This window comes from Castor canadensis, chromosome 13 (assembly GCF_047511655.1).
Source record: "Castor canadensis chromosome 13, mCasCan1.hap1v2, whole genome shotgun sequence".
Lineage (NCBI taxonomy): Eukaryota > Metazoa > Chordata > Mammalia > Rodentia > Castoridae > Castor > Castor canadensis.
In genome coordinates, this window is record NC_133398.1 from 76662754 (window position 1) to 76734842 (window position 72089).

Here is a 72089-nt window from a genome sequence, read left to right on the forward strand (position 1 = left end):
TTTTATCAGCAGAGAACAGTTAAAGTTAGAATGCTTTTAAATGTTTACTGTATATCACATTCTAGTATAATAATTATGATGGACAGCATTAATTAGCACTATATGTTAGTGTAAAAGATGACATTTTATTAATAGAATATATTTCCTCTTTAAATTTTGCCTTTAGAGCAAATGAATTTTAACTAAATTATGTCTTTTATTACAGATATATTTTATGGGTGACCAAAATTAAATCTTTAATTGAATGGCACTATTTTTAATTTTAGAAAACATACTGAAGAGAATTTAAGTATAGCTAACATTTAAAGACAGAAACAATCAACATCACAGCTATACAGATGTAACCTATATGCTAATTTACATTTTACCTCGAGTGGAATTTAAAATCTTTGGCTAAGATAGAAAGAGAAGTCCTTGTAAGCCCTGGCACAAGGAAATGTGACATTGGGGTGAATGTTTCTGTGACATCTGTAGGCCGGGAAAAGGGTGGAGGCGCAAGGAGAGTTGGGATGGGGTGTTTAGGAAAAAGGGGTACGTCAGGGAGCTGGGCAAGGGAATAGGTCAGAAGAGGAAAACAGACAAGGTTGCAAACAGGAAGAAGACAGTTCGGCCAGGCACTGTGACCTTGGTCACCAAAGGTGGTGTCCATTTTTTTTAAATTTTTTTTTTGGTTCCTAGAGCAGCGGCCGTGCAGCAAGGTCTTGAGAGCATGTAGCCCCCAACTGTTGCCACCATTGTCATGGGGCTAGGGAGCCTATAAAGTGTGGCTGGGGGGACCACACGTGGTGCCTGTGGGCTGCCAGACCATCACCCACCTTGTCCCTGGTGTCCCAAGCTTCCCTGGCCTTTCCATTGCAGTGGTGCTTCCACTGCCTTTGCGCTCCCTTTTTTAGCCAGCTCAGGCACTGGGAGCCTTCCAGCTGGAGCCTGCTGGGCGGAGGCTGCTGGCTGGAGCAGGAGGCCCCAGCATACACTACACATGCGCACTCAGGGGCTGTAGCCCCTTTTGCTTGGTGTAGTTGTGGCTGTACCTGTTGCAACACACATGGCACCGCTGCTACTTGTTGCCTCCCTGGTTACTGTAACTGTGCTTTACCGCTGCTATTTGGGCCACGTGGATGACTAGGTGGGGCTTTTAGCCCACGCTGAGCAGAGTGTAGGTCCAAGGCGAGTGGCTAGAGGACAGCACCAAGGTGATCTGTGGGGCAGGACAAGAGGTCCTGCTAGATGGTGGCGCTGGGCATCCCAGAGGTCTTGCGCCAGTGGCAGGAGTTCCAGTGGTCCCACCGCGCAGCAGTTAGTGTGGCAGCACTGAAAGTCCCATCTTGGCTGTTTCCATAACTTGGCTATTGTGAATAGTGCCACAATAAACATGGGTGTGCAGGTGCCTCTGGAGTAACCTGTGTCACAGCCTTTTGGGTATATCCCCAAGAGTGGTATTGCTGGATCAAATGGTAGATCGATGTCTAGCTTTTTAAGTAGCCTCCAAATTTTTTTCCAGAGTGGTTGTACTAGTTTACATTCCCACCAACAGTGTAAGAGGGTTCCTTTTTCCCCGCATCCTCGCCAACACCTGTTGTTGGTGGTGTTGCTGATGATGGCTATTCTAACAGGGGTGAGGTGGAATCTTAGTGTGGTTTTAATTTGCATTTCCTTTATTGCTAGAGATGGTGAGCATTTTTTCATGTGTTTTTTGGCCATTTGAATTTCTTCTTTTGAGAAAGTTCTTTTAGTTCACTTGCCCATTTCTTTATTGCTTCATTAGTTTTGGGAGAATTTAGTTTTTTAAGTTCCCTATATATTCTGGTTATCAGTCCTTTGTCTGATATGTAGCTGGCAAATATTTTCTCCCACTCTGTGGGTGTTCTCTCAGTTTAGAGACCATTTCTTTTGTTGAGCCAAGTTATGGAAACAGCCAAGATGCCCCACCACTGACGAATGGATTAAGAAAATGTGGTATCTATACACAATGGAATTTTATGCAGCCATGAAGAAGAACGAAATGTTATCATTTGCTGGTAAATGGATGGAATTGGAGAATATCATTGTGAGTGAGGTTAGCCTGGCCCAAAAGTCCAAAAATCGTATGTTCTCCCTCATATGTGGACATTAGAGCAAGGGCAAACACAACAAGGGGATTGAACTTTGATCTCAAGATAAAAGTGAGAGCACACAAGGGAGGGGTGAGGATAGGTAAGACACCTAAAAAATTAGCTAGCATTTGTTGCCCTTAATGCAGAGAAACTAAAGCAGATACCTTAAAAGCAACTGAGGCCAATAGAAGGGGACCAGGAACTAGAGAAAAGGTGAGTTCAAAAAGAATTAACCTAGAAGGTAACACACACACAGGAAATTAATGTGAGTTAACTTCCTGTATAGCTATCCTTATCTCAACTAGCAAAAACCCTTGTTCCTTCCTATTATTGCTTATACTCTCTCTACAACAAAATTAGAAATAAGGGCAAAATAGCTTCTGCTGGGTATTGAGGTGGTACGGGGAGAGGGAGGGGGCAGAGTGGGTGGTAAGGGAGGGGGTGGGGGCAGGGGGGAGAAATGACCCAAGCCTTGTATGCACATATGAATAATAAAATATATATATATAAAAAAGAAAGTCCCAGACTGCAGCGCCAGGTGTTCTGGAGGTCCTGCACAGCAGCGGCTGGCTCTGGTCCTCCAGGCTGGAACTTCCACCCTCTGGAGGTAGCAATGGGAAAACGTGTGTGCCTGCCCTGAGGGGTGGGTGGGTGGGGACATGTGAAGAAACAAGAAAAAACACATCACAGAACATAAAGTTGTCAACAGGACTCCCACAGATAACCCAAATATTTGAATTAGCAGGAAAAGACCTTATTATAACCACTAAGAATACGTTAAAAGATCTGTTGGCAGGTAAAGATGTACATATTATGATAATGTGTTAGGCAAATAAGCTCTCATGGAAAAAGCACATGTAAATTCTAGATCTGATAATTACAGTGTTTGAAATAAAGATTTTACTGGAAGTAACCTAGTCATAGACAATTCACAGTTGAATTGTGAATTCATTAAAGGGTTATGGGATTTGTATAATTTGATGTACAGAGAGAAACAATAATGAAAAAATAAAAGAAAAGAAATCCTGTCACATGTAATGTGATATCAAATGATACTATAAAAGGAGTTAGAGTAACAGACTATAGAAAGCGAAAGTGCAGAAGAGATATTTGAACTTTCTCTACAATACATGAAAGACATCAATGCAGAGATTCACTAGGCTCAACAAACACAACATGAGCAAGGTAAATAAAAAGTACACTCATGTAGTCATAGCAGCATGAAACAAGGGAGAGAGAGAGAGAGAGAGAGAGAGAGAGAATTAATAGCAGTAAGGAAAAAATCCATTTATTGAGGAGAAAACAATTAACAATTAGACTGAGAGCTAAGAGCTGATATCTCCTCAGGGGGGAAAAATGAAGCACAGAGACAATGAAGGGTTTAATGAAGGAAAAAGGTAAACCTAGAATTCTATACTCAGTAAAAATATGCTTCAATAAAAGGATGAAATAAGACTAGGGTGCACATGAAATAAAAATTCATCTTATGGGAACAGCTAAGAGTAATATGGTAATGTCTAATTATCTGGAATTAATAAAAGAAATGTGGCCAAAATAATATGACAGCTATAAAAAGAATACTAAAAATACTTGATTAATAAAAAGGAGGGAAAAGGGAATAATTGTGATAAATAACTATCTTATTATTAAATCAAATGATATATAGAACTAAACTCTAATTTGATGGCATAAAATTGTAGACTAGATGAAAAAGAATGTAAACTATGCTGCTTTTTTTAGCCAAGCCATTTTAGACAAAAGCAAAAACTTGCTTAAAAGTAAGAATGGAATAAGATGTATCATGTAAATAATAACCTTGAAAAAAGCAATGGAGTCATATTCATATGACACAAAGCTAACTTAGAGATAAGTTACACCTAAGATATAACTCATAATGAAAAGGGAAATATTTTTATCAAAAATAACTACCTTAATTACATATATCCAATAAGTAGTTTCAAAATATATAAAGCAAAATTGATAAGAGAACTAGATAAATCTAGAATCATAAATGGAGATTTATAAGAAAATGAGACAAAACATTAGCAACAGCATAAAATAGGATGTAAACAACTCTAGTAACTAAAATGACAAACTTCACATTTGCAAAACACTGAATGAACCAATATCTAAGTATATATTATTTTAATGTTCATATGAGTTTTTTAAATCAAAATAGATTATATATTTTGTCATAAAATAAACCTCAGTAAATTCAAAGTGATTGTAGTCATGAATGTTATATTCCTTGATGGTAATAAATTTTAACTAGTACTTAATAGTAAAGCTCCCAAACTCTCCAACTATTTGGAAAACAACAACATACCTCTAATCACCTATGGGTTAAAGAAAAGCTCACAAAAAATATTAGAAAAGATTTAGAAATAAACAATAAAAACACAATATGTCCGATTATATTAGATGCATCTATAACAGTGCTGAGAGAGATGTATACTTTAGATGAATGTATCACAAATGAAGATACACTTAAAATCAATAAAGTAACCTTTCACCCAGAAAAGCAAGTCAAAAGTGTAAAAGAAAAAGAAGTACTAAAATATTAGTATAAATGGAAAAATGGAAAGTTAATAAACAGCAAGAAAAATGAGTAGAGCCAAAACATCCATTTTTATAAAAGGATTGATAAAATTAACAAATGCCAGTGAAGGATAATCAAGGAAGTATGAGAGAAATCAAAATTTGACAATATGAGAAGTTAAGCAAAGAGAAGCATTAAAGTTGATACATTTTACAAAAATAATACAATAAACATTTTTCCAAAACATTAATGAACTACAGAAAATGCAGAAGTTTCTTAAAACACACTTTCTTAAATAAAATATAACACAAAAACTTGATAGTTTTATATGTAATTAAAATATGATCTATATTTTAAAATCTCACATGCAAAATTCTATTACTAGATAGCTTTATTGATATTTTCTACTAAATTTTAAAAAATAAACTTGTACAAATACTTACCAGTATATAGAGAAAAAACTCTTCTGGATTTTGTTATGAGGCAAGCATGATGCAGGTAACATAATGAAAGGAGCACAAAAATTTTTTTGACCCAATCTCAATAATAAAGGTATACATAAACTTTCCAATCATAAATTTAAAAAGTGTTCAGCAATATATTAAATGATATATACTGAACAATTATATTTGTTTCAATTTAATATTATACAATTGGTACTATTCACAATGTGAAGAGGAAAAAAGTGGTGTAAATTAATTTGCATGATATATGGAAAAAAACTTAAAATATCTTTAGAGCCCTGGGTAGGAACTTGTGATGGTCAATCTTGTTTGTAAACTAAATTGGATTGAGAGATGCCTAGAAAAGCATACTTCTGGCTGTGTCTGTGTATCTTGGTCCTGGCCCCTTCTGTCACTCTTCTTTGCTGCCAGGATGTCTTGACATGAAGATGGTTCTTCCATCTTGCTCTTCCTGCATGATGTCTTTGCCTTACCATGGGCCTAAAGCAATGGAGCCAGCCAACCACAGAATGAAACCACTGAAACTGTGGACCAAAGTAAACCATTCCTCACTTAGGTTGTTGTCAGGGAAGTATTTGTTATAGTACAGAAAATAAGACTAATATAGTACTTTTTTCAGCTCAAACACACATAGAACTGTTTATAAAACAACAAATAATATATTGGCTTTCATTAAAATTTGAAACCTATAATCATCAAAAGAAACTGTTTATAAAAAAGAAACTGTTTATAAAATCAAGAAGCAAAAATAAAGTCTTCCTGGTGTATTTCCAAACTTTTTCTTGCTTTGGGCAGTCACAGGAGAAGTCTATGCATTTTTCAACATTTATAAAACTGAATACTTATACTTTTAGAGGTTTTGTTAGATAAACTATAATTTAATAAAGTACTGATGGCAAAAAAATTTTAAAGTACGTTTAACAGTAAAAAAAATATGTTACAAGAAATAATGGAAGAAAAAACCCAACTTTCAATATCATTTAAAAATTTTAATTTACTAATATTTATTAAAATCTACTTTTTGAAGTGCTATTGAATGAATGAACATAGTCTTGGACTTAGGGCTGTCTCAATTATTAACTTTTTCCTCAAGACTAACTCATAAGTTTTATATAACTTCAATAAATACTTCAGCTATAGATGAATTATTGTTACGAACAAGTAGAAAATAAAAATTCAGATTTGGCCTACAATCCCTCAAAAATAAATTAATGAAGTAAGAAAGGAATGTGGAAGTTCTAACAAATATGTAAACATAGTAATAATCCTCTTTAGTTGTAATAATATCACACTGGTGCAAACACCTAGGCCAGGGAAAAAATAGGATAAGAGCTGTGGGAGTAGAGTTGAGTGCATAAAAATGTTATTGTATTCCAAAAGGATAACTAAGATCATTACAAGGAAAGAAAAATTTAAAAATAAATAACATTTCAATAACTTAATAGCAGCTTGGAAAAATACAGAGTTTAATCCACAGATTACATTACAATAGGCTCTGAACTAGAGATATCAATTGAAAAATACATAATTACTAGAAAAATTATGAATGAAATAATTTATATATGCAAGATTGAGAAAGTTTTGCTAAATATGATTCAAAATGTATATAAAATTAATTTTGATAAATTCAATCATTTAAAAATAAAATTGTGTGGCAAAAAAAGCACAGCTAAAAAATAAAGACAAATAAGAATTAAAGTATAAACCAAAAAGTTCATAAATAAAGGACTAATTCCACATCCATTTTAAAGAATTATAAAAATTGTGTAAACATTGGTAACTGAGAAATGTTCAATTAGGTACTGAACCACATTTTTGAATTAATGATAATATATGTTACACCATGAATGATATGGAAAATGATGAGGCAAAACTTCCTTTTTTGAAAAAAATTACTGAAATTGATAAATGCTTTTCAATCATCAAATGTCAATGAATTTGCAAAGATTAAAGTCACAGAGCGTTTTTTCTAATGGCAACAGGATTAAGTTATCAACAATAGCCATAAACTATCAAAGAAGATTCCAAACATTTAGAAGTTAACAAAACAATCCTAAATAGGACGTAGGCTAAAGAAGCAATTTTGAAGGAAATTAGACAGTATATTCAACTTAATGATAATGAGACAGCAAATCAAAACAAAATCTGTTGAATGAAACTAAAATATTACTCACAAAGCTCTTTGCAGCTTTACTTATGTTAGAAGAAAAATCTAATACAAATACTTTAGATTCCATGTAAACAACTAAGAAATAAAGCAAAACCACATAGGTGGAAGAAAAGAAATATGAAACTCAGAAATATCAGAAAAAATGAATAAAAGGCAAATAATACAGAAAATTAGTGAATTTAGTAAATGGGTCCTTAAAAAGACCTGGAAACATTAAAATTAAGAGTATTATGACCATTTTGTGTCAGCAAATTTGATAATTTTGATGAAATAAGGAAATTTCTTCAAAGACACAAATTAGCAAACTTCATTCTGAATTGCTCTATTGCTACTACATGTGCTCAATTTTTTACATAACACCTTTAAACTATGAGAATTCTAGCAGTGCCTGAGTCTACTAGGTATTTATGGACAAAATCACAACAATTCTATGCAAAATAAATATAGATGACAAGAAAAAACTTCCTTACTCAGTTTTCTTTCTTTTTTTTTTTTTTCTTCTCTTTGGTACTTCTGGAGTTTGAACTCAGGGTCTTACTCTTGCCAGGTAGGCACTCTCACAGCTTGAGCTCTCTGCCAGCCCTCCTTACTCAGTTTTTTAGGCTAGCATTGCATTGATGATGCTTGTGGGAATACAGTTTACTATACTTAAAGAAAATATAAATATTTTGAACATATACTTTATATACATTTTAATATATTAATATATAGCAATGATTTTTATCTATATTAACTCAAAATTTATTAAAAACACAGGTTTTTAATAAAAAAAAACCTGTATCCTTCATTCCAAGGCTTAATTTTGCATTTAAGATGCACACGAGAAAAGATGTAGTGCAAATATTATCTGCACCAAAATTCTCCTCACATCCAAGCAACAATAATGAGGTTTATATCATTACTTTTTGTGAAATTTGAATTTTTACATTGACTTCATGTAGTTGTATATCCAACACAGCAGGTCCTATATTCTGGGTCCATCTTCCTTGGAATGATATGAAAATTCTGTCTGGGTATCTAAAGTTTTTCTGATTGAAAGGATTCTTTCTGGTGGAAATAATATACTTTGGATACAACATGTTATTTACTAAGGAAATACTTTGAAATGTTATCATATGTCCATACAGATTATTACTTTAGATTCTGTAGGAACGGATTACAAAACAGGAACACTCTGGGTTGTGAACAGCTCTTTCTTGGATGACTATTAGAGTGTCCCATCTCAAAAATTACATATGGTAATTTAGTCACTTGCTAGGCAGTGGGTGACCTGAGGACCAGGACTGTCAGTATTGGCATAGCAAGTCAACTTCTCAGTCATGCAGAATCTCAGGCCTCAGCCTAGAATGAATGACAGCTGGATTTTGACAAAATTTCCAGGTGCCTTATGTGCACAGTAATTTTGAAAAGCACTGACATGTTAGGAAGAGAAATAAAAACAAGGAGAAGAAAACCTAACTCCTGAGTGTTCTCAGTTGCCAGGGTCTTTTACATGTCTTTGACATTGACTTTTTCCTCTCTATTCCACTTTTATACAAAATTTATCCTTTATTAATTCTTGTCAGGGATTTTACGGTACATTCTGACCTCTTTACCTCTTGCCATCTTTTCCTACTCCTGGATTTAAAATCAGCCAATCTTGACTTAACCTGTCTAAGAACAGGAAATATTTAAAGAGGGATTATATTCAATTCATCTTGGAAAATTTTAGAGATTTGGAATGTGTTAATTATTGTTAAGGGTGAAATAAAAATTAATGAATTCAAGAAGAGATCTAATATTTCTGAATGCTATAAATTCAGCATATCAGTGGTGAACATAAGTAATATTATCTCAGGGATGAAGTATAGAAATAAAAGCAAACAACAGAGGCTGAAGAAAAGATCAATGGATTCTAAGTTATAAAATTACAAATTAGATAAGCCTTTTTAGTAAAAAGGAAACCTCTGGAAAAATATGAAAAAGAGAAAGAAATGTTAATAATATCCAAAGGGGTTTTCAAATAAATAAAAAGGGATTATATATATACTAATTAATGAGAAGATAATGAAACCCACAAAGACTTTGAAATGACTAGGATATTGACCTGTTTTCTAAAATCATCTTTAACAACAAGCCCAGGGGGGGAAAAAAAGGTAAGACAGGAAGTTGAAGCTGAAGTCATTAGCATATAATGAAAATCCTATTAAACACATGAAGGATAGGGTCATTTTAGAAATCTAGTATTATACTTTTCTACCATAAAATCCAAGATGCCAAGGAATGAAACATATGTATTGATTATGTGCCACAATTTTAAGACAGAATAGGAAGATATAATCTATTCAGTGAGCTTGTGTTCCAATGATGAACACAGCTTTGCTTATTTTCACAGGTAACATGAGACTTTAAGAGAGAAAATCTATAAGAAAACAAGTCTCCATTTTCTTAAAGGGAAAGGACCAGTCATCTCAAGTCTGCGTAAAATAATGAGAAAAATCTTAAGATAAATATTGGAAGACATCTAGAGGATACATGAATTACAAGAAGCAAGTAGTATGATTTTACAAAGAAAAAATCATGCCAGCCAAATTTAATTGCCTTTTTATATTGTGAATCAAGTCATGAGATTAATAGATTTATGAGGATAGCATATCTCATAAAATTTTTCTCAAAGATTTAACTTAAATTGCTTTAGATGTGAAACTTACATAAACTAAAAATTGGTTGCAGTAGCACTTGATAGGGCTCATAGTAAAAGGCAATTTTTCTAGGAGAGAGGAGGTATCTAGAGGATTGCTACAGTGGTTAGTGGTGGGTCTGGGGTTTTTTTGTTGTTTCTTTTTTTTAAACAGCCTCATTAATGAGGGCAACAAGAAAGTAAGCAGCATGCTAATTACATCCACAGACATTGCTAAATTGGGGAATATTGTACACATTACTAAACTGGAAAAGCAATAATGAGCACTAAGGGTTGATATATGGTCAAGATTTTATTTTGTTTCATCTAACTTGAAAAATTTGCAGGTGAAAAAAAACCCTAGGCCACAAAATGCCCAAAATTCTTGACACTAGAAGCATTTTGGATTTTTTTTTCTTGCTCTTTCTTTTAATTTATTTTTTTTAGATTTTAGAACATATGCATGAGGATAATGATATATCTTGAGAATTTGACCTTAGTCTAAAAACAAAATTCTCTGTTTCATAAATATCTTATCCATAGCTTGAGGTAAGTTAACGCAACAGTTTCTGTGTGCCTGTCTTTGTTGCAACCTATCACCTTAGGCCAGTGAAATTTTCCACTTGTGGTGCTCTACTTGCACTCAGAAAAGTTTTGGATTTTGTAGCATTTTGGATTTTGGATTTTCAGGTTAGGGATTGTCAATCTGTATTCAAGAAACAGTAAAAATTCAAAATCCCATCATAGTCAAGCTACCACAAGGTCTATTTGTTTTGGGACATGCTATCTAACTCTTCTACATTCTTGTGCTTAAAGTATATCTTACCATGAATGCAAAGATATGATTTAGGGATATCATTTTCAGGAAAAGATTAAGGAAAAGTAAAAATTGTCAGGAAAATAATAGCAAAGAACATGTCAAAGGGGTTAAACATGGAAAACCCCACTAGATTAAAAATAAGCTTCACTATTGATAAAACTCTTTATGTCAATTGACTAAATTTATTCCTAATATAATTTAAGAAAATGTTTAGATACTTATGGGTAAAGATGATTTCCAAGTTACATTACTTATAATAGTAAAAATGTTGGAAACAATTTAGTGTCAAATAAAAGACAGCACCACAACAGAAAGGATGATTTTGCAACCATAGGAAATCCTTTCAAAGCATCACTACAGAATTGAAACAAAATATCAAATGAAAATAAAGAAACCAATAAACAAGATGTAAACTTGTACATATAACAGATTCCCAATCTTATAATAGTATATGAAAAAAATATTGAGAGAGATCCAAAAAGGCTTTAAAAAATGGTTATCTTGAGGTAATTGCTAATAGTTAATAGTTAACTGGTGGTTAATAGTTGTTAGTGAAAAATTTCATTTTTACATTTCTTGAAAATTTTCAAATATGTTGTGATTGTTATTTTAATTATTGAAATTAAAAAAGTAAGTTATTAGATGTAGAATCTAAGTAAAGAGAACACAAGGCAAGACACATAAATTCAATTAAGCATGGAAGCCAGTCATAGAGTCCTCCAATGTTTTTTCAAACCATATTGAAAAGATAGAATGGAAATGTGAATGCATTAAGTGTTCATTTTCAATGACCATTTGATGGCATGCAAAATCATGCATAAACACAAGTTTAGTGTTCTGAATTTACTTACTAGGAAAGATGAGATAACTTTATAATACAAAGTGCATTAAAGCTGTTAAATTATAGTTTATAGTTATTTGTTACCCCACCATTTGAAACATCATTAAACATGAAATTTCCCTATTTTTCTAAATACAGTGTTTCCATTCATGGCATTAAAGATGGACAAATATTTCCAAAATTAAAGAGTTTCATGGCCAAAATTGTTACTACAGTATTTCTTAATGTTGTGAGCTATATAGATTGATTTTTTAGAAAAAGTAAGAACTTTAAAACTTTTCAGGTTTCCAAGCCAAACATTAAAAATCTAAGTTGATTTCTTTGGTATTACAAAGAATGCACTCCTAATGTATATTTTTATTTTATACTATTTGATTTTTCTTTCAAAGGTGAGATATTGGCCATGATTCATACAAAGCCATTATGTCTAAAATGTGCAGAATATATTCATTACCTACAGGAAAATTAAGGATTTGGGTCTGGAGATGAACACTCCTTTGTACTTCTCCATGATTTCCTTATTAAGCTATACAAAACAGGCTGTGCATCTAACTACCATGAAGTGCAGGGATGTTCATTTTGTTTTTACCAAAGGGGACCTTGATCATAGTCCTCAGTGTGTCCACATCTCCTGCAAGGTTGTCAGCAGGAACTTTACTGTTTCTAGACTAATAGCATAGGAAAGAGAAATATTACAATTACTACTCTGCATGCAGTAATCATTTTGAAATACTGCCATTTAGCTACTCACTTTGAGTTTTCAATGCAATCCCCAATGTATCAAACAATAAGAAGATCTGTAGAACTCTTAACTTTTCAAAGGGAAAACAACAGCTAGCAGGTTTCAGCAAAAAATAAAGGAAAACATTTTTCTTTCTTTTTTGGTTGCCATTTTTTTCAACTTGGCTTTTGTTTTTATGTAAATTTTATTGCTCGTATTTAAGGTGTACATCACAATATTGTATAATACATTTGGAGAATAAAAAGGTTACTATAGTGAAACAATTAACATATCCAATATCTCAATGTTACCTATTTTTTTGTGGCATGAAAACATTCACTCATTTACGATGATTCCCAAATAAAATACAACTTTATCTTTAACTCTCATGTTGAACAGTAGATGCCTAGATTTTGTATTTCAACATATCTGCTACTTTGTATCTTTTGACTTAACACCCTGGTTTCCTTCTCACCCCCATACTTGGTAACCATTGTTCTCTTCTTTATACCTGAACATTTGATCTTTTAATCTGCACATAAGTGATATCATGTGATACTTTTATTTATGTGTCTGACTCAGTGAAATAATCCACATTGGGGTAAATATTATTCAATGCTGAATAATATTCCATCATTTATATTTATCACAATTTCAATATCCATTCATTTGTTAATAGACAATTATGTTTCCCTGTTTTGGCCATAGTGAATAGCACCTCAATGAACACGAGTCTACAGATTTCCTCACAAAATGGTGAACTCCTTTCTACTAGGCATAAACCCAGACTAGCGATTGCTGGGTAAGATTTATTTTCTAGGAGATATGTGCTTCCTGGGCTAGATTTTCATTGCTATATTTAACATACTCATATTTAACAGTCTTAGCCACAACTATCTTGAAGCTGTTTATGTTTTTCTATATTTCTTTTTATTTTTGATTTATCATGATCTAGGACTCATTCATTTTATTTTCATTTTATTAGCAAATGACATCTTAAAAGCACTTGGTAAATTTTCAAGTATTGAAATCAGAGTGTTGTAGGAAATGCCCAAAGCAACCTGAAACTGTTTCTTTATTTGTAACTTGGCTGCTATCATACAAAGTATCTAGGCCTACAAAGTCTTTTTTTGCCACATTTCTGATTACTCATACTTATAATATATTGGCTTGAACTCTGACAGTGGCTGAAATTTTGATACATACCATAAATAATTTCTTGATATTAGATCATCATAAGTTCATTTTTACAAATTCTGCTCATTTAGGTACAAAGTAAGATTAATGCTGTTTTAAGAAGACTTTGCCTTCAAGGATTGTTTATCACATCAGAAAAGTAATTTTTAAAAGTGTAATAGCATCATTCAACATTGAAAAATTAAATTTAGCTTCTCTTTTAGATAAATGAAACAATAGGCAAATGAAGGAAATAAAAACATTCATATTTTTAGACAGATGATAAACTGGTCAATTTAGTAAAACTGATTTACACACTAAGCTTAGAGCTAGAATAGAGATAAATAATAATTTCTGCTTCCATTAACAATTAATTATCAATAATAATTCTTAAATACAGATAAAATACATATATGCACCCACATGTACATCAAAGAATAACCATTACTTGAATTCCAAATTTGGGTCTGATAACTTATTCCAATGGAACAAATTGTTTCTTTTCTTAAAGCAGAGCTTTTCTTAGAATTCATTTCCATTTGGATGTTTTAAATAGACATGGTAATAGAAATGTATAATGAATAACTTCTATAGTCTGCTATTCCATAAACTTCTCATAGCCTTTATAGAGCAAGTAAAGCCATATTTTGAACAATTTTGACATTCTTATTTAGCACAAGCTTTTGTTTCTTTAGTACCAGCTCATTAACAAATTATATAATTTTTTCCCACATCCTCTTTTTCTGAGTTAATATGCTGCAAATCATAATGACACCATTTAACATCAAGGTTACTTAGTAGAATTCTCTCTGTTGAAGGAACAGAATCAACTCACTGTATCTGGCAGACATGTACCAACCAATTCTAAGGCCCAAGATATTGTGATCATCAGCCTGAATATTTTCACTGATGCTTGTAGAGTATCTACTGCCTTCTAGAAAATCTTAACTTTTTAGCATGCTTTATCTCATTCCAATCTCACAATAGGTGAAACAACTGCCATGACTGTCTTTAATTGCAATATGGAAATGAAGAGTAAATAGGAACATAGAAATCATCATTAGTCTTCAATGACCATGGTCAGCTCAAGAATAATTTGTGAGCTAAGGTTTTAGGAGAAAACCTGTATTATCAATAGGTAGAATCTCAAACTTGTAAATGTGTTCTGCATCAGTACCTTCAAAATAAAGGTATTAAATTAGAAAAATATCATGCATCATTTTGTGATAAATTGTTTTTTAGATCATAACAGAGTTTTATCTATTTGCATATTCACTTTCATGCTAATTTTGATGAGAAAAAGGGCAAAGACATCAGTAGTGTAAGAGTATTCATGCACACATATTCATTCGCTAAGTCACACACATGTCCAGAGGATAAAAGACTGATGGAAAGTTAACAATTAGAGTCTCCTTTAGGTTTAGAGTCAGAGCAATCATTAAAATTTCTGAAACTTATAGTCATTTTCAAATCATACTTAAAATACCCATCTTTGATCATGACATTTAAATAAATATACACTGCCAGTCTGTAGAAAGTATTTTCCTATAGTATAAAGGATACATTTAGTAAAAATACATTTAATTGCATTCATTAAAAATCATTTTAATATACACAATCAAGGCACTTTTCAGAGAAGTATAACTCTCCAAATAATTTGTTTGCAATTATTTAGTGATAATAACTGATTATCCATGTAATTTATTTCTTTACATTGTAAGCAGGACAGTCTCTGCTTTTATTTAAAAAGCTTTAGATTCACTTTGCTTATTATTTCACTATTCTACAGTGTCAATTGTGAAAAAAACATTTATTTGCAGATATAAAATTAACATTTTTTAAGGTGAGAGACTCAGGAGTTCAAGTCCAGACTGTGCTACATAGCAAGACCCTATATAAATAAAGTAACATGCATTTTCATAAGCATAAATATATAAAATGTGAAATACTGATTTTGTAGCATAAATTATTAAGATATAATAATTTGCTAATCACAGATGTATGACAAAGGTTTGTTCTAAAAGTTATATAGTCAAAGAGGCACATTCCTTGCAGAAAATAACATGTGACCAGAGATGAGTTAGGAAGTTGATTACTAAATCAAAAATGTATTAGTATCAGGTAAATGTACCTTTTAAATCTGGCATCTACGGATTGACATACCAATGCAATGTCAAATTATGAGTCTGAATCTTTTAAGAGAAATATTTCTAAGAATTTCTTAAGATTTCATGCTGAATGTACAAAATAATTTTTGTTACGCTTAGGGAATAAACATTATTATTATTATTGTGATTATTTTTAATTCATTTTGGCATAAAAATAATAGCCGACATTTTTATATGATTATTGCCAGGTACTCTCTTGCTAGGCAATCACTCTATCACCTGAGTCACTCCACCATTGCCAGGTACTTTTATCAAGCTTTCCTTTATATAGCTCTACAAGATAAGTACTATTATCCTCCTTACTTTTTTCCCCATTAGGAGTGATTGAGCCCAGGGTCTCCTGCATGCCAGACAAGTGCTGTACCACTTCAGGCATAACTCAGCCCTACCTTCTTTTTTTTTTTTTAAGCTTTTAACTACATCTTTAATCTTGAATAATGCTTAGGATAAAAAATATCACAAAGTATTTACTAGGATATTAAATGATATATTAGAATTGAAATAAACATTATTATTTCTTTAATCTGTTTACTTTGTTTCTCTAATTTTTTTTCTTTTATTTCATCTTTCTTACATTACTTACATATGTGTGCATTGTTTGGGCCACCTCCCTACTCTTCCTGCCTCCTCACCCTCCACTTCTGGGCAGAATCTGTTCTGCCTCTTGTTCTCCAATTTTATTGAAGAGAAAACATAGGCGGTAATAAGAAAGACATAGTGTTTTTGCTAGTTTGAGATAAAGATAGCTATACAAAGAGATTCTTAGCACTGGTTCCATGCACTTGTGTATTGAAATCCACGTTGATTCATTCCTGCCAGACCTCTTCAGTACTTCCTGGTCCTCTTCCTATAGTGGCCTCTGCCACTTTAAGATTACTTTATTCACTCCTCTACAGTGAGCATTTCAACCACATTCAAGTTTTAGATTTCCTTCCCTTTCCCTATTCCTTCCATGTGCCTTCTTCCCATAGTGGATGACCTATGTCTTATAATATTGCTGCACTTTTTTTGGATCTATAATCTGCATATGAGGGAGAACATGTGATTTTTGGCCTTCTGAGCCTGGGTAAATTCACTTAAGATGATGTTCTCCAGTTCCATCCATTTACTTGCAAATAACAAAATTTCATTCTTCTTGTGGCTGAGTAAAATTCCATCGTGTATAAATACCACATTTTCTTAATCCAGTCTTTGGTAATGAGGCATTCTGGCTGTTTCCCTAGCTTGGTTATTGTAAATAGTGCTGCAATTAACATGGGTGTTCAGGTGCCTCTGGAATAACCTGTGTCGCATTCGTTTGAGTATATCCCCAAGAGTGGGATTGCTGGATCATATGGCAGATCTATGTTTAGATTTTTAAGAAGTCTCCAAATTTTTTTCCAGAGTGGTTGCACCAGCTTGCATTCCCACCAGCAGTGTACTAGGGTTCCTTTTTCCCCACATCCTCGCCAACATCTGTTGTTGGTGGTGTTTTTGATGATGGCTATTCTAACAGGGGTGAGGTGGAATCTTAGTGTGGTTTTGATTTGCATTTCCTTAATGGCTAGAGATGGTGAGCATTTTTTCATGTGTTTTTTGGCCATTTGAATTTCTTCTTTTGAGAAAATTCTGTTTAGTTTACTTGCCCATTTCTTTATTGGTTCATTAATTTGGGGAGAGTTTAATTTTGTGAGTTCCATATATATTCTAGTTATCAGTCCATTGTCTGATGTGTAGCTGGCAAATATTTTCTCCCACTCTGTGGGTGATCTCTTCAGTTTAGAGACCTTTTCTTTTGTTGAGCAGAAGATTTTTAGTTTTATGAAGTCCCATTTGTCTATGCTATCTCTTAGTTGCTGAGCTGCTGGGGTTCCATTGAGAAAGTCTTTGCCTATACCTATTAGTTCCAAAGTATTTCCTACTCTTTCCTGTACCAACTTTAGAGTTTGGGGTCTGATATTAAGGTCCTTGATCCACTTTGAGTTAATACTGGTATAGGGTGATATACATGGATCTAGTTTCAGTTTTTTGCAGACTGCTAACCAGTTTTCTCAGCAGTTTTTGTTGAAGAGGCTGTCTTTTCTCCATCATACATTTTTAGCGCCTTTGTCAAAGATAAGTTGGAAATAGTTGTGTGGCTTCATAGCTGGGTCCTCTATTCTGTTCCACTGGTCTTCATGTCTGTTTTTGTGCCAGTACCATGCTGTTGTTTTTGTGTTTGGTTTGTAATATAGTTTGAAGTGGGGTATTGTGATACCTCCAATGTTGTTATTTTTGCTGAGTATTGTCTTGGCTATTTGTGATCTCTTGTATTTCCAAATAAATTTAATGGTAGATTTTTCAATCTCTTTGATGAATGTCATTGGGATTTTGATGGGAATTGAATTAAACATGTAGATTGCTTTTGGTAGTATAGCCATGTTTACTATGTTGATTCTACTAATCCATAAGCATGGGAGATCTCTTCACTTTCTATAGTCTTCCTTGTAGAGGTCATTCACATCCTTTGTTAAGTTTACTCCTAGTTATTTGATTTTTTTGAGGCTTTTGTAAATGGAATTCTTTTCAAGGTTTCATGTCTTGTATTAAGGACTTTAATCTATTTTGGGTTGATAGTACAGGGTGACAGGCATGGACCTAGCTTCAGTTTTCTGCATGTAGATAGCCACTTTTCCCAGCAACATTTGTTGAAGAGGCTGTCTTTTCTCCATCATATGTTTTTGGCACCATTGTCAAAAATAAGGTAGGCATACCTGTGTGGATTCATATCCAGGTCCTCTATTCTGTTCCACTGGTCTTCATATCAGCTTTTGTGCCAGTGCCATGATATTTTTATTGCTATGTCTCTGTAGCATTGTTTGAAGTAGGGTGTTATGATACCTCCAGTGTTACTCTTTGGCTATTTGTGGTCTCTTGTGTTTCCAAATGAACTTTAGGGTAGATTTTTCAATCTCTGTGATGAATGTCATTGGAATTTTGATGGGAATTTCATTGAACATATAAATTGCTTTTGGTAGTACTACCATTTTTACTATATTGATTTTGCTAATCCATAAGCATGAGAGATCACTCCATCTTCTGTAGTTTTCCTTGATCTCTTTCTTCAGTGGTTTGCAGTTCTCCTTATAGAGGTCATTTATATCCTATTTAGATTTTTTCCTAGGTATTTGGTTATTTTTGAGGCTATTGTAAATGGAGTTGCTTTTTTATATTCTTTCTCAATTTGTTCATTATTGGTGTTTGTAATTTGATTTTGTATCCTGCTACATTGCTGAAGCTATTTATGGTGTCTAGAAGTTTTTGGGTGGAGATTTTTGGTTCTTTGAGGTATAGGATCATATCATCTGCAGAGATAGTTTGACTATTTCTTTACCTATTTGTATTCTTTCATTTCTTCTTCTTGCCTAATTGTTCTGGCTAGGAATTCCAGGACTATGTTGAACAGGAATGGGGAGAGTAAGCCTCTTTATCCCATTCCTTACTTTAAAGGAAATGGTTTCAGTTTTTACCCATTAAGTATGATGTTGGCTATAGGTTTGTCATATATAGCCTTTATAATGTTGAGGTACATCCCTTCTATTCCTAGTTTTCTTAGAGTTTTTTTTCATGAAGTGGTGTTGAATCTTATCAAGGCTTTTCCTGCATCTATTGAGATGATCAAGTGGTTTTTCTCTTTTCTTATATTAATGTACTGAATTATACTTACTGATTTTCGTATGTTGCATCATCCCTGCATCCCTGGTATAAAGCCGAGTTGGTCATGGTGAACGATTTTTCTGATTTCTTGTTGGCTTCAGTTTGCTATTATTTTTTGAGGATTTTTTTTTTTTGCATTGATGTTCATTAAAGATACTGGCCTGTAGTTCTCCTTTTTGTATGTGTCTTTATCCAGTTGTGGGATGAGTGTAACGCTGGCTTCATAGAATGAATTAGGCAGTATTCCTTCCCTTTCTATTTCATGGAAAAGTTTAAGGACACTTGGTATTAGTTCTTCTTTGAAGGTCTGGTAGAATTCAGCAGAGAATCCCTCAGGTCCTGGACTTTTCTTTTTTGGGAGATTCTTTATTACTGAATAAATTTCAATACATGCTATAGGTCTGTTTATGTGGTTAATATCCTCTTGGTTCACTTTTGGGTCATTGTAAGTATCTAGAAATTTGTCCATTCCAATTTATTGGAATGTAAGTTCTCAAAGTAGTCTCTGAGGATTCCCTGGATTTCCTTAGTCTGTTGTTATCTCTCCTTTTTCATTTCTGATTTTACTAATTTGTTTCTTTTCCCTCCTCATTTTAGTCAGATTTTCCAGGGGCTTGTCAATCTTGTTTATTGTTTTCCAAGAACCAGCTGTGTTTCATTGATTCGTTGTTTTTTTGTTTGATTCTTTTTTGGTCTCTGCTTCATTAATTTCAGCATATATTTTTATTATTTCTCCCCTTCTACTTGTTTTGGGTTTTTCCTGTTCTTGTTTTTCTAGGAGTTTAGGGTGTAGCATTAGGTCATTTATTTGGCATCTTTCTGTTCTTTTAATATATGCTTTCATGGCAATAAATTTTCCTGTTAACACTACCTTTTCTCTGTTCCATAGGTTCTGGTAGGTGGTACTTTCAATTTCATTAGTTTTCAGGGAGCATTTGCTTTCCTCTCTTATTTCTTCTATGACACAATGATCTTTGAGCAATGTGTATTCAGCCTCTAATTATTTTCATATTTGTTGAGTTCTATTTTAATGTATTGTGATCAGATAGAATGCACAGGGTTATTTCTATTTCCTTATATTTGTTGAGGCTTGCTTTGTGTCCTAAGATATGATCTATTCTGGAGAAAGTTCCATGGCCTTCTGAGAAGAATGTGTATTGTGCTGTTGTTGGATGAAATATTCTGTAGACATCATTTAGGTCTATTTGATTTATGGTGTCATTTAGTTCTAGTATTTCTTTGTTGTTTTTTTTTTTTTTTTTTGGATGACCTATCGATTGGTGATAGAGAGGTATTAAAGTTTCCCACTACCTCTGTGTTGGAGTCTACATGTGCTTTAAAGTCCTTTAGTGTATGTTTGATGAAATTGGGTGCACCAACAATGGGTGCATATAGATTGAAAATTATTTTTTTCCTTTTCATGTATTGCCCCTTTTTATTAGTATGAAGTTTCCTTCTTTATCTTGTTTGATCAATGTAAGTTTGATGTCTACTTTGTCTGCTATAAGTATTGCTACCCATGCCTGTTTTTGGGGACCATTAGCTTGGTAAATCTTCTTCCACCCTTTCACCCTAAGCCAGTGTTTATTTATGCTAATGAGATGGGTCTCTTGTAAACAACAGATGATTAAATCTTCCTTTTTAATCCAGTTTGCCAAACAGTGTCTTTTGATGGGGGAGTTGAGTCCATTGACATTCAGTGTTAATATTGATAGATATGTGGTGATTCCTGCCATTTACTTGTTTTTATTGTTTAAGGATTTGATTGTGTGCAGTCAAATCAATGCTACTCTCTTATTACTTGTCTTTTCTTCTCCTGTGGTTTGATACCTCTCATCTTCTCTTGGTTTCATTTGCTTTCATCTCCTATGTGCAGAATTTGTAGAATCTTCTGTAGTGGTGGCTTGGTGGTCATGTATTGTTTTATTTTCTGTTTATCATGGAAGATTTTTATTGCTCCATCAATTTTGAATGATAGTTTTGCTGGGTACAGTATCTTAAGGCTGTCAGAAATACCTAACTCCATGCCCTTCTTGCTTTTACATTTTCTGTTGAGAAATCTGCTGTTATTTTCATGGGTTTATCTTTATATGTTATTTAGTTTTCTTTTTTCCCTCTTACGGCCTTCAGTATTTTTTCTGTGTTTTCTATACTTACTGATTTAATGTTAATATGGTGTGGGGAGGTTCTATTTTTGTGAAGTCTGTTTGGTGTCCTGGAAGCTTCCTGTACCTGAATGGGAAAAAATTTCTCAAGATTTGGAAATTTTTCTGTTATTATTTTGCTAAATATATTGCATATCCCTTTGGTTTGTACCTCTTCTCCTTCTTCAATGCCCATGATTCTCAGGTTTGATCTTTCGATGGAGTCACTGATTTGTTGCATATTTCTTTCACAACTCTTCAGTTGTTTGACTAAGATTTCTTCTGGTTTCTTCTTTAATTCTATTTTATCTTTGAGCTCTGAGATTATGTTTTCCACTTGTTCAAACTGATGGACTGGCCTTCCACTGTGTTTTTTGTTTGACTAAAGGGACTTTTTATTTCTAGGATTTTTGTTTGTTTCTTTTTTCTGAGGTTTTCTATATATTTGCTCAACTCGTCTTTTATGTTTTGTGTTGTCATCTTTAATTCATGTATCTCCCTTTTTGCTTTGTTTCACTTTGGTGTTTGTTGAAGTCCTCTCTGAGTGTATTTATTTCTGTGTCTTCTCATGTTCTTTATTTTTGGTGTCTTGAAATTTCTTGAGTGCCTCTTGTACATTCTGGTTAACTATGTCTAGTATCTTTTCCATGAAGTTTAGTGATGTCTTCCAAAATTTCTTCTTTGAGTTTTTTTATGTAGGTGTCTCTGGGTTCCTTAGTGACATTTATTATTGTTTTGTTGAGGTCAAGCACTAGGTATCTGCTTTCTTCATTTCCCACTGAATCATGTATTCAATTATTTTTTTGAGGAGAGTGGTTTCCATCCCTTCTTCTTCTTCTCAATACTCCACTTGGAGCTGTGCATGTATGTTTTTGATAGACTAGTTGGTGGTTTTGAGTGCCTTATTTCTTTCCCTGATTTAATGTTTGTATTGTGACTGACTTTGTTGTTAGCTAGTTTGATGTTGTCTTTCTCTCCCTGGCCTGGAGGTCTAATTTAGCAATAACAAACTTGCAAGTTCAATACCAACCCAGTTGTTTACATATTATATAGAAAACAGTCTCTATAAACAGTGGGAGTTGGGGCAGGTAATTGTTAGTAGGCTCATTATAGATTTTGGGTAATTGATAAAGGGGGAGAAATGGTGGGTGGGTAGGGGAAGAGGTTTGGAGGCTGATGAGTTTTGTGGCCCTTGTGTGTGTTTGGGTGTATTTTTGTTGTTATAATGGAGGGTGCTTGTGTTGGGGACTGCAGGGAGATGGGGTTGTGTGCAGTTGGTACAGTAGATTAGTCAGTGGGTGGTGAGTGTGTAGGAGGAAGGGTAGTGTGGTGACAGGTTTGGGGAGGATAGGAAAGGGTGGTAAAAACAGGTGAAAGAGTGGATGTGATAGGGCAGAAGAGTAGTTGGGGCATAGAACAGTATATTGTAGCACAGGAGAAGGAGGGAAAGTAAAGAGGGTAAGAACAGGGATAAAAGAATTGTGATGGTGAAGTTAATAATACAGGAATAATAAAAAAATTTTAAAAAGAAACACAATAAAAAACACCAGATTCAAGAACAATAGAAAGTTCAGTCTTTTGGTAAAATTTCTGGAGTTATTCCTTAGGCATCCAATCCTGGTATTGGCATACAAGTGGAAGCTCTAATGTGGTCTCACCATGTGACAAGCTTGTGACTAGTATTTGGTTCCTTTTGTCCACAAGATAATTTAAAATTAGGCAGTTGAGTTAAGACTGCAAGCTCATGCAGTGTGGTCAGAGCTGTTGTTTTTCACCAGGTAGCAGCTGTATTGCCCTTCAGCTGCAGCTCTGCTTGGTCAGCTCCTCCCCCAGAATGGTGCAGGGGCAATTCAGCTTTGAATGCTGCCCTCTGTCCCAGAGATCAACTCTGGGATCCACAACCTGCCCTACTTTAATAGATTAGCCTGTTGCCCCACTCCTGCTCTCAGCTTTTGTACTTTTCCCAATATCTGCTGGGTACTAATGGTTCCTTTGTGTGGTTAGCTTGTCACCCTACTCCTGCTCTCAGCTTTTATGACTCTCCCAATCTCTGCTGGGTGCCAGTGACTTCTCTGAGAGGTTGGCTTGCTGTCTGCTCCTGCTCTCAGCCTTTGCTGCTTTACCTGCATTAGTTCACTGATAATTCAGTGCTGAGAGTTTTGCTCCTTGCCTCATCTTCATTCTATGGGGCAGGTTCAGTGTAACACTGCCAGCCCCACTGTCAGTGCTAGATTACAGTTTGCTGTTTATGTTTTTCAGTTTTGCTGGGGGGTAGGGATTGTTCAGTCTGCAAAGGATCTGTATTGGATTATTTTCCTAGGGGGGTGAGTAGGTGAGTCACACCTAGTATGTGATGCTTCCCTGTTCATTATGCAGTTTCACACAAGCAGCTTTGGAACCAGCTGGCAGGAAGAAATGGCCCTACTTTTTTCAATGCAACATGGTGTAGAGAAGCTTTCCACAGGTAGGTGTCCAGGATGTTTCAGAGTTTAATTCTGATTGATGATCTGTTTTCTGTTTTGGGAGAAAGAAAAGAAAAAAGAAAAGAGAAATGACCAGGGAGCTTTTCCCAAGGCTGGGCATGCCTTGCTGGCTGGGCTTTGTGGGATTTTTCTCAGCTGTTATGTGCAATTAAAGGCTTATTTAAGGGTTAGTCTTTGAATTTTATTTGCACCTAATGTGATGGTGGTTATTATTTTGACTAGGAGCAATTATAATTACCCAAATGTAGCTCTGATGTCTCAAGGAGTTTTCTGGGGTCATGGAGCTTAGGATTTCTGATTCCCTATCATAGCTACCATTTTGGATGCCCCCTCCCTACCTTACTGTTAATAAATGATAAGCACAGGGTTTAGCTATACTGATCAATTTTCCCAAACAAACACAGTTAGTACATATATAGAGAGAAGGATATAAATCTAAATGAATAGAAACAAAGTCCCATAATTTTAATACCCATTTTGGAAAGATTCTTAAACAAAATTATTTTAGCATAATCTCACATCTACACAAAAATTTAATGAACAAACTACTCCCAAATATGCTACCATTTTCCACACATTTATTTTACTTCATTTAATTTACTCTTACACACTTTGCTATATATTTCAAGAACAAGTTAATTCTTTTACATAAGCAGTTCAGTTATTAAAATCAGGAATTTTACATTTATAAAATACCATTATGTAATATATACTACATGTGCACTTCCATTCCTTTTCAAGGATAATATCTTTAGTTAGCCTTGCAGATTTTTGTAATTTCTGATTTAACAAATTACAATCCTTAAAGAAAGTTTATTGCATAGCTGTATCATTCCTTCTATATTTAATTGCCATCCCTTATGAAAGAGAATTCCTTTATTCACATAAAGATTATTGAAATGAATTCTGACAATCCAATATCATTCATCCAAGGGTGAAAATTCATTTTACATAATTATTTATTTTAATATTCAAATTTCCCCAGATTTGGCAACTGTCACTCCCTTCACACCAACTCATTTATATCTTCTTGACATCACTCCAACATATATTCAAAAATAAGTGCTTTATTCTTACTTTCTGTTATAACAAAATGGTCCCATCTCATCCTTTATTCTGCCTCTACAAACTAAGTGCCAGATTCAGCCATTTCTACTTTTATTTGGAAAACACATTTATAAACAAGATTTAGGATTTTATGTGAAAGGAAACCTTGGCCTCAGATTCCAAAACATTAACCTACAACATATGATCAATTCTGGACAAGACAGAAAATGATGTATAAACTAATTTTAAGTGGTTGAGTTTATATTATATTCAACAAATACTTATAGCCGTTGAACAAAGCATGGAGCATGAAATAGATCATAAGATCAGATTCAAGATGAAATTCTCAACCTTTTGAAATACATAGCCATACAAATGGTAACAATATAATTTTTCTTTTGAATTTGTAAGGGATAATAATTAGTTAAAAATAGCAGAAGGTGTATTGTCTCAGAATGAAATATATTAATTTCTGATTTTGGAAATGTAACCCTGTAGTTATGAGAGATGTTTTATCAAATGGTGCTGAAGTTGTTGGCAAATTCCCTTAGAGAGGGGATGGAACTAAACCGATTCTTAAAGAAAAGGTAAGTTTTTCATTGTTGAAGTTTAAAAGTTATTATAGATTAAGAGGAGGACCAGAAAACTCAGGAGTAATTGAAAATATGTTATATTTGAAGAGAAACCTTTGATTTGGAACAAAAAATGTATCAATTTTGTCTAATTAATTGAGAGTTCAATTTCAAGATTATGCAGTGTCTTGAAAAACTCAAATTTGTTTCTTGGGCAAGGAGAATCTATTGTAAATTCTTGAGCAGAAAAACAATATAAAGAATGAATTGAGACCTTAGACCACTAGTTTTGTTGTATTTGCTTTTTTGTTTTTATAACTGTTTTTTCAGGCGTGGAAATTTTCTTTTTCTCATCTGGCAGGAGGTAACACCAGAGTAAACTGGTGGTTTAATGTTCAGGTCTGAATCACTGTGTCATAGACAGAAACCATCACTCAGAATTGCTTTTTTCACTGTGCTAGTTTCAATCTGCCTAGACACAGGGCATTTCCAGGCCTTCCTTGCAGTTAGAATGGGCATGTGACCAAGCTCTCAACAATGTATTGTGAATGGTTCATGAGAGTTGGAGTCTAAACATGAGGACATCTACTCTACAGATGACCACAGGTTCCAGGAGATCCAGAGAAAGAACTCTTCAGGAACCTGGATTCCAGAACAGCCCTGTGGAGCAAAGCCACTCACTAGCCTAGACCATTCCCAGATCATAGGTTGTCTTTATCACCTGCAACCTAGCTGTACCATAACTGTGGTAAAAGAGAAGTCATGCCAGAGGCACATTGTACTGTTCTGGGACTTTATTTATTTTTTTATTTCATACTATAAATGACCCACTTTTAATGTATAATTCATAGCTTTTGTAAAATTACCAAGTTGTATAATCATTGTCATTATCTAGTTTTAGAACTTTTCTTATTCCAAAACTATCTCTTGTGCCTGTTTGTACTTATTATATGCACCTCCTCACAGATAATTACTGACTTATTTTCCATTTATTAATATATTTTCTAGATTTTTAATACAAAAAGAATCAATCAGTATGTGACCTTTTGCATCTGACCTGATTCACTAAGCATAACATTTTGGGTATTGATTCATGTTGGAACATGTATTACTGCCTTTTGTTTTTGTGATATATTTCATTATATGAATACCTCATTGTGTTTATTCATTCACCACTTGAAGAATATTTGGATTTGTTTCTACATTTTTGGTCTGTTTTTGCATATGCAACTCTGATCATTCATGTACCTATCATTGTGTGAACATATATTTGCATTATTCTTGTATACACATGTAAGAGTTGAATTGTGGGATTTTGTGGTATATCTGTATTTAACATTTTAAGAACTGAAAACTTTTAAAGTTTCTATATCTTTTTATCCCTTCCAGCAAGCCATGGGAGTTGTTATTGTCAGTTTTTTCAATTTTGGTCATTCTGATGGGCATGAAGTGATGCTTCAGTGTGGTTGTGCTTACATTTCCTTAATGAGTATTTGTGTTAAGCATTTCTTCATGTGCTTATGGCCATTCATACATCTTCTTTAGGGGATAATACTCACTTATATTCTGGATATAAATCCTTTGCAAACCATATGATTGCAAACATTTTTCCCCCAGTCTGTTTTTTCACTTTCTTACTGGTGTCTTTTCTGTACAAAAGTTTTTTTGTTTTGATGAAACCTAAATTATTTAAGTTTTTCTTCCTTTTTAAAAATTTAGTTTGATCTTATTTGTCTGGTTTCTCAAAGAAGAAGCATTTGTTGATTATTTGAGTTCTTTTTTTAATACAGGGATTGAAGGATATACTTTTCCCACCCAGCTGCTTCAGCAGGATCCTATAATTTTATTTAATGTGTTTTCATCTTCATTCAGTTAAAAAAACATTTAACAATTTTCCTTTGTGATTTCATTTTTGATTTGGGGGTTATATAGCAACATGTTGTTGAATTTCAACAATTTTCCTAATTTTCTTTCTGTAATTAATTTCAAATTTACTTTTATTGTGGCCAGAGAAAATGACTTTGTATGATTTTCATCTTTTTGTATTGATTGAGGTTTGTTTTATGATGTAGCCTATTGTCTATCTTTGAGAACATTCCATGTATGCTTAAAAAGGAATTTTGTTCTTTTATTATTCAGTGAAAGTATTCCATAGATATAATTAGACCAACTAATTGACCAACTTGATTGGTTCTGTTCTTTAAGTCCACTACATTCTGACTAATTTTAAGCTGGTCATTATCCACCATGGAGAGTGAGATCTTGTAGTGTCTAGTTATCATTGTTGAAATTGACTGTTTCTTCCTGAATTCTGTCATTTTGTACTTTGTATATTTTTGGGACAATATTTTTAGGTGAATTCATGTTTATAGTTACATCTTCCTAATGAATTGCTGCTTTCATCAATATGAAATATTGCTCTTTGCTTCTAGTAACATTTTTGTTTTAAACTTGAACTTGTGTGAGACTAGGATAGCCCTTCTAGCTCTCTGTGGCTACTGTTTGACAGTCTGAATTTTGATTGGTGTGTTAATAGTTACATTGGCCCTTAACTCTGGCCAATATTGTTTTCTTTCACTAATGCCAGATTCAGACAAAAGATACTATGAGATGTCTACATTTCTACGTGCACTGTGACACTATCTACAACAACCAAGTTGTGTAATGTATTAACATCTCTATTAACAGATAATGGATGAAGAAATGTGGTAAGTATACATAATGGAATACTATTCAGCCATAAAAATGAAATTGTTTCACATGACAACATAGGTAGAAGTTAAGCACTGTATGCTGTGACATAAAACAAGCACAGAAAGACTAATTAACACATTTTTCACTTATGTGTGGAATAGAAAACAAACTCATAAAAGCAGAGACTATAATGGTGCTTACCAGAGGATGGGGATAGGGCTATGGAGGGATTATAATCAAAGGGTACAAAGCCAGATTGGAAGAACAATTCTCCTGGTACTTTAATGATCTATCACACATCGGGGTAAATAGAGTTAATATTAGTGTATTGTGCATTTCATAATTGCTGGCAATAGGTTTCAAGTGCTCTCAGCAGAAAAAGTGATGAATACCTGAGGTGATGGATATGTTCGTTAACTTGGCTTAGCTATTCACATTGTATTCGTACATCACAGCACAACCTTGTACTCCATAGATATATATAGCCATAATTTCTCAAATTAATTAGTTTTACAAAGAAAAACAGTCCAAGTAAACTTACACTTTTACCTTCTTGACTGCATTTGGAGTTCACTGATGGGGCATAAAACAAACATAAGATTAACCCAAATACTTCAAGAATACTTTAAATTGTCAATTTTGCAGTTACCATCAGCCTCTAGAAGAACATTAAAAATATCAAGTAGTAGAAAATGTGAACATCAAAAATGATCATTAGTATGATGGATTTGTTTTTAGTTTGTTCTGTGACATTTTACATAATTGTATTATGCTCTGTGATTTATATGATACTTCTATTGTAAAAAATTCTATCAGATGGGCTTTCAGCTATATGGTCTTGTACCTATTATTTGTGACATATATTTTTTGTGTATAGCATTCTGTTGTGCAACCTGACATATATATATATATATAGTCACTAATATAGCCTCTGCCTTTGTCTGTTTTATATTATTAAAACTGAGAAGTACAGTAGGTAATTGATAAAGAATAAAAACTTATTTCAGCTTATGGTTTTGGAGTCTGTGAGTTCAGAGGCACATCCAGTGAAGACCTTTTGGCTGGTAAAGCTTCTCTATAATCCCAAGATGTCAGAGGGTACATTTGAGTGACAGAGAGCTAAGCTGGCTTTTATAACACATTCACTTGGAAATAGTCCATCAACCCATTAACCTACCAATCAAATAGATTAATCCATTCATATGAGTCCAGCCTCCTTTGGGTCTAATCAATCCTGAAATTTTCTAACTAGTCCCACCTCTCATCTAACAATAGGGATTAAATTTCAACATGAGGTTTTATAGAGACATTAAAACTATACTTAGTCCCATTTAACATTCATTAAAGGACAAACAATATTTTGATAAATTCGATTATTGTATTTATGTATAATTTCCCTTTATTAGAAATACATCTTGAAGAAATAATAAAGAAAAACAACAAGCAGGATCTATACATAAACTACTGAATCACAGATAAAATATCACTGGGCTGTAAGTGCTACCTTTAATATTTATAGAAATGTCTTTCTATTAATTATAAAAGTATATTTAACACATTTACACATGTGATTATTAATGCTGGGTGTCCCATAATAGAAATATTGGAATGACTACTGAGAAAATATTATGAAGATAAATAAGATGATTGAAAAGTGAATGAACAATATATCTACACAGTAAGGATAGTTAAAATTATAAAATTTATATAATTTTAGTATAATGCGATATTTTAAAAGGTTAGTTGATGCCACAAATAGTTGAATAATAAAGGGTCTTAAAAAGGGTTCACTGAAAGTGGCATGTTTGCCACAAAGGAATTCATCTAATAATATTGTCAAGTTAAGGAAGCCTTAATTATTATGACACTGGATATTGAAATATGTTCCACAGGTGCTATGGAATGGTTATGAGTTGTGTGTGTTCTGCAGTGGTTCATATATTGAAATTAATTATGACTTATTAGAGGACAGAAACATCATCTGATTATGGTATTTAGCAATGGAGCCTTTGAGGAATGACTAGGATTGGATAAGTGATTCAGGGTGGATCATCCATGGTTGGATGCCTTTAGGAGGAGAGGGAGATACATATACAGGTGCATGCTCTGTTTCATCATGGGATGCCTGCATCATCTTCAGTCGCTGTCATCAGTAAAGCCATCACCAGACACAGCCCTTCAAGTGTGGAACAGAACTGTGAGCCAAACTAAACATCTTTTCATTGAGACTTACCCAGTCTGCTATTGTGTTATTAGCAATAGAAAATGGATTAAACCAACAGTTTTATGATAATTATACTAGTAATATTTGGTGTTATTATTAGGAGAAGCAATTTTCCTTGAAAACTGTGGCAGAGACTTGAGATAGTTAGCATCTCATCTTCCAGACACTGGATAGTGATGATCCTTGTACTTAAGCAGGGTGATCTAAATATACCAAGGACAATGGTTTATGATGAGATGTAATGTGCTATTGCAATGAGACATGTATTTTCTGGCCTAAGATTTACTTGTTCCTGATGCAGAATTGATAAAGGCTAGGTTTAGATATAGGTGACTCAAGAGAAAAAAAATCATCCTGTACCTTTGAGCACACCCATGACAAATGTCTGGGAGAATTTCTAGGACCTCAACAGATAATCTTTACGAAAGAAATAAGCAGAATTGTCCTTTGTCATTGAAACAGAAATGGTATGATTTCCTTTAGCACAACCTCATTTCAACAGACTGATCCATTTTAAACTTCTCAAGCACTTTTCTTGACAAACCTGATTGCAAGACAATACTGAAACACAAGGAAGTTGAGAATTAGCTGAAGCTGCTCTCATAATAGTACAGTCTCCACAGAGGCTCCAGTTGTCACTCAACACAGTTTCATAGTTTTTGCATCTTATGTGTTATTTTTTCATGTTTCATTTAAAAATAACAAACAAAATAATAATGTATGATTGGATAGAATTGATGTTCTGGTTGTAATGATAATTACCACCTGCCACTGTCCAGTTCTGAATTCATAGACTTTGGTTTGAGAAACATGGCTTAAAGTCTAACTTATTTCCATTCTCAGGAAAAAATATCAGAATAAACAAGAGAAGAACGAACACAGAAAAGATTATTTCTCAAATCTTGCAAAGAAAAAAGAAGATTATGTGTGAAGAAACACCTAAAACAATTCCATTAAATCAAGAAAGGAAGATAAAATAAAGAGATGAAGAAAATATTATAAATGGGACAAATGATTGATATAGAAAAATAATGGCAGAAATAAATTCCCATTATCTAGTAATAAGCATAAATATAAATAGATTTAATTTTTTAGCTTTCATAGGAAGTTTTCTCAAAAGCAGAACCAGAGAGCAGGATTTGTAGGCAAAAATTTGACGGTTTTAGGGGCAACTTAAGAGATAAGCAAGACCTTGGGTAACTGTGACTTCATCAAGCAGGGGATCACTAAGACAGTATTCAGGGTTCCTATAAGAGATGCTCCAGGCCAAGGAGCTGCCAAATCTATCCAACAATGTCTACCCTTTATTGCCTGAAACCTGCTATTGGGGCCTTATCTCTCTGGAACTTCCAATCTTCCAGCAAGCATTTCCTGCAACCAGAGAAAGCCATCAGCTGGAGCATTACCAATTTTTTTCCCAAGGAGGTGTCCGTATTACCAAAACAGTAAATGCTGGAGTGGTAAAGGTGGAGTACCGTCAGTTTCTTCTGTATCAATTAATAAACAATTTATTGCAACAGTTCTTTAAAAATAAGAACAACTTTGTTTATAAAAGATGTGCCTCCAAAAGCATGAAGATACAGAAAGGTGTACTATTAGTGAAAGTAATTTTTAAAAAATCGTAAATTTGAAGTTAAGTGTCACTACATATAGATAAAATATTTATCTACTAAGAAACATGCAGCAGCCCCCTGTGTCATTGATAATGTACACTTATGATAAATAAGCAAATAGCTTTAGATCTGCAAAGAGATTTAGACTAATCTACCATCATACAGGCATATCTCAGCACAATTCTCAGTAACTGATAGAGCAAAAAAGTCTGAGAAAGTCTGCACAAGTATAAATAGTGTGTATAACAGTGAATTAATGGAAATATATACAATGCTGCACTTGATTGGTGAAAAACTATATTTATTAGATATTGGTTATTTATAAAATTATTAAATAATCATCGATTTCCAAAATGTTGATGATTCAGACATACATACACTCATGCCCATACACATAAACACACCCTATTGTGAATATATGGTAGATAGATAATCTCTTTATCTCTATATTGATTCATCTATACCTATACAGACAGAAAAAGAAATAGAGATAATTTACAGGTGGAGAAGGAATAATTTTCAGTCAAATGACACATTAGTGTGGAAAAAACATGGAGTCAGAGAATGCTGAGATTCTGTGGGATTCTGGGAAGGACAGTCAGGCCGACATCTATTCATTCCCTAAATTTCTGATGTCCACATAGCCTGGAAACCCGTGATACTTATTCATTATCTTTTAGGAATGATAATGTAGTTGACCATTGCCTCTAAAGAAAAGGGTTATGAATACAGGCAGGTTAGAAGAATTTTTTTTCATACACACATTACATGAAGTCATAGTCTAACACCAAATAGAACATCCCTAACCAGAATGTATCATATCACCTCAAACTATGGGCAGTTGACACTACTCCAAACTTTTTCATACTATAGGGACTAGACATGGCAGCTATGACATTTTTGCAGGTTTCCTATGCTCCTACCATGAACTTCTGAAATTTCAAATGTTCAGTTACAAGCCACAAAGGCACAAAAGCCTGGCCCAATAACAGTGAGCATTCTTTCATACTGTTGCATGAATGCTAAAGTCGGTTCCGGTAGCGCATTGGTACCATTATCATCTACTCACCTTCCAGGCCACATTCAGTAGTGTTCAGCTGTATAATTCCTTGGATAAACTATTTTGTGTTCATTGGGGGACTTGGCCTATGCCGTCCATCTAAAAGTCTGCAGCTACTAACAGCTTAATGATAGTGGTATAGGGCCTTTGACTTCCCCTTATTCTGCCTGCATGTCTGAGCCTTTATCTGTTTTACTAATTTGAGGCCTTTCTTCCCAAACCTAGTGCTCTTTCTATACTTAAATAGATTAGCAATTAAACATAAATAATAACATGTTAGCAAAAATCAAAGATCCAGGCAATGTGGGAAAAGCAACACTCCACCTAAATAAGGTTGTAAGCATGAGGATCCATGCCAACTGAAGCAAACCAGTCCCACAAAACACTGAGTCAAATTTGAAAATTAGTAAAATTAGTATATGTTTGATGATTTCTTTCATCAAACAAATTTCTTTCAATGGCTATTAGGTCAGCTAATGAATGGTTCGTGGAATATTAAAGATGGTGATATATGAATAAGAGCAGTTGCATGCACTTTGATTAGTTTTTTGTAGTAAGCCTCACCTGTGTCAGAAACTCACTATGCTAGAAACCTTAAGAAACTCTAGACTTCTCCCAAGCACTAAAATAGACTAGAGAAAGGACCATGTCAAATTCATGGTTCATCTCTTTTATTCTTTGCTGGGCTTTGTTATTATCTTCAGTTGTCTTTTACCTTTTATAAATCAGGAAGAAATAGCAGTCCTATCTGGAGTCTATCGTAGCCATGTAGTGTAGTCACATTTGAGAACGGAATATTTGCTTCCATTGATGGCATTCCTCAACAAAATGAATCTCAATTCATTCTTCCCAGTCCATCCAAACACATCCCATCTAACAGACCTTATGGTAGCAAGAATAATACAGAATAAAGAATGAAGTTCTGAACATTCAAAGCAGATTTTTGTAGTCCAAAGCAGAAGCAATATTCTTGAAGTCCTGAAATACATTTTCAAGTATCAGACACTTGAAGGAGAATAGGGTGTTTTAAAAGTTGTATATGTTTGGTTTATTATTCAAAAAAATTTACCTTCACATAAAAAAAACACAGAACCCACAATATCTTCCATGAGTCATTCAGAAGAGAAGAATGTGTGGAGATATAAAGTGTGCCATCATACTTGGCTGCCCAGTTTTTTCTTTAAATGTCTGAGCACTGTTTGGACATTTTGAAATAGTAGAGGAGAAATGGATTCTTTTAAAAATGTGATAAAATTCACATTACATAAGGTTAACAACTTTAGGTTTGCACTGGTAGCTCAAACCTATAATCCTAGGTACTCAGAGAGGTCTCAGTTCAAAGCCAATGCCAGGAAAATAGTTAATGAGATCCTATCTTGAAAATACCCAACACAAGTCAGGCTTTGGTGGCTGAAACCTATAATCCTAGTTATTCAGAAGGAAGAGATCAGGAGGATCCAGGTTTGAAGTCAGCCCAGGCAAATAGTTCTCAAGACCCTATTTTGAAAATACTCAACATATATAACAATCACTCTCCCAAAAGAAAGCTTAACAAGTATAAATTCATACTTACCTGGCAGGGGAGATACCATGATCACGAAGGTGGTTTTCCCAGGGCGAGGCTTATCCATTGCATTCCAGATGTGCCGACCCCTGCGATTTCCCCAAACGTGGGAAACCTAACTGCATAATTTGTTGTAGTGGGGGACTGCGTTCGTGCTCTCCCCTGGGGAAAAAAAAAGTACAAATTCTTTAGGGTAGATCCAAAGAGGATTTAGATGCACTGTGCCTATTAGAAATTCTCAGAATCATTTCTCTTCTGATTTTGCACAAGTTGTTAAGTAAGTTTGGGTAGAGAAATAGGGTAGGCTTTTAAACAGAGGAGGAAAGACTCTCTTTCTGTGTGTTTCTAAGTTGTTGGGTACAGTACTGGAACTTTCTCATGCTTCACACTAAATCTCATCATCTCTTATTCAGCATTGCTACCATGGACATTCTGTGCAGGTTACAACAGGCTAAAGGTAAGTGTAAACTAATAGATCTTCTCCCAGGCTCAAGAGCTTTCCCTATTGCCTCCTGCCCCAGGAGATAGATGTTCATAGGTATGTTAGGACTCATTGATCTGCAACCTAGTAGCATGAGTACATTAATGTTCTGTGAGCAACAACTGACCAAGAAGGAGGTGGGATCCAATAGATCAATGGTTTGTCCCTTCTCCTAGGTAGAAGGTCATGTGATCAATTTTGGGAAGTCCATAGAATCAAGCAATTAATCAAACACAAAATATTCCAAGTCAATATTTTATCTTTCATTGGGTTTTGATGTTATGTTATTTCCACAGTCCCTTAGTTTTCTTTCCCAGATCATATTGCCTTTACTAAATACTCAAAGCCCTTGTCATGCACTGGTATCAGGGTTCCAAGGATACTCATCTGCAGGTAGGTGAAGAGAGCACATTTGACTCTGGAGTGACTATAGTGCATCTGAATGATAGGAAAAACATAATTATGAAAAGTTACAAATGTTAGAAACCTTAGAATGGAAATAACAAAGAGGAAAAGAAGATTTTTTTTTAGTTTATGATACTAAACTAATTCTACATCAATATGGGAAAATGAATCTTGATTTCTACAAGAAACAAAAATCAATTCTAGACAGACTAGAAATTAAAGTGCAAGGAAGAAAATTAATACATTGTCAGAAGAAACCACAAGAACATCTTCATGGTCATAAGTATATACGCAAAAATGTATTAATCAGAGCATAAAGTATATTTGTCAAGAGAAAAATAATAAATTATACTCTGTTAGGATTTGGGGCTGCAGGATTAGGCAAATCCTAGAATTTCACCTGGAAATACATCTTTGATCCTGTCTTTTCCTATGTTCTCCTCCAATCCAACTTCTTCCATTTACTTACTAGTTTCTCTAGTAAATAAATCACTCTCACAGAAATCCTTGGCTCAATGTCAAATTCTTTAAATACCTGACCTAAGTAAGGCAAGATATGAAAAAGTGTTGAAGTTCAAAGATCTCATCAAGGAATTGAATTTTAAATAATATCAGAACATCATGCATATCCAAGATACCAGTCAAATGAAAAGAATAAGATAAGAGAGAGGGAGACCAAAACATCAGGGTTTGGTGAGAACAGTAGCATTCAGAATTCAAAACTCTAATTTCCATTGCTGAAAAAGTACACAATTTTGCAGAACCATTTTGGAAAATGGTTTTTGATGTCTTCAGAAGCTAAATCTATCAATACCTGATCTCTGATAATCTGCTGACCCAGTAATTTCATTTCCAAGTGCATATGTTATAGAAATATATATGTATGTGTGTGCTCATCAAAATACATACACAAGATGTTCATCGTAATACTATTTAATTGACTGACAGTGGGAACTACTCAAACATCCATCCATGATAGAAAACAAACATAATATTGAATGAGTAATGATACATTCAAAATAGTCAATATTGTAATATTCTATTTATGTAAATTTTAAAACAGGAATAGTAATAACTAGTTTTGGGTAACAAGTCAATAATATCTTTTTGGGGGGTTATAAAATTGAAGAAACTTTGAGGGTGCTTCTGAGATGCTTTGATCTAGCTGTTAATTACACAGGTATGATTACATGGAAAGCATACAAGTTGTAAATTTTAATTTTGTAGTACTACATACATTATACTTCAACAGCAAAAATGATAATAAATGTCAGATTAGTTAGTTCAAGTCATCTTGGAAAATGCAATAGTCAACTATGCCAGCAATTAGAGAGAAAAAATTCTATTATAAGTGTATATTAGACTACACTACAAATTAAACAAACATTATGATGTTAAGGGTAGCATAATTGTAGAAGTTAGAACTGTACAGCCATGACAGACTTCCTATGTTAAATTCAGATCCATGAATAAAACAGTACATTCCTGTTATTAAAATTATTCAGTTCAAATCACCTGTGAAGAAAATTCATTCTTGAAAAAGGACAAAGAATAGCATAAAGACTACTTATTACCCTACCTATATGCTTGAAACCCACCTCACAAGTCTTTATATCATTTCCACAAAGCAATGCCAAATGGGTGGGTATAAAATGATTTTTATCTTCACATTTTACCAAAAGACATACAGTGAAAACCCTATATTGTATAAGTTACCATTTATTTGTAAAATATAATTCTATCATCAGCAGAAATTAAAGTTGAATACTAAATCAGTTTCATGTAGCTATTGTTTTAACTTCTGCACAAGAAATTATAAACTTTTTGGAAATGCAAGTTTGTAACCCACTGTAGCTGTAAACCAAAACCAAATGGTAAATTTTCGGAGTGCTTTTTTAGTGTTCTACACAAAGCTATGTTACCAAGATAACATACTATCATTGCATATGGCTGTATGTCATCAGATAAAATATTAACACATCTTCTGTTTTATTTGTTTTGGCAGGTAAATAATCCATGAGATCATCTTGGAAAAGGGAAAGACTCCATCTTTCCCTTTTCTGACCATATCAATGTATAGTTTTAGCAGTACAATTGTTTTACAAGCATTGGAAAGAAACCCTTTGGTTCAAAGTGTGCTATTGTCAACTTAGTTAAATAGGAAAGTAAGATTTTTGAATTACTGTACTGTAGATTTTAGGGTTAAAATTGGCCAAAAGGGGAACGGGTATAAGATGTGGAAGGTGGAGGGAAGTAGTCTGTTATTATCAGGAGTTCTAGGGTCCTCTAGAGTAATGAGTTCCCCAGGGCTCCCAGCTTGTCCTCATACATGTTCTATGCTGTTTGCCTTCCAGGCTGATGGCCAAGCTGACTACTAAGGATCCTTGACCCACCATGAGATGCTTCCATGTAAGGTACAGAGGTGGCAACCACAAAAGTCCATGCACATAATCATTCATGACCTTTCAGGAAACACTCTATTTTGCTTATTGAGCAACAATTAGTAATCTTATTTTGGCTCCTTAGATTTCTCTATAAACTCTGACTTTGACTCATTGCAGGGGTTAATTAAGAAAAAATACTAATTGTTTTTCTTATATTCTGACTCCCTCCTTCCATGCCTTCATTTTCTCAGCTTCTCCCACATGTTGTTGAATGTACAATCGATACAATACATTCTTCATTCTCATAACATTCATTGTACCTCTGTTTCCCTAAATGATCCCAATGCGTACAACTCCAAACTAATTTCATTTTCAACATAACTGACATTTCAAGAACTCCTATCTTGACCCAAACAATGACTTAAACGCTAATAATTCAAATATCTTCAAGATTGGTATTATGAATTCAATCATGAATAAATAGTAAGTGAACTGTAAATAGGTGACATCAATCCAAAATTCATCTCAAATTTTATCTAGTCTGATAAGCACAATAATAATTCCTTGCTCCTAGCAGCATCCAAGCATGTGTGTCTGCTTCTCAAGTCCACTAGGTTATGGCTTTGGGGAGTACAAAGTGTGGTGACCGTAAGTCTGAGCCTGCTTTTACTGGTAGAACAACTTTCACTATTTTATCTGCATCTGTTATGAAGAAAAATATATTACCATGGATCTTTTAAACCCAGACCAGACATTTGAACTGTCATTTTCACCTCTGATTTCCATCAAGGTTCACAAAGCTTTTAAAGGCACTCAGTAATGTATCCTGTATATCAAGATCCACAAAAGGCACCGTTTCTGTTCTACAGGGGTGAGAGGCAGAGCGCCGGACTCTTTGTAGTCCACGACCAGGGAGTTCAAAAGCACCAACAAAGGACTTTTATGCAGCCAAGGACTTTTTTCTATGACTTTTATTCTGAGCAAAATGTATTCAGCCAAGAAAGAATAGGAAATAGTGGTCTTAAAATAATTTCTGTGGCAGAAACTGGATTTCAAATGATATAATGAACTAATGTGCAATAAAGGGATGGAAATAATTAGCTCAGACAAGGCATTTGATAGAGTTAGCAAAAATTGATCCACATTTTATGTGATTTGTATTAAAAGGACTGTATGGATAAATTAATAGTCTTTGATAACTACATTTGAAAATGTAGATAGCTGATAAATATTAGCATAACATACTGTGATATACAGGCTGGACTAGGATTCAGGTAAATATTCTCTTTCTAGGACTAAGACTGTGTTATTTTTCATAACAGAGATTTCTGTTTTCCACATAGATGTAATTTTAGTACATAGATCTTCTTCATGATTTCACAGAAATGTTGATAAAGTTTGTAGAATATAGATGCAGTGAAATTGCAACATGAGTAACACATTGAAACAAGAATTAAATTAAGACCAAAAAATATGAATGAATATGTTTATCTGTATTGTGAAAAGGTTGGAGCTATTCTTTGGACACAGTACAGACAATTTCAGCTCATTTATTTAGCAGAGTATGGGATTACGTTGATCAGCCTATAGCCTTAATAAGAATTTTAGCTAATTGCTGTAAAACTTTGATTTTGGCTTTTTTGGCATTAAGGTGAATACATGGAGAGAATGGAAAGAGGTTGTGCAGGAAACCAGGCTAGCATTACCATCCCATCACAGGTTACTTCCTATGATGAGGGTCCTCATGTACCGGCTACTATTTGTGCTTTAGACAGAAAATTATAAAAGGGATCACAGTTGTCTACCAAACTATTTTCAAGATTATAGGCAAATGAGCTGAGCCAATCAACTATTGATGGCACCAGATGTACCTACATGCCCAACTCCAGAAAGGATACGTGGTGCTCATGACATGGTGGCATTTGAGTTCATTCATTGGTTGTCCACAGAGGCACAGGGACAGATTATCCAAAAATGTTTTCAGCCTGTTAAAACACATTTCCTATCACACAATAAGTTAAAAATGGGGAAATTCATAAGAAAGCTTTTAATGCATTTTTCCATTCTTTTTCTTTGTTTCTCTTTCTTTTTTGTTTTGGAGACAGAATCCCGCTATGTGTGTAACTCCAGCTGTCTTGGAACTTGAGATCCTTCTGCCACAGCCTCTGGAATACTAGTATTATAGGACCCCAGCATGTCAGCTGCATTTTGTTTTTAAAACAGACAGATTATTCTCCCCAGGTCATTATTAATTGAGATGTCATTTGTGAATTATAATACATTTAGGTTTTTACTAATTGACATATCACTCATCAATTGCAATACATTTAATTCTGTATCAGGATCACATTTATTCATAAGGCAGCTAATTCTAGAACAGCAGAGGTTGCAAGGACTACCATAATTAACATGATAAGGTATAGAGAAGAAATGAGAAAAAGTAAAACAGAAGGTACAATTTTTTTAAAGATTCTAATTATGAACCAGAACAAAGAGTGAAACATTTGGATTGTCCGATTTTAAGATAAATTGTAAAGTCATTTTTCCTGGTTAAAATTCTTTTTTTCTTTCCTTTCCTTTTGCCTCCCTCCCTTCTTATCCCCATTCCCCCTTTCTCTTCATTGTGCTGGGGATAGAAACCAGGTCCTCATGCATTTGACTAAAAAATATTTATAAGTATAAGTATAGCATCATCAAAAAGGAGTTTTGAACTACAATTGGATGGAAATCACAAGAATAAAGGAATTTCTTTATTTTCCTTTTTACCATCAACATCCTGTCACCATTTGTCAAACACCTACTTTTTTTGGGCACAATTCTACATTTTACTAAACTTTGTGTTTGAATCCCTTAGAGTCCAGCTGGAGGTATCAATATTCATGGAATATTTTTTTGTGTTTTCCTACAGATTAATAGAAATAAGTAACTGGTGAATCATTAACATAGTTAATATGTTTAATGTTTTAGCATATCATACAGTGCAGTAAAGCTTCCACCCATTTATTTTTGAGTTTCAATTATGGTCTATAATGGAAGAAAGGAAGCAGTGATAAAAGAAATCTGTCGAAACTGCTAGTTTAGTAGAAATAAAAGAATACACAAAATATAATTTAAAATGAATATACATTTACAAACTATAATAGAACTATACACATGAAAATGCAAAGTTAGTCAAGAAATGTATTCTGTTCTAAGACACCTACACCTCATTAATTGGCAATGAAGCATTTGGAGAATTATTTACTTTTGGACCAATACAGAAATCCTATTTTGAGTCCATTATGCACAAATAGATGTACTGTTTACATTTTATTCTATAGTTATTTTAAAGAAACATATAATTAGAATTTAATCATTTGCAAGACTAGAATTAATATTCATTATTAAGTAACCTTTCCAGTATAGCACAAAGAAAGCCCAATAAAATATGAATCCAATTCTAAAACCATTTTTTAAAAGAAAACATGTTTATCAAAGTTTTGTCTATCACACTGCATTTTTAAGGTTAAAGTGCAATTTTCTTCTTGGGGCTGAGATAAATTATACTATTTATTAATATTTTTAAAGTAAGATTTCTTTATGCTGTTTTAAGGATTGCAATACACAGTACAAACACACACACCTATATGCTTAACCATGTCTTCAAAAAGTTTACCCAAAGCAAGTTTTACATAAATATATTTTTTCTTACAGGTTTATAAGTCACAACTAACATATATATTACTGGCAACACTTTTTTTGACAGATGTGCTGTATGAGGTAGGTGCTTTAATAGATCCCATGTACAAGGGAAGAAACATTTTGCAAGCTATCTTGTCCAAGATGTTAATAATAGGGGACAGAGTAAAACTTCAACCCAATCACTATCCTTTCTGAGCTTGCACACTTGCAACCAGGCAGCTCTGCCTTCTTCAGCAAACACTTAAGAGTGGCCTTAACTTTTTGGATGCTAACTAATGTAGACCTTCCTTCACTTACCGGGGACTAGGTTAGGAAGACACTTTTGACAGTTTTAATGTGTTAAAATGTACTGACCTGACTGCTAGGATTTTCTATACTTACCTTTTTTGTGGGTCTAAGAATGGGATTATTATGGACTTGTTAAAATGGCAGGAAAACCTATAGGATTCTTTTAAAGAGTGGTGACCTACTTTTATAAGTGTGCAGTGTGCTTCTAAGGTTTAAGGTTAAGATAAGGGTTTCTTTGCCTTAAATTTGCAAATCTCTGTTAATGAACTTCAATTATGGCCTAAACTTGGTTGTTACTCCATATAAATCAGAAACTCAAAGAAAGTCTCAGTCACTAAAAATTTAGAATTAGAACAGTCTTTCATAATTTGGCCCAATTCCCTGCTTCATAATAGAAGAATTTAATTGAGGTGAAACCCATCAATCCAAGTAACTTGCCAGCATAATTGTAATTTTAGATGAAAATTAGAGTGAAATATGCTAATAGAATACATTGCCTTTTAAAAATGTTGTTTGTTAAATTTACTTTTAATACTATTACACTTTTGACAGGGTTAAGTGCAAATGCATTGAAAACTAATTCTTTCATTGGATTAATATTTTATATTCAACTTTTATTTATCTCATTGAGTGGGTACAACAGTATGAATGATGATGCATATAATTTTTCAGTGTGTATATAATCAATAAGTTAATTTTAATCATACCTAATTAAAATATTATAAATGTATTTTTTAGGGAAAGATATTTTGTGTTGCAATATTTAGGATTAGGCATATGATAATTTAGTAAACAACTTCTCTACTCATTAGGGTGGAAGATTTACAAAAAAATTCACTACACTTGAAAAACTCATGTTGTGGAAACAGACTCAGCAAAACAAATCAGAATTCCTGATTGACTAACGCTCATCAGTTTAGTAATTCATGCTCTCTTTTCTCATTACTGACCTAAAATGTGATGTTTTTCTATGCCTGTAATAATGTATATGTTACATACCTTTTTCTTAAATAATATGTTGATCTCTATAGTCATAGTCAATATTTCCTTCATTTACAATTCAAAGTCTTTAAAATTTTCCTGTATTTCACACATTTTATTGACTATCTCTGGGATTTAATTGTAAGGTTTTGGAAAGACAAATGAGTTTTTCCAAATCATTTGTATACACTTTTCCTAAAGTATAAAGCATTGAATATGTCATCAACACCTCTCTGCTGAATTCAGTTGAATTTGGAAATTTGCTAATGAGTACAACCTGAAATAGCTCGTGGATAAATAATATAATTCCTCCCTATGAAGGCATTCTTTTTTCTCTGGTTCATTTAGAATGATGTACTGTATCAATTTTTTGTTGAAATTCTTTAGAGAATAAGTCTATTTCTGAAATAAATTTTGTATTTATTTTTTAAATTATGTATTGTTTTTATGAGGTACAGTATGATACATGAACACAATGTGTAATAATGAAATCAAGGTAAATCACATTTCCATGTCTTCTAAGGTTTCTCATTTCTACATGTTAGGAACCTTCAAACACTTTCTAGTACTTTATCATGTATGAAATAAATTGCTATAAATTGAAGTCTTTCTACTGTCTTGTAGGACGCTAGAATTTACTCCCCCTATCTAATTGTATTTTGGTACCTGTTACTCAATCTTCCCCTCTACTCTCTCCACTTTCTGGCCTCTAGTAACCACTTTTCTCTTATGAAATCAACTTTTTTTAGGTTCCACATATAAATGAGAATATGTGGTATTTGTCTTTCTATGCCTGACTTCTTTTGTTTAAAGTCATGTTGTCCAACTCCGTCCATGTTGCCAAAAATGACAGGATTTCATTCATTTTTGTGACTGAATAATATTCAGTTGCCTCTATCTACCATATTTTCTTGTCCATTCATTCTTTTATGGATACTTTGGTTGATTCCGTATGCGGCTTGTGAAAAGATGCAGCAATAAACCTTGGAGTGAAACTATTTCTTTGGCACATGGATTTGTGTGTGTGTGTGTATGCATGTTGATGAATACCACTTTTCTTCTTATATGTCAAAACTCATCTCAAGTTTTACTTCCTCTGTGAAGCATTTTTCTAACCTTCTGCCTTTTCTCCAATTCTAAATGGGAGCTCCTTTGTGCTCCCAGAGCACATTGCACAAATTAGTCTCTGTACTTTTTCCTTTTTTTTTTTTAAACAAAGAGCTGCCTGAGGGCAGAGAGTAGGTTTATTCTTCTTTTGTATATAAAAAAGTCTGGAACCTGAAACCCACAAAATATGTTGTTTGATTAAGTGGATGAAAGAGTCTGTGTCAAACAATCTACCTATAATGTCGATCTCATTCAATTTCATTGGTAATTTAACTATCAGAATCGAACTTCTTCTACCATGCTCTGGAATAAAGATAAACTCATAGAAAATAGTGTATCTAATTTGATGCTCCCATGCAGGGTGTCTAATCATACTGCTGATTTCCAATTCTTTTCCAGATCTTTGGTTTTTTAGAAGAGTTGTTAAAGGCATGGAAATGAGCATATTCTCTCATGCATAGTTTGAAAAAACAATCTTTAGAAACCTGGTCTCATAAAGGAAGCCACAATACATATGGCACGAACTGGTTCAAAAATGAGCATCCATCTTGAAGTTATATTGCTTTATCTCACAATTTTTAGATAGTAAGTCAAGTGTTAGATTCTATTGATACATTGTTCTCCTTCTCCAAAAGTTGTTTCTCAGTGTTCCCTTCCCATTCTTTCTCTGTCCCAGGCATAAACATATGTGCATTCTAAGCTATATTGTGCTCTGCAAAACTATGAATGTTTATTAACTATGGAAACAACCTTTGCTGGTGATTTATTTGCATCAAACTCAAAGTAATTTTTTTGTTTTATATGTGTCATTTAAAAAAGAAACTGCATTTTTATAGTTGGCTGTACCTAAAGATTTAGCATCAATCTAATATAAAGATAATTTTTAAAATTAAAAACTTATTGCCACAGATTTTTCCTCTTACCTGTTTGTGATGTTCTTCATAGTCATTTTGAGAGGCTTCTTAGAAACAAAACTGAACAGCAAACTGTTTTTCAAAGCTTCACAAACTCACCTTTTTATTGCATTTTACACTGTTATGTAAAATTTGTCCCAGCATTTTGCCCAGCAAGATGGCAATTATTAACAATATATTTCTCTCAACTGTTGCCACAAAGCTATTATTCACGCAGGGTTACAACAGAGTTAATTTTGGGAGAGAACTGTTCAAAGGGGCCAAGAGATGTGGCGCTCATGAACACTGCCTTTTCTCTCATTTCTAATTAGTGTGAAACGGTTCCAAACAGGAGTCAGCCCCGCAGAAGTCTGTGCAGCACAAAGCGAGGCTTGTTAACGGACACAGGAAACAATTTTGTTTTCCTGAATAAACGACTGTGTCACAAAGGCTTTTCAGAAGGAGCACAATCTGATTTACCACACTCCTTAAATGTTGAACGTTGTTTATATGCCTCTCAGTCTTCTTTTATTAAAATTTAAAAGGCCTATCATTATGGCTCAATATAGATGATAATATGTTTGTAATATTTCCCTGCAGTAGAAATATCGACTTCCCTAGTGATACATTTTCCTTTCTTTCTTTATTTTATGAATTAATTTTTATCTTTTGTATTTTCTTGATGCACAATTGCCCATCTAAATGTCACACTCTACTATTAAAATTTTTTGTGATCAATACTTACTATGCTGTTAGAATATTTGTTTATTGCTTTTTCTACAAAATGTGTTCATGCTGTGTTACAGATTATCATTTTCTTCTGGTACAAATGCCTCACCCAGGTTGCTGGTATTTATACATATAAGTACTTAGCATAGGATGGATATAGTTTACTACCAAGGACTTTCTAACATTTGCATGAGACAAGTAATTTGGACTATTGTACCTGAAATCAAATGCATCTGACTTCTCATTTCCTAATCACTTAGACAAACCTAGGCACCTGACTGTATATTTTTATCTAGCCAAACAAATCTTCATCCTCAATTTTCCCTGGCCCATTCAGTAATAATATGTAAAATAATGCAAAATTTCTATTTCTACTTGGAAAAATTAAGAACATCCTAAATTTCTGCTTCTTTGCAAAATTTCATGTATATTTTAAGGATCCAGAGCTGACACTCAATAAATTTTTTAAATAATATTTCTTTTATCATGCAAGGTGATGAAAATCTTACTTTTCTTAAATGAATGTCTTTGTAATACACTTGCGTGAAGTAATAACTATATTATTGTAGTATGGTTAATTTCTAGTAATTAAATGGTCGATCTTATTGTACTATCATTACAGACACAGAGATCAGAGAACACTTGAGATAATAAAGCCATGTCCCTTTACCTTGATGTGCATTTATATTTAGGCAGGAATCAGAAAATTTAATTTTAAATGTGCTTTTAATTCTGAAATTACTGAAAGTAATTATTTAGCTAATTAAATGCTAACTGCTGCAGAGTTCATGGCTCAATGAAGTGGTGGGGATAAAAGAAAAAAATGTATCCAGATGAATGTTTATTGATATGACTAGATTAAAATGAACATCAGTGGCCACTGAGCAAGTTTGATTCTTTTTACTTTCTTCTGCTTTGTTACATGATCTTTAATGCTAAGATGTGCTCTGCTCTGTCTTTGCTAGTCACACAAGCTAAAAAAAAAAGGTTTTAAAGAAACATGAATGCTTACTTATTTAAATGAATTATTTATCCATTTAATAATAACTCGTCCTTATTCAAGTGCCTAGGAGATAGGGACATAGCTACAGAGAGGTATGGATATATTTTAAGAAGATACACACATCAAACATGATTGATGCACACATGCAAATATATATATACACACATATATATTATGATTTGAAATATTGTTTAACATTAGTGTGTAAGAAATAATTCCTCTAATAGTCTTAATCCATAGTTACTTATTCTGTGGTTTAGCTGTATACACAAACAAAAGAAATCACATCTTGCTTAAAGACCAGAATAACAGCAAGAACATGACCTGAGAGATTTTTCACCTTTCATGTTTTTTTTTTTCCTTGTGGGACTGTGGTTCAAACTCAGGAGTTCATGCTTGCAAAGCAAGAGTTCTACTGCTTAATCTTAATCCACAGCTTTTGTTCTTTTTACTCTGGTTATTTGGGAGAGGGGTTCTCAGGAACTATTTGCCTGCCTGACCTCAAACCCAGATCCTCCTAATCTCAGTCTTCCAAGTAGCTAGGATTATGGGCATGAGTCAAGGGCACCTGACTTTTTAAGTTGGTTTTATTAATTTTTCCCAAACAAAATATCCTCATTCCCACAGTGTCTTGTTTTCTGTCACTGAAATCTTGATTGTTTCAACACTCTATTCAGACATCTATAAAAGAGTTCCCTACTATTAAAATGTTACTTTACAAATGGAAAAATCAATTATTCAACAGAAAAATCTGCATGAATTAAGAACTTTAGTGAACTCTAAAATTACTAAAGAAGAATCACACATTCTTCCCAGATCTCAAGTTTTTCATGTATTTCCTTGGCAGTAGCATCTCTGCTTATGTCAGATAAAATTCTGCTTTCATCTAAGCAAGTGGAGTTGGATTTTCTGTTCTTTTATATTTCACATCCATGAGTATAGGTATGTGACTGTGCATGTGTGTGTGTTTTAACCTAGCAGAACACTTCTATTTTTTAGTTTCCTGCCCCCTGGTGGATTTTTATTATTGCTTAATTACTAAGATCAATAAGTGAGTGGGAAAGAAACAGAGAAGATCTGATTTTATTAAGCATGTCTTTTTGACTGAAAAGAAAGAATAAATCAGAATTGCAGCTGGACAACCATATGAAAAAGAAAATAAAATTATTGTCTCTAGTTTATGATTTCCTTATTCTGCAGCATTTTAAAACTTAGTTCTTGACCTTGAATCATTAATATGTAGAACATTCTTTTCTCATCCACGGACAGCACACAGAGTTTGGGACAGGATCATCTTACTAAAGCTGAAATTTGGTATCACTGGGCCATAATTTGGTTGTAATCTACAAAAATAATTAAGAGTAAAAAATTTGCTACTTTTTTTAGAGGACCAAGGTACTCTTGGATCTTATTTTCTAGTAACATGAAAGCACTAATTCATTTAAACTCCATATTAAAAGGGCAATCCTAGGTGAAAGTCAAGCACTACATATCTTTCACACTGTTACAGTGGAAGGGTCAGAGATGAAAGTGATATAGTGAGAATTCACCACCTAATGCTCCTCCCTATACTGTAGGATTCCCTTACCTGTAGTTAGCCTAATTAAACCAGATAGGGGACTGTTCTTAATTGGTTCCCTGCTCTATTAAGTAATGTAGATTTTTTTCCTTGTCGTATAAGGTATTTCTCTCTTTGGTCATACTCTGTATACCTGAAAATTATGCATTTTTGCAGTTCCATGCTTTTCTTCATTTACTTCCTGTGGAATTAAGGAATATTTTCATTAGTTATAGTTTGCTTTATATAATGGTGCAGAATCATATGCTAAATAAAATTTAAATTAATATATTTTATATAATTTTTCTAAGTGAAGAATATTGTTTATATCATTTAATTTCCAGGTTATTTTATTGTCAGTATCAAAAACGTCAATAGTTCAAATGGAGTTTTAATATTTATTGAGTGTGTGCATTGAGTTATACATTATGTTGAACTTTTTCTTATCCATTTCCTCAGTTGTTAACCCACTGCTTCTGGTGGAGGGCAGTACCACTCCCATCTTACTCCTGGGACTTTGATGACCCACTGAAATTAAATACATACTATTGTTAACATGACATTATAGAACTCCAGGAAATCTCTTTAACAGCATGTTATTTAAATGTAACCCATTGTTAAATATCTTCCCCATGATGGTCAACCCAAAGATCCATCCTGATTCCCATACCAATTTCTAATGAAAACAACAAAAAATTCAAGTTAATAATCTATCACTCTATATCATGCTTTTAAAAATTCATGTACTTCTATGGCTTCAACAAAATTTATGTTGTTATTTGAGGGGGAATTGTTTTGATTGTTTTCATGAGAAACTAGTTGTTGAGTTGTTTTGCATGTTTGTATTTCTTTGTTTCATTTTTGCTTATTTGTTTAGTTTTTGTAGCCCAATGACTGTTTGTGCTTTGGTCTATAATAAAATATTGTGGGTATTTGACCTTTAATATTGTCTCCCTTCTTTACTTTCTTCCTCCCACTCTCCCTTCCTTATATCCTTCTTTTTTTCTTTTCTTCCTTAAAGTCAAAGACAACCATTACTGGAAACCAGCAGTGAATATTCAAACCAATCCCTTTCTTCAGGTGGTAAATTGACTTTCATGGGGACTGAAACTGTAACTTGAATCTTCTGATTTGGGCAAATGTACATCTATGTAAAGCTTTGTATTTTATTTGTTTTACTTTGATTTGGTTGTTGCAGTTGTTTCTTCTGTCTTACTTATTTTTCATAGCACAAATATTATCTTTTAAAAATCCATTTAAACAGTGTTGACGGAGGAATAGATCATAAACTATTATGCAAGTCCAAGTTTCCTAGGCTTTCAGACTTTAAAGAGATTACTCTATTTTATTACAATTATGTGGTTTGAGAACATTTTGAGGTTTATGTATTACAGGACTCAAAAATCAAGCAAGTAACATTTGCTAACAATTTCTCTCTTACTTTTACAAAATATGATGAGTCCATTAGTTTTCAAATATGGAAAAATTTTGTGCATATGGAACATTGTCATTTTTGTTACAAAAAAGTGTAAATTTAGTTTGCAGATATACTTCTGTCTACCATTACTTAAAAACCCTATATCCTTATTTGTATGAATCTTTTCCCTCTAATACCTACACTATAGATTCAAAATCCATACATTGTGTGCTGCATAGTACTGTTGCCTTGCTTTGGTGGCCATAATGTTGATACAATAACATTGCAGGAAAAAAAATTCAACTTTTAGATTCAGGTCATTTTCCATATTTTTTCACTAATTCATAAGGAAGACTATAAGATCTTACTATATCTTAATACTAAGAATTACAATGATGGAAGCACTGGCAAATATAATAAATTTACCTTTGTTGTGCTTTATAAAACCACCTATGCTTCATATTAGCTATCATGTACAAAAAGTGTGGAAAACCCCTTTAAAAATAGTGGGGCTTTACAGTAGTTGTTTCTTATCAAAGCCTTTTGGCTTCAATATCCAATACTCTGGATGAAATGAATGTTCTTTGAATCATTTGAAGCAAATGATTATTACATATATTGTTATCATTTGTTTTTATCATTTATAAATAGAAAACAAAATTCCATCAACATAGTTACTCTGTTTTGCTTCCAAAAGTATTAGTTTGAAAAATACAGAACCCTATTTTCCTAAAAATAAGGACATGAGTAAATGGAAATGAAAATAGAAATTCGAACCCTATAGTGTGACCCTTTAACAACCACCCATGTTCCTCTTTCCAGATGATTGCCTATAAACTGGCCACCCATTCAGCCTATTTGCTGGGTGTTTAGGCTCATCTACCTGGCAACAGTATGTTTTGTATAAGAGTTTTCATCCCAAATATGAAACTTTATCTTAATGATACCAGTCTCTCAAAGAATTAGATACTATAGTGGAAACTCAACTGAATTGTTACTTCCACTCTCTCTGAGATCAGATTGGCAAACAACCTTTCACTATCCCATTGGCCAAAGAAAGAAATTAGAAAAAGATTCCAAAGATCAGCTAATGACAGAATATTTAAACTGCTTGGAACATTAATTAGCAATGTGATATAAAAGTATTCTAATAATCATAGCTGATATTTGAGGGACTACAATATTCCAGGCACTATATTAAGTGCTTTATCTAAAATTCCATATAGACTTCTTAAAACCCTGTGAGGTAAGCATATTATTTTGTGACCTTTATATAAGGAAATTTTGATAATGGATATTGGAAGAGCTACTTAAATTACATCACTTAGTAATAGATATTTGGAAAGTTTCTTTCTTTTAAAGCATAATTTTCACTCATGCTTCCTACCAATCCATGAACACACACCAATTAAAATCGAGTAATTACTATATCATTATCTTAGTACTTATAATGTGTTAAAAATTGTGTCTTTTAAAATCATTTAATCCAAGAGATTTTGGCATTGTCCACTGAAGCAGACACAAGCATTAGAAAGTTGTCACACTGCCAGAAAATTATGCAGTTGTCCCTTTGTCATTTATTAATGATCAGAATAAAAGTGCTCATTTAACCAAGTATAATGTAAATAAAATATGAATATGAAGAAAGTTACTTGTTTTCAATAAAGTATAGTAAATAATTTCATCAAAAATAATACCAAAATCGCTAAAGTAAATTGCAAATGTGTATCAGGACATGTTCTCTACTCCTTCTAGCAAACTTAATGCAAGAAATGTAGAATAAAATACACAAATTAAAACAAAAAGTAACTAATGAAAAAACTGCTTTATGAAGACAATTTGCTTGTGACACAATGTAAGCCTCAACAGAGGCTTTAAAAATTCTAGCTAGTGTTAAGTGGAATTGAGCAGAAATGTTATGCTGGATAGACATGGTGTAATATCAAAACAAAAGCAAAACTAAATAAGAAAAATATTAATGCCATTTAAATAGATATCTAAAAGATTAATTATCAATCATTATTCATTCTTAAATACTTTAATGGCATATGTAAATAAGAAAAAAACTCTTTGGTATGACATTATTTGCTTGATTATTTGTTTTTGACCTGGGCAAGACACTCAGACATCCAAATAAAATGTTAATTAAAGTTTATTTCCCATTATTCCTTGAGGGAAACAGAAAGGAAATGGACATAACTTTTGAGCCTTAAATTACCAAAGTGTGGAACATGGTCTCAGAGAATGAAAAATTTGAAGGAACACAAGGAAATGTAACATAGCATTTCTATACCTCTGTTTTCTACTCAGAGCCTGTTGTCCAGTACTATCATTTCATTTTCTATGGTCTAGAGTATGATGTGGGTTGTAATTATTCAGAAGGAAGATATACTATCTACACAAAATTTATTCTATGTAGAAACTTCAAGATAACTTCCCATCCCAAAACTGTGTTGATGGTGGAGGGAAAAAACGATGAGCCATTCACACACCATCGCCTAACTTTACAATAGAAAGCCATGCATTAAAGAGCAGTGTATATTTCTAATAGCTAATAACCAGGGAAAGTTAGATTTGGAGGATGATGAAATAGGTTAATTTTGTATATCTCCCTTAAAAATTGGGTCATGTTCTATTCCTCACTAAAAATAAAAAATAACGGCAAAAGAAAATTTGCCAAAACATAACTACAGAAATTAGAGATTTTCTGAAGGCATTGCCTCTTCTGCTAATATAGAATAAAGGCCACTGCGTGTGTTTGATCTCTACTATCCCTTTCACCTGTCCCTCTCTTAAGAACTCTTTTTTGTAATCTGTCTCCCTTACAGTTTTCTAATTTACAATATTGCTGCATGTGTAGTCCTTAAAAAATGTAGCAAGAGACTGTAACAGGAGAGGGAAGAAATCTAACAGCTAAACAGGTGCACATAGGAAATAAATTAAAAAATGAAAAATCAGTCCCCATGGGTGATATAAAAGGAACATTTGCTGAATAACTAATTTGATAGCCCTTGTGCCCCATGAATTATTATGATTTTTCCAATCACACTATCTAACAAACTCAAATTGCTTAACTCTCTAATTTTTCTCTATGTAACATGAGAAGAGAGCAATTTCTAACATGCCAATTATTAAAGGAAAGAAGTTGATTCCATTTTTCTTTGTTTTGCTAATTTTATTTTATATGTACTGGAGGATATATTTAGGCTTATATATTTCTGACTCAGTTTGTATTTTTAATGGTCTCAAATAATTAAGTGTAATGTAACAATTGCTTAAAAGTTAGTGGGTAATTATTGATACATTAAAATCAATATGGTCTTGTTCTTTTATTCACTTGTTAAAGATTTATAGAACATGTCTTACATGTATTCCTACCTACTAAGATTGTACCAACTGATATTGGGATGGGATTAAGAAGCTTTTGCAATATTTTAGGAAGTCATTTTAGATACATATACTCCATGTAATATACTATGTTTTGTTCTAGTATACAATGCTATCATTTTTCTATTCATTTTCTAAACACATTGAATAAAGCAAATTAAAATTTCATTTTCTTTGTCTTTGTTTCACAGTTATCAAGCTTTGTGCTAAATGACTTCTATCTTTTAATTTTATGCAAACCAAATTAGTTACATACTACTGCTATCCAAACTTTGCAGATAATAAAGTGGAATTTATATAAGTAACTTGCCTAAAGTCACACCAGTAGGATAGGCATTTACACTCAGCCGTATTTCAAAAATTGATACATTAATCATTGTTTTGGATATTATCTTGGTGTCAATTTCACCAGTGATTTTTGCAAAGCACAGTACAATTTTCTCTCAGTATTTGTGTTGGGGATCAGCTCCAGGATCCCAAGAATAGCACACACATGCTAACGTATAAAATGGTCTAGTATTTGCATACAACCTGTGCAACCCTCTGGTGTAATTTAAATCATCCTAAATTAATTATAATAAATAAAATAGAAATACATTCCAAATAATTGTTATATTGTATTGCATATGGAGCAATGGTAAGGAAAATTCATAAATGTTCAGTACAAATGCAACCATCATAAATTTAACTATATTTTCAATCAGTGGTTGATTGAATTCAATCATAAAGAGAAGTGATTTTATGTAGTTTTTATACCAGAGACTTTTTAGTTTTCCATTTAACCTAATATCTGACTGCTGTGTTAAATTTCAAGAAGGGATAGAATAAAAAAATACAATTTTTCCTTTAAATATAACATCAACACTTTTGCATAGATTTCTAAGAAGATAATTGCTATTGTAAAAAAACCAAAACCAAGTATGTACATATCAAATTCATTTCAGATCATTCTATCTAATTATATTAATGGTTGTTTGTTTTCATTTAAATAAATCAGCCTCCTTCCTCCAACAGGTTACATTGGTCTTGTTTCTTTACTTTTTTCTCCATTCACAATAAGGGTCTATAGCTAATAGGGTCACTACACTTACAACCAATGTGCTAAACATCTTGCCTCTAGTTTTCTTTCATTCTACTGTTTGTGGAGAAGTTATTGGAGAATAATTCGAATTTTCCACTTTCCTGGAGTTTGCACAAAACAGCTTAAAATTTCCTGTGGGAATCCCAAAATAAGCATGTAAATTCACAATAAATTTCTAATCATCAATGTCAGATATTCTCAAATTACCATTCAATTATAATATCTTTTTCATTATTCAACTCACAATCCCTCTTTCTCCAACTTCTATTTTCTTAAATCTCTGATTTCTTTTTCATGCTTGTTCTTGGACCAATGCTATGATATCTTATTTAATTCTCATAAATACTTTGTTTTAAATCTACCTAATCCTTTAAATGCTGAAATCCAAACTTACCATCAGCCCCTAAATACCTGATCTTTTTTTGGCCTTATTTCAGTTATTGATAGACCCTAGAGCTAGTTGATCAAATGAGAAAGTTTGGAGGCATCCTTAACATCCCTCCTTCATACTTACATCCAAAATATTTCCAAATATTGATAAATGTTTCTAATTATAACTCTGCCACCATCACCTGAAGTAATTCTGCTATCATCTTTCATCTGGTCTATTATAAGAATTCCTGTATTAGTTTTCTAGGCAATGCAACAAATTACCTCTGTAATTATCAACTTATGCAACATTTGTTTCATATCAATGCTTCTGTAGGGCTAAAGTCCAGATAAGCTCTTCTGTGCCTCACAAGGTTCAAATCAAGGTGTGGGGTAGGTTACTTTCTCCTTTGGAGCTCAGGGTCTTTATCTAAGCTTATTGAGATTGTTGGAATTCAGATTCTTGTGGCTTTAGGAATAAGAACTCTGCTCTCTTGCTAGCTATTGGGCAAAGGATGTTCTCAGACACTGGAGCTTCTGCTTAGTAACTCTTTACTATTTCCGTAGGTAGTTTAAAATATGCATGCCTATTTCTTCAGGCTGAGCAGAATAATGTTTACAGTTTTGAATGTCTTCTTTTGGGAAAGGACTGAACACTCTTAAAAAGTTCCCTTGTTTAGGTCAGACACAGGATCATCTCCCCTTTGTTGATCAAAAAGTCAGCTAAGTAGATACCTTAATTATGTTTTCTAGATCCTTTCCTCTATGCCATATAACATAGCCCAATCATGGAAGTGAAATCCCATCCTCGAAGCAAGCTTTTTTCTCTCACTCCTTTCTTGGAGTGAGGTTTCTCTCACTCCTGGGTTTTACTGAACCTAACTGGGCTTAACTGGGGGTGACTGGAGATGCAGAAAAGACCCAGGATAGACAGACAGAAAGTCTGATCAGGTATGTCGGGTGCTCGGGTGAAGATGCACAACCCTCATTGCTTCTTTTCTCTATCTTTATTCTTTAAGGCCTTACTCCTTTACTGTTCTTTAAAATCTTTCTTCTAAAGTGTTCTTTAAAACCTTGCTTAAAATCTCTTTCTTTAGACTTGCTCTGTCCCATGTTTTCTCTTAGCTGTTCTTTAGTATAATCTTTCTCAAAGTCTTTGTTCCAGACTTGCACTGTCTCTTTAGCTTTCTTAAAGCCTCGGTGCTCAAACTTGCAAACAAGTCTAAAAACTGCATGTGCATAACTCTGAAAGTCCTAGTCCTTAGACTTGTACTGTCCCATGTTCTCTTTTGCTTTTCTTTAGCTTAGCTTTTCTAAAGCTTATCTATAAAGTCCTCTTTAGCTTTCTTAAAGTCCTGGCCTTCAGGCTTGCTAGCAATTCCCCTTTAACAATTCTCCTTCATCAATTCTTTTTCCCCCTTCAGCAATCTTTTCCATTCCAAAAGCCTCCCACATCAAAAAGCCAAAAGTCCAAAAGCAAAAGCCTCAAGCAAAAGCTCCCAAAGCAAGAAACCTCTCATCCTCCTTCAAGGAGTCTTTTATACCCAGTGGTTAAACAGGGTGGAACAGCGGTTCTTAGGGAGGGATGTGACATTGTAACAGAAGAAACCTGCATTCCTGCTTCTCTGAACTTAAACAATTTAGGAGAAGCAGGTGTTCTGCGTTTCCCTCTTCTGTGGCCAGAGCTGTGCCTGTCTTGGTCTACAGATACACATTTTAGGAAAAGCTGTTGACCTGCATTTCACCTTGCTCATGTCCAGTTCTCACAGTCTTCTCATAATCCACTCTCAACACATCCTATTCTTAAATCTTGCCATATTCAAGAGGAAGGGATTATAATCATAATTAAATGGGGACCTTGGAGCCTGTGTTAACTTTGTGTCACTGTGACACCATTATTTTGGCTCACAGTTTCCGAAGTTCAGTCCACGGACACTTGGCCATATTGCTTTGATCCATGGCAGCGCAGCACATCACAGTGGAAGCATGTGATAGAGGAAGACTGTTCTCCTCATGGCAAATGGGAATTGAGGAGAGGAAGGGGCCACACTCCCAATATCCCCTTCAAGAGCAGCTCTCCAATGACTTAACTTCCTCTAGCTAGACTCTACTTCCTAAAGGTTTCACTGCCTCCTAGTAGTGCCAGAGTATAGGGACCAAGTCTTCAACACCTGGGACTTTTGAGGACACTTATCCAAACCACAGCAGGGGTCATATTAGAATTCTACCTACCACAATTGCCATTCAGTACCAAAATGAATCCATTTCATTCCCTAGAGCTGAAGGTATTATCTCAAGCACACTTTGATCATTGTCTTCCCTAAATTAAATTCTCTTTTCTTCCCATTTATCTTGCTATGAAAAAGAAAGAGTGAATTTTTATTGAAACTACAGGAATTATCATGGCCCTGTATACCTCTCTAAGTACATCTTCTATTAGACTTCCTCACTGTCTGCATTTCAGTTAGAATGGCTTTCTATTGGCTCCCTTTATTTATCTCAGTCCTTCTTGCCACAAGGATTTTGTTTGATCTAATTTGTCTTCCTAGAATTCTCTTCCCTGTCTTTTTTATCTAGTAATTCTAATTCATTCTCCAGATAAGTATCACTTATATAGACTGACTTCCCATTTTATGGACATGCTTTACACTATATAATTTTTATAGCACTTTCAAAGCTGAAATTTCTTTGTGTTGTGAAGTAAATATTTCTGTCTTCTCTACCAAGCTGCTTAAGGCAGAGACCAATTTGAGTTTTTACACCCTTGTGTATCCCCAGCACTAGGACCAGTAGCTAGCATAAACTCAATGAACATATGTTGTCTGACTAAATGAATTAAAGTATCTCAAATGACATCTTTTACATTTCGTTTTGAAAAGAAATGTAATCTTCTTTCATAGGCAATTATTCATGTAGCTACATGTTTATAAATAATTTGTGTTTTTGAAGAAATGCTGTTTACTCTTTAATCTAATATATACGGGAATATTGTGAAAATGATAATGCTTGAAAACTATGTATCCATGTGGAGCTGGAAGACATAATCTTAAGTGAAGTTAGCCAACTTCAGAAGGCCAAAATCCAGGTTTTCTCTCATGTGTGGATTGTAGACCTAATGAAAATGCAGCAATATTATGAAAAACAGTTCACACCAAGGGGAGGTCACATGTGAGAGGGATAGAATAAAAGAAAAAAACTAAGAAGTTGAAGATGGCTGATGTACTTTCTCTGTAAGAACGAATATAGAATTTTTAAACCTGTTGAAGCCATAATAAGACAGGGAGTAAGGTAGAATGAAGAAAAATAGAAGGGATGAACCAATTGGGGGTATAACACATATATACATGGAAATGTCACAAGGAAACTCTGTGTAGCTATCTTTATCTTAAACAAGCAAAAATGTCATTTCTTTATTCTTTTTCATTTTTCTTCTACAAAATTGGCAAACAGGAGTGCAGAACAGGTCCTGCCCAGGGTGTGTGGGGGGGTCAGTAACAGTGGGAGGGGGGAGGTGACAGGGAAAGGGGATAGAAAGGTGAACATGGTGCAAGTACTGTGTACATATGAATGTAAATGCAAAAATGATACCTGTTGAAACTATTCCAGGAATGGGAGTTGGGGAAAAAGGAGGGCAATGGAGGGGTTGAATTCAAGTATGATTTGATATAATATAAGGACTATTATAAGTGCCACATGTAACCCCACCCAGGATAACAATAATAATAAAAAATAAAATTCCATTAAGAGCAAAAAGAAAAAAAGAAAAAAAAAACTAAAAAAAAATATATATATATATATATATATATATATATATATATATCATGTACTCATGAAAAGCAAGTTTCAGATTTTAATTTGTTTAGAAAAAAATTCTTATGGAGAACAATAATTTAAAGATACATGAAAATATTTACTGAGTTGCTTTAATTGTAGAGTTTTTAAAAAGAATGACATCTTAACATACTGTGAAAATTTCAAAGGCATATAACTATTAAAATTAGAGGTGTAAAAATATCTATTTGAATATTCATAGAGAATTACAGATATAGAAACTGATTTTGAACAGTAGATATGTTTTAGTATAAAATTTAGTGTAGTATTTAGTTTTTAATGTACTGTTTTGTATAAATAAAAATAAAATAAGTTGATTTCACTTTTAATTTGATTCACTCTATTTTATGAAAGTGCATAAGCAATCTTCCAAGCTGAAATTGGAATACTAATTTGAATAACTGAAGGAATGTGTAGAACAAAGAAATCCTTCAAATCTAATGTCTACTAGATTAATTTATTATTGAATCAGACCAAATTGCCACATAATGTACATAGAATTTTCTCATGTCTCCCCATGTTTTGGAATTAATATTGTAAGAAGCAAATTCAAGGCTTACAATGAACTCAAATGCTCTGAAAGATATGACTCCTAACACTCTTTACTTTCAAAGTTGTCAAACTGCCAAAGTACTAGATGAGCACCTATTCCCTAGCTACTCATATTAATACAAATCAGAGAGATCAATCTCATGGATTACAAACTAAGAAAGTATTCTGGGTTAGTGGATATAGAAATAATAAACTTGTTTCTTGGAAATAAACAATGTTTCTGAAATTGTTTTAGAATTATCTCATAAACGGGGTTGCTTTAGGTATTTCAAAGTTGGAAGCCTATTGTTAGGTATACACATGATTTAGAGTTGTCATGTTTCTGTTATAAATTGGTCTTTTGTCATTATGTAATGTTTCTCTTTACTTATTTTGGTATCTACTTTAGCTATTAATACAGCAACTCCAACTTTCTTTTGGTTAAAATTTGCATGTTATACCTTATTTCTATCCATTAACATATTTATGACTTTATATTTAAAGCAGGTTTATTAGAGAATGGACATAGGTGACACTTGCTGTTTTCTTAACTCTGTCATTCTTTGCCTTTTAATTTGGGTACTTAAATCATGTATATTTAATGCAGTTTTGATATTGTTGCATTTAAGTCTACCATCTTTCAGGTAGTTTTCTAGTCATTACATCTTTTTGTACCTTTCATCCTTAAGGTTTGCTTATTAGTTACATGTCTTTTTAATATTTAGTTGGATGATTATGAGTTAATAATATAAAACTTTAATTTATCAAGGTCAATCTTCAAGTATTATTATTTCATTTCACATGTAGAATAAGAATCTTACAATAATATACTTTAATTTCTTCCTTATTATCTTTTGCTGTTTGCTATAGATTTTGTTTGTACATATGTTATAAAGCAAGAAATACATTCATATTATATTGCTTTAGAGTTAATTATCTTGTGTAGAAATTTAAAAAAATAAATATTTCCTCAATTCTTGTGTAGATAAAGATTTTCAGCTGATAAAATACTGGTGCCTGTAGGACTTTTTAATTTTATTTCTAATCATGTGTATCTGCCATTAATGAACTTTATCAAATTGTTTGTCTATAAAGGACTTTATGTCAACATCATCTTAATTTTACACAAAAGGAAGTTCAGAGTAGCATGGTTTCAGGGATGCAAAAGGAGTGATTTAACAGCATAATCCAGCATCTTTTTTCTATTTTTATGTTCTGACATGCTAGATATGTTGGCTCTTATTTTGTCCTCCTGTAATCATAGTATGAGTGAGTGGATAAACTCAGAAAATTTCATACTATTTGAGCACCTGAAAAGGGGATGTGTCTTTGTACTTTTTTCCCATGCCCATTGGCTTACATTACATAACCATATTTTAAATACTCTTTTAATCAGGGCATTGATGTTAATGTTTTCCAACTAAGATGGTACAGTAGTTCAGATCCTAACGTATCATAGAACCCTAGGAAAATTACAATTCTCCATGTATAGGATTTGGCTATTGGGTAAACAATCAGCAGAGCTAGTCTATACTGGCTCTCATTTTTAACACTTCAACTTGCTAAAAAATAAGTTGTTCAAGAATTACTGGTTCATTTCAAGTCTCATAGAATGGAACTTTTGAGGGGAAATTTGTCTTAAAGCAGTCTTCTTTATTCACTTAATAAAGTAAACTCTAAACACTCATGATATGTTTAGGCGCTCACCCAGAAACTGTCACAGGCATCTGGTGAACTTTCTGTCAAGAAGCCACAGAGAATGGCTGGGAGTATGGCTCAAGTGGTAAAGCACCTGCCTAGCAAGTGTGAGGCCCTGAGGTTAAACCTCAGTTCCACCAAAAAAAAAAAAAAAAGAAACCACAGGCAAAGAGGGACAAGACATCACCTCCAGTGACTTCATTTTTTTTTTCAAAGATCACCTTATACATGGAAAAGATTAAATAGAAGGAAGTACATACAATTAAAGTACGAAAGAGAGACAATTTGGTGGAAATGAGATGTTTATTGAAAGACATGTATGTAAAATCTATATATTTTGGCAAGTTTGTATAAATCTTTGATTAGAAAGTCTACCATCATCAAAGTTATATATTATATGCTAGAAATCTCTCTGTATAGCTATCCTTATCTCAAACTAGCAAAAATGCTATGTCTTTCTTATTATTGCTTATGTCTTCAATAAAATTGGAGAAGAGGGCAGAACAGGTTTTGCCTGGAAGTGAGGGGGGTTGGGGGTGGGTGAGGGCAGGGGGGCAGAAATGGCCCAAATAATGTATGCACATATGAATAAATGAGTAAAAAAAGAACCATAAAGTTATATATTATAGATCCATTCATACAGTTTGAAATGAACAAATCTATGCAGTAACCCATGAAATTACAGTATTTACCACTTAGAAAAAAAAATGCCAGAAATGCTTAAAAATACATTGAACTCATCTTCAAATACCATAGAATCATAAGCTATTACATGTAATTTAAAAAAATCTTCCTATATGTGTTTTAGTTCTTATCAAGAACATAAAGAGACTCTTTAAAGTACTTTCTCAGGAAAGGAATTTATGATCATCTGGAGGATGATCATCTTGTAAGTATGGTTCCTCTCTGCAGATACTTTTAATCCCATTGTTTCATTGGCTGCTGTGGTATTGGAGCTGTCCTGGAGGGACTTGGAAGAGCCAATAGTGTGCTTCTCTTCTCACCTCTGTATTTGGTGACTTCATCTTGGTAGCATGAAATCACTCACAGTGGAAATATTTGCATCACAAAAAAATCAGCAAATAAGTCAAGGCTGTTTGTCCTTTTAAAAATACAGGCTATCAGTGTACCACTGCCCACACACAAAATAAACTGCATCTTTCAGGAAAATCACTCAATTATTTAATGAAGCTATTTCCCCTCTATCAACCTTTGTGCTCTCTCATCTCTTATTTGTCAAATTAGATATGCTTGTTTTTTACTATTTCTCCTAAATTAATTGTTATGAATATTCTCATCATCTTGGTCTTACTCTTAGGGAAACAAAACATTAATCTGTTAATAAATCTATTTAAAAGGCATATCCAGAACTGTACAATATTTTACACACACCCCAGTAACTAATATTATACTATTATCCTGATTTTTAAACTTTTAAAAATAAAATCAAAATTGCATATTATACATACCTGTTATATTTTTAATTCCTTATGAAATTATAATTTTAGCTTCTTGAAGAATACGAAAAATTCACTATCTTACCACTTCACATTTAGTCCACTATTTTACAAACTGTTTTATATAAAAGGCAACATCATAATAATTATCATTATAGGTTTTAGCCATATGATTTCTGCTGCAATTATTCAATGAAGCAGCTGAAATACAAAACAGACATAGATAATTTATGAATGAATAGGCTATATTATGTTCCAATAACAATTTAATTGTAAAAATGAACTGTAGCTAGATATAGCCCCTGGGTCATAGTTTTCCAGCCCCGATCTTGTCCATCAATTAGACAGATAGTATTGCACTGCAGGTCTTATATCAATATGCTAAGGGATAAGGTGCACAACTCCCCTTAGATTAAGTGGTTTTCTTCAGAGGTACTGAGATTTGAACTCAGAGCTACATGCTTGCTAGGCAGGCAGGTGTTCTACTACCTGAGCCACTCCACCAGACCTAGATTGTGTTCTTAATGTGAGTTCCATGAACTATCGATAGTTTTTGCTGGCTCTGTGAATTCTGAAGATTGTATGTAAAATGTTTTGAACATGCATGTATTAGTTGTATATGTAACTAAAATTAGGTTCTCAAAGCAGTCAATGACCTACCACAAGCTTCTGTCTTAGACACAAATTGTAAGACCAGTGTAGTTAGGATGCTAGAGTTGTTGAAACAATTACCATGAATAATGAGCAAAATCTGGAGAATATATAAAATAAAAGCATAATAAAGAAAACCAATTCAAATAAATATGATTGGTAAATTATATCTTAAAAATCAGTATCTCTGTGAACTGCTTTTGATGACTTAATCATATTCTGGCCTAAGTATCATGACAATGTAGAATGTCTATAAAAAATGCTGTCTTTTCATTTAAAGTAACTTAAACTACACATGTGGATGAAGAATTGCGGAATAAATATGCACCCCAAGAGTCTCTTACCTGACCAAAAACCTCCAACAAAGAGCAACTGCAAATAAAAGTTTTAGGGTACACTTAGGTTCTTCCCAAACAGTTTAGATGAATGGGGAGTACAGGGAAAATGCTCAGACAAATATGTTTGCTGTATATGAATACATACCCTCTCAGTGACTGGGAGGAAAGTTTTAATTCCCAACACATAATGGTCCATTTGCCTCGAGTGTTTCAGAATGGTTCAATAATCACTAGCCATGTGTGTAGTTTGTTGAATTATTTAAGCTTATTTCCAGGGGGAAAAAAAGACAGGGAGGAAAGCAACTGATTCAATGCAAATGAAAAGCTTTCGAAGCTCCCTATGGTGAAGATGTGATTACAGTCAGACAGTTAATAACCTAGACTTAGAAAAATCTGAAGGTTTTAAAACTGTCTGGCCAGTCAGTAAATGAGGTTTTTCCACACTATCGACCAACTGCCATGCATTGTAATGGTTTCAGATCTGTTTGGAGCTGGAGTGGACCCACAAATGAAGCAAGAATACCACCCCCTGTACTTCTGATGATTAAGAAAAGTAGTTTGTAAACCTCAATGGTTTTCCTTTGGATTTGGGATTGAGTCTTTAGTGCACAGTTTATAGAGCCATGCACAGTGAGCGCTGCTCTCTGAAAAGAAGATAGAATTTCAATTGTTGGTTTGAAAAGTATAGATACTTTGGAGTGGAATCTGTCCTCTGAAACTGACCACTACTGTTCTACCATGGACATTAGTGCATGTTGTATAACTGGAGGAATTTGCTATCAGAAGAATTTCTGTATATTGATCTTCTTTCTGGATATTAGATAAAATTGAAATAGCAACTAGTAGACCTAAGAATTTAACTTAACAAAAATTAAAATAACAAATATGAAAAAGAAATTTAGAGATTTAAGATTTTGTTTTAGATGCTACAAAATCCACTTGACATATCTGTAAATAATACTACTTTGCTTTTTAAAATGTTCATTTAATATCTGTGGGATACAAAATTCCTGTCTATAAATCTCTGTAGAAATGACAAGGGGATAAATTTTGCAATTAAACAAGTGTTTTATGTTTCATTCAGGTGAAACATTACATCATTTATACAGTAGTCAGAGAGGGATTTGAAATTGTTTTGAAAACTTAAAAATATATCAGATGCTTTTTCTGAAGAATAAAAATGACTATACCATGTGACCTCTGTGGATAAAATTTTCCTTTGACTTAAAATCTAGTTTAAGTATTTTCTATTTTCCTAAAATTTTGTGCTAATCATATTATTGCTAGCAAGGAGGATGAGAAAAAGAACCATTTTTAAATTTTTTAATATTTTACCTTTTATTATATTAATTTCCTTTTTAAAATTGTCTCACTTGGTAAAACTACACAGTGTTTTGCTCTCATGGTCAATGGCAGCTTGTTAAAATGCAGCTGTGGTAAACCTATTGTCTCTGTGTGTGTGTGTGTGTGTGTGTGTGTGTGTGTGTCTTTGTGTGTGTGTGTGTTTCTTTCACTAAAAAAATGTGGACGCAAGAAGGACACTAATGTTTCCTATAATCAAAGGACAATTTCTTACCCCCAGACCTAAGGTCTAAGGTTTCTGCTGCATCAACAAACAGATTGTACATTTCTATTAATCCCCACCACATAATTTCATTATTCACTTCTCTTTTAAACATGTAAAATTCCATAAATCATACAAAAATGGTGACCAGTTAGTTGTATAGCAAATGTAATATGTTTAAATATTCTATATCAAAATCCTCACTGAGAATGATTAATATGGTTACATTTGAATGAAAACATTCACCCCTTAATAATGTTTTCCTATAGCTCAATTATTGATGGAATTTACTCCTTGAATTTGAAACATTGAAGAAATGTTTTCTCTATGCTGTACTACAGCCTGAGGTCTCCCAATTTTTCATTATGCATAAAATGACTTATTGTCAAGTGAGACATAAAAACAGACACTTTTCCTTTTTTTAATTTATATAAATATTTTTTATTCATATTTGCATACAATGTTTAGGTCATTTTTACCCTCTTCCCCCACCCCCTTTCTTACCCCCCCCAGTCCCCTCCTCTCTCCAGATACTTTTCCTTTTGTGTCTCCCCTCAAAAAGAATATTACAAAAAAGCAGAGAAAGAAGTTACAACATATTATTATTAGGAACTATGTGAATTATAATTTATCTTGTATTCAAAATGTTAGAATTGATTTTTAATTTTATAAATATTTTCCTGAAATAACAGATAAGAAAGAAAACTTTCATGTGTTAGGCAAATTTATATGTATTAATGTCAGTTATAATAATGAAAATAGCATTATCTTATTGTGCAATATAGATGAAATACAATTTTGCTTTCACAATATTTAATGAATTCTACTCTCTTTTTAAACACTTTGTCTCAAACCTTCAAATTGTATATCAATATTCAAACTGTTTAATTTGCATAAGAACTCAAATTGTTCATTTTGGCATCGCTACTGTTTCATTTTGGAAACTGCCACATAAATAGCTTTTTCTCCTCAAACATTATCAATATTTGATCTATATCTACATAAACAAATTAGAGAAATAGATCATTCATAAAATTATATACTTGTACTCTGCTCAAGTAGTACATTTTAAAGCAAACAAGCAATAGCACTCACACTCATGGCTGCAAAATAAACACTCTATCTAGATCATAGGTTCACGTAATGAGAGATACTGAATAAGAAAAATTTGTCCAAATGACTACAAGGACAGGTATTTGAATATATATTAACAGTTAAGTATTTGGCTTTGGGAAAACCCTGAATAAAAACTTTCAACATAAAATTATATTGTTGTCATTTCAATGGTGTTTCTATTTTATACCTACTTAAATAAATTAGGAAGGTGTGATTACTTATAAGGAAAACAAAAATTTAGAGTATAATAAAGTTGTTAGTGTCATCATACTAACCATTTCCCCATAATATCCAAATTAGCAAATTGGAAATGAAACTATTGTTTTCAAAGTTATATCAAGCTGCACATGTATATAGCAAAAGTGAAAGAAGACTGCTTAAAAATAATACAAGCTAAATATGATAAACTATATGTATGGACTGCAGAATACAGAGTGATTCTTTTTCCATATGACATTTTGGCACAGATATAATGTTAAATTAATATGTATTCTTTTGTGAAATGTTGATTGAAGAATTTGCAAGAAAAATGTAAACAATTTTGAGATAAAGATGGTATATGCTAGGAAAAATACCTCAGCAAATTTGAAGAAGGTACCAGCAGTAGTAAAAATATATTTTAAAAAGCAAATACAAGAAAATTTACCAATGTGATTCTTTCAAAGTACATTTGAATGGAATATATATTAAATAATTGTTAAATACCTAATATGTTGATAGAAGCACCTTTATACTTAGCATGGTATCTTTTTAATGATTATGCACTTTTAAATTTTATATAAATCAAGTTCAATGCAAACATTGTGCAGTCATCTGTTTATCTCTTCTGTTTCCACAACAAAATAGAAGTACTTTATAACTTGATTGCAAAATATCTTCTAGTTTGACAATGAATAACAGATTTTTGCATTACTATTTCCTCATAGACTTTAAAGTTGAAGTTCCCTGGGAAGAAAATAAACACCCAGTAGAAGGTAGGTAGCTGACAAATGTCAGTTTCGGCACATCCAGAAATTGCATGTGATTAAAAAACAAAACAAAAACTATGATTATTTAACTCAACCTACTATTGGTATAAGAGCTGAAGTGGGGAAGAGAGTATAGGGTATAAATTGATTCCTAGAATTGGCTGAAAAAGGTCAACGTGTAAAATAATGAAAATTGTACACATGGAATCCTAAACGAGTAAAAGAAATAAATCTGTGTAACACAAGTCTAGGTTTTTGTACTGCTTTGTCTTGTTTCCAGCAAAATGAAAAGGAATCATTTCTAAATTTGTGAAAACAAAGCATTCCAGAAACCTACATGCGTCAAACATTAAAATGGATCATTTGCTTTGTTCATTTGGGAAAATCCCTATCAATAACAGGTGTGACCTAACCACATCACATTAAAATGGAAGAGTGTTCATTAATAAAGAAATGAAGAATCTAGAACTATAAAGCAACAGGGACTCCTAGGGAGCTATATATTAAGCAGTAATTAAATAATACTTTACGTTGCTTTCTTTCACTGGGAATTACGTCCTTTTCACCTCTTCTCTGCTAATGCAGAGACATCCATTAGGATGAGAAGCTTCAGCACTTGTCAGATCCAATCAGCCCTAAAGAGCTGAAGGCCAACTGAAGTGTACTCTTGTAAAGCAGGGCTTCTTCTCCCCCCAAAGCCCACTGTCCTTTCACGTGCATGAAACAGTCAAAAGGGATCTCATCACCTAATGAAGAAAAACAGAAGCATATGGTAGAAAGGGGCCCCAGCAGGAGATGGCTGAAATGCCAAGGCTTGCACATAAACAAAATATATGCAAAAATGTGTGTTCATAGAACCTGTCAGCCACAGCTTCAGGAAATAATAAGCCTGCAAAGGAAGATAGAGTTGTACTGTGACCACAGTTACCTACGAGTCTGTATTTTTAGCTTAATTTTTTATTGCTCTATAAAGTGGTGAACCAGAGCAGACTAGTCCCAGGTAGTTAATTATGCATAAGCAGTTGCAAAGTTTGATTTTGTTGTATGATGTTGAGCTACATATTCTTCACAGTATATTTTGCTCATACCTACTGCAGACTTCCACATGACAGCTGAATTGCAAACTGTAAGTGACTTCGTCGCTGCCTCTCTTTTCAATAACCCATCACTATGTAAGGGTGAATGTTGAACAAAGTACACGAATTCACTCTGCCTTTGCAACTGAAACAGAAGCGCTTATCTTTCCAGAGGTGTATTAATTAATATTTTAGATGTGCATTAGGCACATTCACCCTAATTGTTTCTTTCAAATTGCTTCCGTGCAAAGTTAACGGTCTTAATCAAACTCCTTTCTTCTCAGCGTGGCTCTGATCACAAGAATATGGCTGTTCTGCTGCACAGGATCTTTATCATTTGCCAATGAATATTCTCTCCTCTTTAGATTTGTCAGGTTTTATGCTGGGAAGGCCCTAGAGTTAGCACTTTGTATAATCAGTTTGACTGGAACCTTCAAAATTGTATGTCCTTCTGTTGTGAACATTTTTAAATTCTGTAATGATATTGTTAGAATTGGGGGAGGTGTAAAGACAAATCTAGAAGACAGAACCCACTGTGATTTCTAAATACAAGCATTTTATGTTCTAATGCTGACAGCAGATAAAACAAGCTCTTGTTCTAAAAAAACAAAGCTGACATAGGCTCTCTTGTGGATGACTGTAATTATGAAAACATTTATTATCTTTTGCTCAATTATTTGAGTAAAAATACTTTCATTCAATTTTAACTGAAAATTGCATAAAAATACACTTTGTTCCATTTAAATAGTTTGCATTGTGTATGAAGAATATTCATATTTCTAAAACTTTCTCTTACCTTTAGTCATGTTTGTCAATGGCATAATTTCAACCTAAAAAACATGTTTCTTTTTTCATTTATTTATTTTGAGAACAATGTGAGAATAGTCAATATACTTTTAGTCCTTAAAAACAATACTTTATTTAAAGGAGGCTGTGAATTATGGGGCTGTCTACAATTTAGTTTCTGTCTAAAACGATGGGTATAATTGACTATGTGATTAAAAACTGGTCAAGTTTGGCTTTCCCAGTGCTCCAACTGCTTCATAACCCTTTATTGATCAATTTGCTTCATTCCATAAATACAAATGAATAAATGGCACATATGAGCAATTTTCTTTCCTTTGAAAGTGTTCAGAAGATACTTTGTTAACTAACCATTGACCTAATCAGAATAGTCAGGCTGTATGTATGTTAACTTTTTGTTTGAGCTAGCCCTTCCTGACAGATATTACTATTGATACTTGCATGTGAGTAAATATCTTCTTATATCATTTTGAAATGATTTATTCCTTTCTTTGTTTTTTGTCATATAATTCTAAAACTTCCACTTTGAGTAACTGGGAAAATCAGAAAATGTATAACTTGGGATTTCCATCCTAATGAAACAGACTCTTAAATCCACATTGACTATACCAAAATGATGGCAGTTCTCAAATGGGCAGCAGTTTCTTGGAGTCAATTTGGAATCAAATGATTGAACCTGAAATTCCATTCCCAGTAGGTTGGGCCATGGCTTACCATACGTTTTCTTCTCTACAGAAATGGATTGAGATATTTCTTAGAACCATCTTTTCCATTTTTTGGGGTATGATTCTTCAGGTAGATCTGAGACGGCACTGCTTTGCCTGGGATAGTCCCAAACATCCTTTTACCTCCTTCATTACAGGCAATGGGAAAGTGAGAGAGAGCAACTTCAGGCAAAATGTTGACTCTTCATGACATGACTTTGATTCCAGTGCAAAGGTGCTGTCAGCATTCTGCTACACTCTCAATTAATTCATTTCTTAACGCTTGGAGTGTTAGCAAAAGGTTGGCCTCATAGTACTTTTTTTCCCCCTTTTCCTGAAGTACAGTCTTTCAGATAATTCTGGCAATTTGCTTGTAAAATTAGGAATAAAGAGGCTTGGTCAGTAGTGCCAGGGGGGAACTCTGCACTACACAATTATTAGAAAAATTCAGAAAAGAAAAAATGAGTAGAAATTTGCTCAAATACCATGATTATCATGTGTTATGGTTTGGAAAAAGATCCTAGGTAAATATTTTGCAAGAGGAAATAAATACTACTGAGCTGTCTCTAAGATAGTTATAGGTGCTTGCTTATTTTTTATTCTAACCCTTCAAAAAAGTCTCTATGAATAAAACAAAGCAGACAATCTGATAATCTTAACAATTAAACATAAATAAGCCTATTATTGCTTACCTGTTCACATAAATTTCTTAAAACTTGTATTATTAAATAGTTAGCTATTAGAGCATTAAAAATTCTTGATTACCATGATCATGGACAATTTGTAGTAAATGATCTATAGCTTACTAAGTGAAATATTTGAAGAAACTGAGAATTTTTTCAGAAAGTAAGATGTATATGCTACTGAGTTTCTTAAATTAAAATTGAATCATTGAATGCTGTGTCCTAAACATGTGTTTCTTCCTTTAGTTATAATTGAAATTAATTGGATAAATATGTGCTGGTGCAATAAACTGTTTAAAATTTTAAGTGTATATCAATCAACAACAAAAAGAAGGATTTTTAAAGAAGTGAATTATTTGAGCATAACCTTACATTTTTAAACTTATCTAACATACAGTGAATGCAAATTAAACCCATCTTGTTTTCTAATATTACTAGGATTGTGCTATATCCTCTGGAATTTAAAAGCACTGAATACTTTAATATCTTATTTGATCTCATGAAAATGAAAAGACTACTAATATCCAACTACAGGCAAGTGGTAGAACACAACTGAACATATTTTACAAATTCCACAAAATTAAGGAATTTGCTATTGGCCAAGAAATGATACCACATATTCTGCTCTAAAGAGAAATCCTTTCTTGAAATTGTACTCTATCAAAGGAACTCTTAGTGTGTCATCCCAGGGCAGACATGTGCTTTAAAACATACAAACTCCTATTGGATCTGTGAATGAAACTTTGTTCAAATGAAACAAATGAAATCCTTGGACTTTTTTTTTAACTTCTTGATTGCTTTGCTTTTATTTTCTGTTTTAAATGAAATAGCTGGAAAAAAGCAAAGTATATCTTGTAGGAGATCAGAAAAATGAGTAAGTTAGAAGTTGAATTAGTGTAATGGTATTACTGAATTGTTGAAATACCTCAGGTAATATTGATTTGACTTCAGGAACATTTAGAACTTCCTTTGAATTATTTTCAAGCAGGACTGAAAGAAAAAATAAGTAATGAATGCCATCTCATACCTTTGTTAGTCCTTTGATGTTTCTAGATGTTCACTTACTGCAATATAACCTGTTCTACTAACAGAGTGAAACCTGCTGCCACAGAATGAGTCATATATTTTATTGTTGAAAGTTTGCATAAACTCTTTCATGCCTGGAGCATAAAAATATAATATGCAGTTGAACTTATGGATGGAGTCTCAATAAGCATTGCTGGTTCCTTAAGAAATGTGGCTAAATGCAAAAACAATTAAAGATTACATTCGACCCTAGGATTCATCAATTTCTTTTACATGTAGTTGACAAATCTGGATGTATTAAATATGTTCAAATATAAAAACACAAAAACTATGTGGTATATTAGAACTATATGAGATATGGTTATTGTACTTTGCGTTTTAGCAATAGTGTCAAAACATTTGGGGCTTCATTTATTTTTAAACTTAGGTGGTTTAGCAGTGACACATTTGCAAAGCTTTAAATATGAGCTCCAAAAGGTCATGCTTTTTATATTCTCTAACAGCACACATTATGAGACTAATTGACAGATATTTCAATTAGGAGAGTCTAAGTTAAATATTGTTCTGAAAGTAGCTACAAGGATTGACAGTTTGGCACTGACTTTCAAAAGGCTTAGCATGCTTTTTGAAAGCAAACAGAATCACCCACAGAATCAATAATAATAATAAAAACAAATGGGTTTAGTACAATTAATTTTCTATATGGATTATGGTTTCATACCCCCTGCTCTTTTGCTTTGACAGGTAAATGGTTGAAGATAGAAGAACTTATTATAGATTTTACATCCAGCGCATGAGGATTTTGACTGATTCCATTGAGCAGGCTCAGGTCAGCTAAGTCCTTCCCTTCAAAGCATCATGGGTGTCTCTGAGCATCATGGCAAGCTTGTCCTGGCAGTAAGCCAGGCTTCAAAAGCCTTTCACTACAGTCACTGACTCACTAATGGGCAACTGCAGGCTTTCTGATTTTCTTTTCGTTTCATGTGTTCATTTGACATAAATTTAATTAAACCAAATCTGGTGTTAAAGCAAAATGAGATAAAAGCGATATGTTTCAAATTAAAGAACTGTGAAAGATACAGGAAATAGAACTATGCTTTTTTTAAAAAAAAATCTGTTTCTGTAAAATATTGTCAATTTTTGTAAGCTCA

The 72089-nt window shown here is 33.3% G+C and overlaps 1 non-coding gene across 1 annotated transcript; it reads left to right on the forward strand.

Annotated features, from left to right (window-relative positions):
* The first annotated feature begins 34728 nt into the window (after window positions 1–34728).
* On the forward strand, window positions 34729–34892 carry LOC141416061 (U1 spliceosomal RNA). The gene has a single exon (XR_012440986.1). It is a non-coding gene; the product is annotated as a U1 spliceosomal RNA (small nuclear RNA).
* Window positions 34893–72089: the final 37197 nt, after the last annotated feature.